The sequence below is a fragment of the Pseudorca crassidens genome, chromosome 1 (genome assembly GCF_039906515.1).
Source record: "Pseudorca crassidens isolate mPseCra1 chromosome 1, mPseCra1.hap1, whole genome shotgun sequence".
Lineage (NCBI taxonomy): Eukaryota > Metazoa > Chordata > Mammalia > Artiodactyla > Delphinidae > Pseudorca > Pseudorca crassidens.
The window spans coordinates 76,714,377-76,784,094 of record NC_090296.1 but is presented as its reverse complement, the minus strand read 5'-3'; the positions used below and the strand labels follow the sequence as shown (position 1 = coordinate 76,784,094).

Sequence of the window (69,718 nt, the reverse complement as noted above, 5' to 3'; positions counted from 1 at the left end):
CCGCCCCACCCAATCACATACAAGCCCCCTGGTGCTGGGGCGTCATCATCCCCGCATTTAATCTCGACCCGACCCTGTTGCCCACCGTGAGCTGGGCTCGTTTTTCTGCGCAGTGAGACTTCCTGGAAGTGAGGGAGAAAGGATGTCCCCATAGGTACCCAGCCGTCTGGCCTGCTGCGACCCGTCTGGGGACGTGGCTCGCGTTCTCTGCCCACAGACCCGGATTCCTCTGGCGGGTGCTCCCTGAAGCAGCTCAAGATTCTGTGGGCTTCCTGGACAGGCAGAGCACACCGTTGTCCAGGTCGGACCTCTCGCCCTCGCTCCTCGTCTTTGACAAACGTTTCAGATCCCATCTGGTGTGTGCCCACCACCTGACACCACTCGCTCACCCACCCAGCTCAGGTCGCACAGAAGTACGGCAAGCCACACCCAAGTCACCTGCCCTCCGATGCCTGTGTCGCCACCCCTGATCGGGAGACCAGCAGGTCTGCACCTGCGAGGATGAGGGCCATGTCTGCGGAGGTCCCCTACTGCCCGCTGTGAGGCCCCAGACAGGAGGAGGTGGCCGTGCCGGGGCTCACCGGGGTGTGTCCAAGTCACCAGAGTCCACCTCCCAACCACGGGCACACCCTCCACCCCTGTTATATCCCCCAAACACCAAAGCTAGTTCCCCCAAACCTGGGAACCTTCTGTCCCTCTCTCGAGGATGAGGGAGAGAGAGAGAGAGAGAGAGAGAGAGAGAGAGAGAGAGACAAAGTTGGAGAGAGAGATGGATGGAGATACACAGAGACTGCAGTTGTTGGGCTAGACAGAAGAGAGAGGCCATGGACCATCGTAGGACTAGGCAAAGTAGGAAAGGGAAATTGAGTGGGAGGGTTTTCAAGAAGAATGCCTTGGTTGTCCGTGACCCATGTGATGGCCCGTGTGCTTGTTGGGCTCCAGGGCTCGCGGTGGGCAGCTCCTGTATGGCCACATGTTTGTCGGATCTGTCCACGTTGAGCAAAGTGGTGGTGGCAGAGGGAGCGCTGCTCTCCCTGGGGAGAGGTGCGAGAATAAAAGTGTTAAGGGCTTGGGAGGCTGACGGGCTGGCTGGTGGGGGCAGTCTGCTAAGGCAGGAGCAAGGGGATGTTGTGGACTGAGGGGCATATGTCTGTGGACTTCAGGAAGAAGGGGTAAGTGGTTCTGGAAGGACTTTGTTGGCTTTGTCCGGTGAGAATGAGGATGCTCTTGCAGTGCAAGGGGAAGGGCCAATTTGCAGGGCAGAAGCAGAGGGCGTGGCCCTCATGATGGGGCAAAAATGATTAAAGCACTTCCTTCGAGCCGGAATCGAACCAGCGACCTAAGGATGTCCACATGTCATCAAGTCTACAGTCCTCCGCTCTACCAGCTGAGCTATCGAAGGGTGCACACCCATACTTCCACTGACAAGCACTGGGTCCTTTTTTTGCAGGAATGGTGGAGACCAAGGAACTGGAGCCTCACCGTTCCTCAAAGAGGAGCACCGCCTCTAAGTGCCTCCCCCCATGCCCTCCATCCACCCCAAATCCCGCTCCCAGTTCTGTACCTCCCTCAGCTCGCCACTCACTCCAGACAGGGGCCGTGGTGCCCACCTAAACCTAGTTTTACTTTTCCGCGCAGTGAGGGCACCTGGGAAGTGATGGAGAAAGGACGTCGGGCCAGGCCTGTCTGGGGACTTGGCTCGCGTTCTCTGTCCACAGACCCGGATTCCTCCGGCAGAGGCAGGTGCTCCCTGAAGCAGCTCAAGATTCTGTGGGCTTCCTGGACAGGCAGAGCACACCGTTGTCCAGGTCGGACCTCTCGCCCTCACTCCGCGTCTTTGACAAACGTTTCAGATCCCATCTGGTGCGTGCCCGCCACCTGACACCACTCGCTCACCCACCCAGCTCAGGTCGCACAGAAGTACGGCAAGCCACACCCAAGTCACCTGCCCTCCGATGCCTGTGTCGCCACCCCTGATCGGGAGACCAGCAGGTCTGCACCTGCGAGGATGAGGGCCATGTCTGCGGAGGTCCCCTACTGCCCGCTGTGAGGCCCCAGACAGGAGGAGGTGGCCGTGCCGGGGCTCACCGGGGTGTGTCCAAGTCTCCAGAGTCCACCTCCCAACCACGGGCACACCCTCCACCCCTGTTATATCCCCCAAACACCAAAGCTAGTTCCCCCAAACCTGGGAACCTCCAATTTCCATGGCGGGTGGAGGGCATGGGCACATCCAATGGAAGCCTTAGAATCTGTCTTTGGTCCCTGTCCACTGGTCTCTGCAGATGGTGACATTCGAGGCTGGGGAATCTTTGTGGCCACAGAGCAGTAGGTTCCTCCTGAAGGGCTCCTGTGGGAAAGCAGTGGCACTGCCCCCTGGACCCTGGAAACTCCACAGCCCCAGGCTCAGCTCCTCTTGGTCAGCAGTGGGGCAGCAGGGAAGATTGCTGCTGCAGAGGAGACCTGGAGATGAAGATATGCGGGAAACGCAGTCTGGATGCAGAGGCAGAACCCGAACCAAAAAAGGAGCTCGTGGCCGCAAGGGTCAGGGGAGGGCAGCGGCTGGGCCCCAGGGCCTGCAGAGAGCCACGCTCCCATCACCGTTCCTCTGACAGTGCTTTCCAACTGTATCTCCAGCCTTCGGGAGTTTCCCTCCCACAGGAGAGAAAAGGGCAAGGGCCACTCCTTGGCTTTCCTCTCTGCACCCACATGCCCTGACAACCCTCCCCCAACCAGCACCATCCCTGAAACCCGGCTCAGTGGCGGTGGAGGGAGGAGGGTGTGCAAGGCTGTAGCCTCAGCGGCCCAGCACTTAATTCAGCCAGCTGGTCAGAAGGCACGGGCCAGTGGCCTGTGTCAGGAGGACAGTTGTTGTGCCCCCCCAGGATCACACATCCGGCCACCAAGCCCCAGTCCCGGGCCCTTTCTGCTCCCTGCCTTCAGCCACCGTTATCTGCCCCCCACCCCCGGCCTTTTCCTACTCTCAGGTCTCTTTCTCAGGTCTCAGCCTTTCCTTTTGCTCACAAACTCCCTTCCTCTCCCCATCTCCCCCTCTCCCTTGCAGTCGCTCTCCCTCGGTCTCTCTCTGTCTCTATCTTTATCTCAGTCTCTATTTCTCTGTCTCTCCATCAGAAGTAGCAGGGGAATTGGTACAGGGGTTTTTCCCACAATTGTACAGAGTGTGAGCAATCGTTGCTCTTGCAGAAGGAACTCAAACCTTCCTACGGCAGCAAGAACAGGTGTGAAATTTCGAGGAACTGGAAGTTTTCCTGTGGCTTCGGCCTTGTTCTCTGACTGACAGGAGACCTGAATGGGGCCTCTGAAGTTTTCATCGTGACGTCAAGCCTCCTCCCCTGTCCTGAGAGCCCTGGTGTCTTTTGCTCCTGCCAATGCCAGAGGCTCTTGGCGCAGGCGCACAATTGGCAATGGCTTGGCAAATCTCAGGGTGGCAGTCCTGTCCCACAGTATATAAAGCAAATGGTGAAGGGTTTCTGTCTCCCTAAGTTTATATATTTATGATCATTCAAGAGAGACACAGAAAGAGAGAACGAGTTCGAGAATGAGGGAGAGAGAGAGAGACAGTTGGAGAGAGGGATGGACAGAGATACACAGAGACTGCGGTTGGGCTAGACAGAAGAGAGAGGCCATGGACTAACGTAGGACTAGGCAGAGTAGGAAAGGGAAATTGAGTGGGAGCGTTTTCAAGAAGAATGCCTTGGTTGTCCGTGACCCATGTGATGGCCCGTGTGCTGGTCGGCCTCCAGGGCTCGTGGTGGGCAGCTCCTGTGTGGCCACATGTTTGTCGGATCTGTCCACGTTGAGCAAAGTGGTGGTGGCAGAGGGAGCGCTGCTCTCCCTGGGGAGAGGTGCGAGAATAAAAGTGTTAAGGGCTTGGGAGGTTGAAGGGGCTGGTTGGTGGGGGCAGTCTGCTAAGGGTGTCTTTGGTTGAGAAGCATGTGTCTCTGGATTTTGGGAAAGGGACAAGTGGCTCCAGGAGGGCTTTGTCGGCTTTCTCCTGTGAGAATGAGGATGCTCTTGTAGTGCAAGGGGAAGGGCCAATTTGCAGGGTAGAGGCAAGGCTGCACTAGGCAGTGGTGGGCTTCATGATGGGGCAAAAGCATCATGGGCACATCCTTCGAGCTGGAATCGAACCAGCGACCCAAGGATATCCACATGTATCAGGTCTACAGTCCTCCGCTCTACCAGCTGAGCTATCGAAGGGTCCACACTGGTAAGTGCTGAGTCCTTCCTTTTTGCAGAAATGACAAGAGGCCAACGCGTTGAATGGCCCCAGGTACAACATGCTTTTGGTTGGCTGGAAGGCCCCTAGGCAAGGAGCGGTGCATATGCTGGCTCCGTGGTTGTCAGGCATCCTGGGGCGGCAATTTTCAGAATGCCTGGGACTGGACAGTCACCTGTTGACTCATTTCCTCTACCCCCCCCCCGCCCTGTCCCTTTCTACACGGAGTGGGGGGATGACGCCCATCCCAGGCCAGAAAGCCGGCAAGAGAGTGAGGGGGAAGGGGACGTCGGGCAAACGGATGCGTGGGTTGGTTGGGGGCATGGAGAGCAGAAGATGCGTGGGTTGGTTGCGGAGGATGGAGAGCAGAAGAACGCAGCCCACAGGGTCACAGAAGATCCCTTGAGGAGGAGCACAGCCTCTAAGCGCCTCCCCCCACCCCACCCATCCCACCCCAGCCCTCGGCCCCGGTTCTCTACCCCCGTCACCTCGCCACTTACTCAAGACCGGGGCTGAGGTGCCCATGTAGACCTAGTCTTACTTTTATGCGCAGTGAGGCTTCCTGGGATGTGATGGAGAAGGGATGTCGGGATGTTGGGCCAGGCAGGCCAGGGGTGGAGGGAAGGCGGTGGGGGTCGACGATGACACCACGCCCATAGGTACCCATCGGCCTGGCCCTCTGCGGCCATCCTACGAACTTGGATCCCCTTTTCTGCCCACAGAGCAGAATTTTTTTCAGTAGCTGTTTCTCCAGCATCCATCTTCCACTCCCTACACCCTTCAGTTCCCTTCCTTCAGCCTGCTTTGTTTTCCCCACCTCCTTCCTGCTACCAGGTGTATTTCTGATCCCTAAGCCTGTGTTTTTCTCTCAAACTTTTCCCCTTCTTGTACATCTGTGTCTGTTTCTCACTTTCTATCTCTCAGGGTGTCTGGCTCTCTTTTTTGACTTTTTGGTCTGATTTTTCTCTGAAACTTTTTTTCACTGTTTCCTTCTTTGTTTCTCTCTGTCTCTTTCTCTTGCTTTTTGTCTCTTTTTTTTTTTTCTGTCTCTCTATATTTCTACTTCTATATCTCTATGTCAGAATTTGCAGTGCATTTGTTCCTGATTCACCTAGTTTCGGCAGTCATTGCTCTTTCAGGTGGAACTAACACTTTCTGGGTGCAATGAGAGCAGTGTATAGGGCAATAGATATTATCTGAAGTGCAGGCTGAGAGAAGCCAGTGGGAAAATAAAGGGAGAGGTCCAGAGGTTTAAGAATAGTTATGTGTTTTTAATTATGTGTTTTTAATTATGTATGCTCAGATTCTCTTGGGCTTTTGCTGCAAGTTTCTTTTACTCTCCAGTTTTGAAGAAATCTTTAATGGCAATCAAAGAAATTTTGCTAGGATGAAACTTATGTATCCCTGGATTTAATTATTAATAAAGTACTACAATTGGCTCACCGATTGTAATGAAATGTATTATACCAATACAATTTGTCATTGGAAGGGAAAATAGTGGAAGAGGGGCAGTGAGAACATATATATGAGAACATTCTTGACACTGTGCTCAATTTTCTTTTACAGAAAACTGCCTCTAAACAGAAACAGTATTAACTGAAAAATTAATAAATTGATTTTGTCCATGTATATTCATTCATGTGTATACAACTACTGGAAAGAATGCTCTTGGGTAAGCAATAAAGGACGGCATCTCGTGCACAGTTAGAGGGGATGGTCTTAGCTAGGATCTTGGATAGGTCATCCACAGTAACAGGAGGAACAAAAGTACTCAGATGCCTGTACATGGGTACCTTGTAGATGTTCTCCTGTGAATGCTTCTGTTTTCTTAGTGAAATAGAAAGCCGAGAGTGAGAATGTATGCTGAGGTATTGCTATTTTGAAGACACAAGAGAAGGGATGAAAGAGTAGAAGTGAAGGGATTGAGAAAAATAGTAAGATTGTTATGCATATGCACTTGAGATAATTGTCATGAATTTAAATTGAGACCATTTCAGCATCACTGGGTTTCTCTTCATTCTAGTTCAGCTAGGTGAGGGCACGTATTGAATGCTTACATTAAATAAAGATTGCTATTTTGTTAAGTGAGTTTTTCTAAGCAAAAGAGGGATGATCATATTCAGACCCCTAGATCAAGAATTTAGCCAGGAACTTGAAACTTCTCTTGGTGATTCGTTTGAAGGACATGGGCCATCTTCTCTCCTTCACCACCTCCTGAAGGTGCTCTCTCCTTTGCCTAAAGGTGCTCTCTCCTACTAAAGGTGACCTCTCCAAAGGCACACTAAGAAAGGGGCAACACTTTGATTCAACGTGGGTTGCAATGGACATCAAATTCCACCCATCTACTCTCTGGGACCCCCAAGATATGGGCAAAGATCCGAAGTACACTGTACTTACAGTTCAAGCCGTGAAAATATCTCATAGGAGTTCATATTATGGGTTAAAACATTCTCGGGATCTTTGAGAGCAAACTGTAGGGGCAGTGAGCTAATTTTCCAAGTTAGTTGTCAAAGATGCTCGATTCAAGTCTGCAAGAATTGAAACATCTCCATCATCCCCGGGGCATCGCCTTTTTGCTGAGTCACATCTCGGGACAGTCTCACTCAGACCCCCTCTGTCCTGACTTCCTGGCAGAGAAGGATGCAGAGGGAAGGGTAGGAGCTCCATCGGGAGATCAGAAATAGGGGTTGGGGGCTTCCCTGGTGGCGCAGTGGTTGAGAGTCCGCCTGCCGATGAAGGGGACATGGGTTCGTGCCCCGGTCCGGGAAGGTCCCACATGCCACGGAGCGGCTGGGCCCGTGAGCCATGGCCGCTAAGCCTGCACGTCCGGAGCCTGTGCTCCTCAGCGGGAGAGGCCATAACAGTGAGAGGCCCGTGTACCGCAAAAAAAAAAAAAGAAAGAAAAAAAGAACTAGGGCTTGGGCGTGAGGAGGCAGAAACGTCCCAGAGCAAACATACCACTGGGGAGCTGAGGACCCGAGGGGCTGATTCTAAGGTCACTGATGTACTCCAGCAACAGTACAGACCCAAGGGTCTGCACCGGTGCTCTTGCCAAAGGAGTAACTCTTGAAGTTCGCTTATAGACTGCACACGAAGCTTCTGTGAGTCTCCATTATGAGGAAAAAAATGTAAATAAAATAAATAAAAACAGACACCACTCCCTGTTTTCTCCAGCCTTTTATCCGTCTCCTGTTGCATGTGACAGCTTCCTCTTCTGGGGCTACACCTGTACTTAAAACTTCTCTTTCTTACGGAACCCTATCCTGCGGATGAACTTCAACCTTTAAGACTTATCAAAACTTACTACCTGGCAAAACTTTCTCAAGCCCTATCTGGCCAGAAAACAGGAACCCACTTGCCTTAAATAGTCTGACCTGAACCTCACTCTGGTACACTCAGTCACTCATCTCAGCCCCAAACCGATGACTAGATTACTATTCCCATTTTAGACCTCGGTTGTGCAACTGGCAAAGCTGTGGCTTAGCGGTGGTGGGATTCGAACGCCCCACCCAAAGAGACTGAGGCCTCATTCCAGTGCCTTAGACCGCTGGGCCACACTACTTGGTATTATGTGATATTGCCTATTCTTTCCCATACTACCTACTTTCTTTTACATTTCAGCTGTGCTCTATACAATGTGTTCTCGAAGTCCTAACTTGATACCTCAAGAGCAAGTGGAGGAAGGGTTCAGGGAACAGCGGAGGCTTATCACAAAAACTTACTTTCCTCATCGGCTCTGAAGTTTTCATCTTCCACCCAAGTGCTTAAATGGGAAGAACTTAGTGGATGAACAATGAGTGAATTGAGTCTGTGCCACACAACTAGGCCGTGGGCCTTCTGTAGGTGTTACTATGTTTTATTCTTTTAGGCTTCTTCTCAGTCTCGCCACAAATTTCTTAGGAAAACAAACGAAGGCTGACGCTAATTAAAGCCACAAAAATCCTATCTTCGAAGGAGCATGACTTATCAAATGGCGTTTTAAAGTATTTGCAAATCCTTGAGCACGTACTTAAAGCTGGAACCTAACCAACAACCTAAAGATGCCAACGGAGCTCTACAGCGCCGCCCCCCTCCCCCATTTTACCAGCTGAGGCATCAAAGAATGCACACATGTGGCTCTGCTGAATTATTTCTTCAGAGAAGGAGCAGCCTCTCACATGGTTTTATACTCTATTCCCAAGACACCTGGAGATGTCTTCTGCTCTCATAGCAGTTGCTCACGTCTTTGGAATTTGACGGTTTTAGGACCTTAAGCGTCGCCCAGGTCGCCATGTTGACATCTCTGCGTTACAGATCCACCCTCTTGTTGCTCCGGAACTTGTGCCGGGGGTGGGGTGGTGGGAAATGTCGTCGTGAGCAGAAAGCAGCGCTCAAGTTCCCTGTTGACAAACTCTGCTCCCCTGGTGGAACCGTCAACGCACCGCGGAGAGCTCTGCCCGGGGCTCCCGAAGGATCTCCGTCTCTAGGCCTCCCTCCTAGCCCAAGGACACAACGTGCTCATTTCTCCGAGAAAAACGTTTTGTTTTGTTTTTTCACAACTCACACACACACACACACACACACACACACACACACTGTATTTTATTTTTACAAGAGATAAATAAACTGACACCAAGCATTGTAAATGGATGACCACAACAAAAGCAACAATGATTGCAATCACCAAACACGAAACACACTCATACTATGTCATAATATTGACATTCAGTCCAGTAATCCTCCACTGTAACAACTCCTTTACTTTGCAGTGAAAACTGATTTGTATACTTTTTGCCTCTGAGTCCTTGTGGGATTTTTTTTTTTTATTCAAACGGAAAGTCACAAAAATTATAATCATCCTCATCAGCTCACTCAGTCCCATGTAATTGATTGTTTTTTATCTTGATCTTTTGTTAGCACTTTTATGAATTCATCAGTTTTCCATTAGAGTTCTGAAAATGCTTATTCATTCAGTTCAGCAGTATAGTCAGTTACCAGAAACCTGAACTTGTCAGAGTCTTTTCCATGAATTCCTTGAAGATGAAACCCTTTTATAGAAAAACGTTTTGGTGATAGAAGTCCTGCAGCTCCACAGAGGCCTGACTGGGGCTTCCGATCCTGACAGCTGTCCCCTCCCACCAGGCAGTTTTTACTATACTATCACAGAATATTCTGTCCACATGCACAGATCACCTTCGTTTAATGGCTGACGCCATTTTTCAGAAGATCATTCAGGGCCCTTCAGGTTTTTAACCTGGCACATCACATCCAAAATAATTAAATTCCTAAAGCAGTAGTCCTCAACCCTGGCTGTACAGGAACTTAAAAACATTCCGATGTGGAGGCCACACCCTAGACCAATTACATCAGGATCTCTGTGGGTGGTATCCAAGCATCAGTGTTTTGTAAAGTTTCCCAAGTGCAGCCAACATTTAAAAAAAAAAACGTGCAGTGCAGGAGGATATTCCAACAAGCCTGTTCTATTCCTTTTAAGGGAATCTCACTTGTCCTGCCCGTCAAGTCAAAACCTGCTTGGCCCGCAGCTCTTTCTCTGGACACCTCCTGGGACACAGCGAAGAAATGTCATTGCTGGGTTCAAGGCTTGGATGGCAGCCGCCAAATGCCCCCTGACTACTGTTGTCAGATTATGGAAAAGATAGTGTCCTCTACATCTTACCAGTTACTAGACTCTCAATAAAAACAAGGTAAGGTTGTTATAGATTACAGCGAGGAACCACATATAAGAAGGGCTCTTCCCCAGTCCCTCTAAATTCCTGTCTTCCGGTCCCGTTCTTTGACACGTCTCAGGATGATCTAGGGCTTCTAACTCCCTTATTCCCACTCACACACTTGAAGTGAGCTCTGGACTTAAAGCCTTAGTACCAGGAGCAAATATATCCCCGAAATGACACCTGAGAATAGGTTTTCCGGTTCATGGTTGCGCGGATCCTAAATCGTTCATTTAATCGTCAGAGGTTGTCCTAATCAACATAGTCTAAAAGTACTGGCTTCTCTTTGACCTTTGACACGGCGTATAGAAGAGATGAGACAGAGATGTTGCTCCCGGAGCCATTGCGCTCTTCCCAAAGCTGCTGCCCAGGAACTGGGGAGAATGTTCGGGGGCGGGGAACCTTGGAGGAGGGGCTGGCACCAGTCTCAGAGCCATCTGCACCAACACTGGAGATTTTCTAGGTTAGGAGAGACATAGAGGTTGAAGTGGGTACTGTGCCTCAGCGGTCCCCAACCTTTCTGGCACCAGGGACCGGCTTCGGGAAAGACAATTTTTCCACGGCGGGTGTTTGGGGGACGCTTCAGGCGATAATGGGGATGCACAGATGAAGCTTTCCTCGCCCGCGGTTCACCTCCTGCTGTGCGGCCCGGGTCCTAACAGGCCGCGGACCCGTCTACAGCTGGGGGCTGGGGACCCCTGTTGTACAGGACAAATCACGTGTGAGGGGGTGGCGGCGCGGTGTATCGGGGGCTTTGTCCAGATTTAGCTGCGCAGGCGGCATTCACACAGACTGTGTTCCTGCTTCGTCTGGGGACTTGTCTTCTGGTGTGATAGCCCCCGGAGAGCGAGTTGCAATTACCTGAACCTAGGGACAAGTATCTCCTACTTCTTCCTTCTGCCAGTTTTGTTGGCTGTCGATCAACAAAATGTGTCTCTCTTAGAAGAATACAATAAGGAGACGCTGTAACTCAAAGGTTGGTGCACCAGGCAGGAGCTAAGATGTGAAGTCCCCATGGGGCCCTAGCTGTTGCCCTTTTTATACTCTCCGATGTATTTACCAGACCAAGAAAACTTCACTGGTGAATTTTAACAAACATTTCAGGGAGAAATAATGCCATTTATACACAACTTCTTCCAGAAAAATTAAAGGGGAGGTAATAATTCCCAACTCTTTCTATGAGGCCAGCATGTTTTTGGCATCAAAACCAAAGACACTACATAAAAAAGAAAACTACAGACCAATATGTCTCAAGAACATAGAAGCAAAGGAACTTAGCAATACTTTAGCAAGTTGAATCAATGGTATATAAAATAATAATACATCAAGATTAAAGTAAAGTGGGGGCTTCCCTAGTGGCGCAGTTGTTGAGAGTCTGCCTGCCGATGCAGGGCACAGAGGTTCGTGCCCCGGTCCGGGAAGATCCCACATGTCGCGGAGCAGCTACGCCTGTGAGCCATGGCCGCTGACCCTGCGCATCCGGAGCCTGTGCTCCGCAACGGGAGAGGCAAAAAAAAAAAAAAAAAAAAAAGTAAAGTGAGCTTTATCCCTGAAAAGCAAAGTTGGTTTAATATTCAAAGTCAGTTAATGTAAGTCATCATAGTAACAGATTAAAAAAAGAAAAATCATAGGATCTTACCAAAAGACGCAGACAAAGCATTTGACAAAGTATACATTCATTCTTCACACAAACCCCCAGCAAATAAGGAAAAGAAGGGAACTTCTTCAATATGATAAAGGACATCTATGAAAAACTTCCAACCAACATCAACTTAATGATAAAAGACTGAATGTTTCCCCTGTAAGATAAGAAGCAAACAAGGACATCTGTTTTCATCACTTGTATTCAACATTGTACTAGAGATTTTTGCCCAATAAATAAATTTAAAAAAAAATTGAAATAGAAGGCATCCAGCATCTGTGTTTAAACAAAGAAGTAAAGCTGAAATTCTTTTCCAAGAAAACATGAAAGCCTGGGGCATGTGGGAGCTGCCTGGCTGCCTGGACAGCACGTAGGAGCGTGAGGGGATTCGCGGAGTTTCAGCGTGCTGCCCCGATGGTAGATTACCTCCCAGGCCTCCCTTTCCCTCAATGGTGAGCTGATTGGGATGGTATGCCGGGAATCTCCTGAGTCTGCCCAGTGTCTGTGCCCTTCCCTGGCCAGCCCGAATGGCAAGATTGTGCTTTGGCAGAAACACAAGAGGAAGAGCAGACAGCACCAGCGGTTCATGGCCCAGAAGGCCTTGCTGAAGGAGCAGGGGCTGCTGAGCACATCCCCAGAGCCGGGGTCCTCCCCGCCACCCACGCTGTTGGAGGCACCACCAGGCAAGGAAGCCACCAGCAGTATGAGGGAGTGTGTCCAAGGGCTGAATCTGGAGGTGCCCCATGCAACAGAAAGCCCACACCCAGGGAATCTGCTGGGCCCTTGCCCAGCAAGTATGTGGCTATCGACTGTGAGATGGTGGGCACAGAACCCCGAACGTGGGTGAGTGAGCTGGCCCGCTGCTCTGTGGAGAGTTAGCACGGCGAGGTCCTCTTCAGCAAGTACGTCTGGACTGAGATGCCCATCATGGACTACTGCAGTCTCTGGAGCGCCATCACTGGGCAGCACGTGTGCAAGGCTATCTCTTTCCAGGTGGCCCAGAAAGAGATCCTGAAGCTCCTGAAGGGCAAGGTGCTGGGAGGCACGTGCTGCACAATGGCTTCCAGGTCTTTCCTCAAGTACGTCTACCCTCGGGGCCAAACTCCGGATACCACTTATGTCTCCAACCTCCTCAGCTAGTCCAGCCTCAACACCCAGACCCAGGTCTCTCTTAAGGACCTGACCCTGCAACTACTGCACAAGAAAATCCAGGTGGGCCAGCAGGGGCACTCCTCAGTGGAAGATGCCAGGACAGCCATGGAGCTCTGTGACTGAGCAGGACCCTATGGGGCCTTCCCGGGACAGGCCCTTCCCCTCATCCTCTGCTTTAGCTCCTCTCTGAAGTACCTAGATAACAGTATTTGATGCACATTTCCAGAGTTGGTTTACAGAAGTGAAAACCCCCCACCAAATGGAAGATGTTAACTACTTGATGACCATGAGCACACAGCCCCAGGCCTCCTGGAGCCTAAGGACTGATAGTGTTAACCCCTGTGACACCACCCTGTTACCTCACCATCAGCCAATCAGAGAACTGTGCATGAGCTGATCACATACCCTGCGGACCCCCCCTCCCTCACCTGGCCTTTAAAAATGCTTTGCCGAAACCCTTCGGGGAGCTCAGGGTTTGGGGGCCTGAACCACCTGTCTCCTTGCGTGGCCCTGCAATAAACCCACGCACATATGGTCACCTTATCTTTGATAAAGGAGGCAGGAATGTACAGTGGAGAAAGGACGCCTCTTCAATAAGTGGTGCTGGGAAAACTGGACAGGTACATGTAAAAGTATGAGATTAGATCACTCCCTAACACCATACACAAAAATAAACTCAAAATGGATTAAAGACCTAAATGTAAGACCAGAAACTATCAAACTCTTAGAGGAAAACATAGGCAGAACACTCTATGACATAAATCACAGCAAGATCCTTTTTGACCCACCTCCTAGGGAAATGGAAATAAAAACAAAAATAAACAAATGGGACCTAATGAAACTGCAAAGATTTTGCACAGCAAAGGAAACCATAAACAAGACCAAAAGACAACCCTCAGAATGGGAGAAAATATTTGCAAATGAAGCAACTGACAAAGGATTAATCTCCAAAATTTACAACCAGCTCATGCAGCTCAATAACAAAAAACCAAACAACCCAATCCAAAAATGGGCAGAAGACCTAAATAGACATTTCTCCAAAGAAGATATACAGACTGCCAACAAACACATGAAAGGATGCTCAACATCACTAATCATTAGAGAAATGCAAATCAAAACTACCATGAGATATCATCTCACACCAGTCAGAATGGCCGTCATCAAAAAATCTAGAAACAATAAATGCTGGAGAGGGTGTGGAGAAAAGGGAACACTCTTGCACTGCTGGTGGGAATGTGAATTGGTACAGCCACTATGGAGAACAGTATGGAGGTTCCGTAAAAAACTACAAATAGAACTACCATATGACCCAGCAATCCCACTACTAGGCATATACCCTGAGAAAACCAAAATTCAAAAAGAGTCATGTACCAAAATGTTCATTGCAGCTCTATTTACAATAGCCCGGAGATGGAAACAACCTAAGTGTCCATCATTGGATGAATGGATAAAGAAGATGTGGCACATATATACAATGGAATGTTACTCAGCCATAAAAAGAAACAAAATTGAGCTATTTGTAATGAGGTGGATGGACCTAGAGTCTATCATACAGAGTGAAGTAAGTCAGAAAGAGAAAGGCAAATACCTTATGGTAACACATATACATGGAATTTAAGAAAAAAAAAGATGTCATGAAGAACCTAGGAGTAAGACATACTAGAGAATGGACTTGAGGATATGGGGAGGGGGAAGGGTAAGCTGTGACAAAGTGAGAGAGTGGCATGGACATATATACACTACCAAACGTAAAATAGATAGCTAGTGGGAAGCAACCGCATAGCACAGGGAGATCAGCTCGGTGCTTTGTGACCACCTAGAGGGGTGGGATAGGGAGGGAGGGAGGGAGATGCAAGAGGGAAGAGATATGGGAACATATGTATATGTGTAACTGATTCACTTTGTTATAAAGCAGAAACTAACACACTATTGTAAAGCAATTATACTCCAATAAAGATGTAAAAAAAAATTTTTTTTTTTAATTAAGATAAAAAAACCTTTCTCTGCTCCAAACTGCGACGTTTTGGTTTGTTTGGTCTCACTGTTCATCGTTGGGCACAGGAACTTGGGCTAACAGCTCTACCAGCTGGTGGAGGTGCAGTGGGAACAGCAGGAGGCCAGCAGCTTCCGGACCCACCCTGAGGACAAAGAGCCTGCGAGCAGTACGGACATGGAACAGTGTATGGAGGACCAGTACTGGCCTGAGGACCTGGCCCAGGGCACCAGCAGAGGAACGGAGGAGGCGCAAGGCAGAAGGGAGTGAGGAAGGAGAGGCTCCCTTGGGGAGAGGAGACCAGGAGAGTGGCTGGGGCAGGATGCTGCCAGCTGCCCCCAGGGTCTAAAGAGTTGGGACCATCTATCTGTACTCTGAGCTCCCTCTGCCCACAGCACAGCCCTCTGTGCTCCAGGGCTGTTGACAGCCCTTTCTCCCCAAATCCTGTGGCTTTGCTAACGGCACTTTATAGATATGATGAAAATGTCCCGTGGGCTAGCTGCTAGGGCCCAGCAGGAGTAGGGAATGTACCAACAGATGGTCCCAGGCTGTCACTCTAAATGTCTCCCTCCCTGGGGAGGTGGGTAGGGGTGGCAATATCTAAGAGTTTTCTTATCTCCACTCAGTGACCTGGGGTAAAGTTCTCATCCTGTTGTCGCCGTCTGCCTCTTCCTTCAGAGTCATTTTCCAGAGAATAAATATGCTCTGAAGCTATAGAGTTAAGGCCACTCAAGGGTCATTTTATCCCTTTCTCTCAGAACTGGAACTCTGGCTGTAGCCATTGTAGGAACTGCTAGGCTACAATGGAATAGCAGAGCCTACAGGCTCATGGGAAGCTGGGTCCTCCCATGGTGCCACCAGAAGTCACCAGGCCCTATTCTGGGAGGAGTGAGAGCAGATAAGCTTTGGGTGGAGACTGGCATATTTATTTTGACCTGAATCAGACATTCCTCCTGCGCACCCAGCACTAGGCTCTCTTAAGCAAACACCTGAGAAACAAGACAGCAATTTGAATTCTGGGACCCCTGTGCAGAATTGCCCACGATGACCTTTGCTTATTGAAAGCAAGGCCACAGGTCTGTAGGGGAGCAGAGTGCCCGTCTACTGGGGCTGGGCCAGGCATTAACAGCTGTGCAGTTTTGCCTGCACTCAGGTGGGTGCCCCCAATCACTGCAGTGTCTGGGTTTTCTCCAAATTTCTAAAAGTGTTCTCTGTCAGAATTCATCCCCTACCCCTCTTTCCTAAGGGGCAGTTTTGGGGTATGAGGTAATGAAGAGCTCAGGTCACACAGAACCTGAGCCCCATCTTAAGAGCTCTGAGACTTAGGCAAGTATGTGACTCCATGCTTGAGTCTCTTCCCTCATCTGTAAAGTGGAGATAATGACACAACTACCTCACGAGGCTGTTTCGAAGATGAAGTACTAAGTGCTTGGCACAGTGCCTGGTACATAGTGAGCCGAGGGTGAAACCGAGTGAGGCCCTGTGGGGCTCCCGGGCACGGAGGCCTTTTTCATCCCCTGTTTCTTGTAGGCAAGACTCCAGCCTCCAGGACCTTCCCTGAGTTCCAAAGGGCAGATTTGAACAGTTGCTAATTAACTGTTGCCAAGAAACCACCTGAAGCCAGATTAAAGGACAAGAGGAGCTCATCCAGATTAGAGGACTGACCACCTGAGACAAGATGAAGGGAACGCAGGCCCTGCTCACCCCTGACCTTGTCAAAGACCCCACCCTTGAACCGTTGCTGTAAAACTTCTCCTCCAATCCTCCCGGGTTGGGACACATAGTTTTCAAGGACAGGAGCCCACTGTGTCCCCCTTTGCCTGGCAAAGTGATAAAGCTATCCTTCTCTACTTCACCCAATACTCTGTCTCCAAGATTTGATTCGGCACTGGAGTACAGAGACGTTGAGTTTTGGCATCATGGGGAAAAAATTTCTAAAATACAGGCACCTGTCTGTTTGCTCACTATACGCACAGCACTTAGAATAGCGCTTGTCACATCAAAGACACTCAGAAATGTCAGGGGCTTCCCTGGTGGCGCAGTGGTTAACAATCCACCTGCCAATGCAGGGGACACGGGTCCAAATCCTGATCCATGAAGATCCCACATGCTGTGGAAAACTAAGCCCGTGTGCCACAACTACTGAGCCTGCGGTCTAGAGCCCGCAAGCCACTACTACTGAGCCTGCGTGCCACAACTACTGAAATCCGTGTGTCTAGAGCCCATGCTCCACAACAAGAGAAGCCACCACAATGAGAAGTCCGCACACTGCAAAGAAGAGTAGCCCCTACTCGCCACAACTAGAGAAAGCCCACACGCAGCAACAAAGACCCAACACAGCCAAAAATAAATAAATAAAATAAATAAATTTATTTTTTTAAAAAAGAAATCGATTTTGGATTCTTTTAAAAAGCAATCCAGGGGCTTCCCTGGTGGCGCAGTGGTTGAGAGTCCGCCTGCCGATGCAGGGGACATGGGTTCGTGCCCCGGTCCGGGAAGATCCCACATGCCGTGGAGCGGCTGGGTCTGTGAGCCATGGGCGCTGAGCCTGCGCGTCCGGAGCCTGTGCTCCGCGGTGGGAGAGGCCACAGCAGTAAGAGGCCCGCGTACCACAAAAAAAAAAAAAAAAAAAAAAGCAATCCAATTTACTATAGTACCATTAAATATGAAATACTTAGCATTAAAACGTGTACACTTGTACACTGAAAAAAAAATGCTGAGAGAAATGAAAGAAAACCTAAATACAAGGAGAAACACTTTGTGTTTGTGAATGAGAAGACAATACTGTTACGATATCAATTATCCCTAAATTGATTTATGGTTTCAATGTAATCCAAATCAAAATAACAACAGGTTTTTTTCCCAGAAAATGACCAGCTGATTCCAAAATTCATATGAAAATCCAAAGACATAGCATGCTCCAGACAACAAAAGAAGAACAAAGTTGGAGGACTCACTGCGCCTGACCTCAAGACTTAGAAATCTGCTATAATCAAGACTGTAGTATTGGCATTAAGATACAGAAATAGATCTATGGAACAGGAGTGCAGAGGTAGAACCACACGTGTATTATCAACTAATTTTTGACAAAATTTCAAAGGCAAGTCAGTAGAGAAAAGTAGTCTTTTCAACAAATGATGCTTTAAAAAAACCCCACAATTTTGATCCCTACTTCACACTGAATGAAAACTTAACTCAAAATGCATGAAAAATCAAAACTATACAACATTTAGAATAAAATCTTTGTCAGCGTGTGTTGGGGGAAGATTTCTTAGATGCAACATTAAAAGCATGACCCATCAAAGAAAAATTAAGTACAGTGATTAATGGTACTTCCTAAAATTAAGAACCCCTGCCCTTCAAAAGACACTGTGAAGAGATTGAGAAGACAAACCAAACACTGGGAGATAATACTGTAGTTGCACCCTCAGGTCTTTAGGGAGGATTTTGCCTCATAGGGGACATCTGACAATGTCTGGAGACATTTTCGTTTGTCAAAACTGGGACAGTACTACTGGTGTCTAGTGGGTAAAGGCCAGGGATGCTGCTAGACATTCTATAATACATATGACAGGCCCCCACTACAAAGAATTATCCGAAATGTCACTATGGTAGAGGCTGACTAAAGTAATAAGTCACAAGGACAAATTTATCTCTTGCCTCCTTTAGGGCGTGGGCCAGTCAGGACTATCACCACCTACTGAAATGAACCGATGACTCCTTCTCAAAGGCTTGAGGAAGGGACAATGCCTGGATTCAGACCTGGGGGCAATGACTGCCAAACCGTGCCCAGTGCACCCTTTGGGTACCAAAGGCAGTGCACTTGGGGCAGGAAAGTCATTGTCCAAAGGTCAGAAAGTGAAAATTTTCTCTAAAGAGCTCAAATTCTGACTTTGAACCCATCCTAGGATACCTTGCGGGCTGGGGGTGGGGGGGCGGTCAGGGTACTCTTCCTTGGCTGGCTCAAGCCTGGGAATTGAATCACTTCCCTGAGCTGGTGAGCAGTTGCCTCCCTCGATGATTCGCTTTCTGCTTAACCCATCGTCCTTTACTGGCTTGACTTTACCACCTTTACCTGGAGGGAGAGACGGAAAGAGAAAGGGTGGGTGGGTGGGTGGGGGGTGCTGTTGTAGCGGGGAGACCAGTGGAAAAATAGAGAACATCCCGTAGGAAACTGTAGGGGTTCCAGAGGCAGTCAGCAGCAGAAACTGCACAGGGACACTTTGCATCTGCCCGAATTTTGCCGTGTTAACACTTAAGAGAAAATGATGAGACAAAGTCTTACTTCGCTCCCCGCTCCCCTCCGTGCCCCACCCCGGAGTCTGCAGAGTCTTACTCTCCAATTCAGCCTGCAGGGAGGGCGGCTGTCGTTTAGATTGGATCGGTTCCTGCTTCCGGGAGCCTAACCCTACTCCACCCCGCCGGTTTCAAGGCTCTCCACCTCTCCTCAACTTGAACGCCCCAGCTTAAATGCAACACCTTTGGCAAGTCCTTATCCGCTCCTGTAGTGAGGACACGGGCAGTGATCGCTTGTGATTAAGAAAGAAAACCTTGGCAGCGGTGGGATTCGAACCCACGCCTCCAGAGAGACTGGAGCCTAAATCCAGCGCCTTAGACCGCTCGGCCACGCTACCAAGCGTATACCGTATAATTCTGTACACTTACTAGTTATACATTTCTGCCCTTTTTTTTCCCCGCGTTGTTCTCTACTCCCTGACCCGAAACCATGATTCTAGGTATCACCAAGGGACATTAAGAAAGTTCTTCTCAGCTCTACTAGGACTCGAACCTGCATTCACCCAACCCAAACAGCTCTTCTCACTCCAGGAGCTAAAAGAGAAAGACCTTCAAAACCAAGTATCCCCTCCCAAAGCACAGCACTTGGGATCTAGAATGTAACATCTTTGAGAAGGCGGGTCACGTCAGCTTCCGCCTGGCGTCCAGTAAGCGCTCAAAAACTGTTGAAAGGACGAATGAACTCCTTGATTTAGACTCCAGATCACTTGGGGATCGCGGTGGTGGAATAAGAAAGAGCAAACTGTCTTTCCCTGTCACCACCCCGCGCGCCGCGACTTCAATTCTTTGCTAAATTTTGACTTTGATACTTTTCGGTTCTGAAGCCGGGAGAGAAGTCTCCAGAAGTCATGCACAGTGCGTGCGTTAAACGACTGGGGAAAAAAAAAAAGCTTGTTTCCTAGTTCCCTTTTTCTTCTCTTGGCCGAAAGCGCAAATAGCCGACGCCGATCAATGCCCGCTCCCTAGTGCCAGCCCAAGCAGAGTCTGCAGTCTTCCTCCCCAGTTCAGCCTGCGGGAAGGGAGGCTGTTTTTTAGGTCGGATCGGTTCCTGCTTCCCGGGAGCCTCTAGTCCCTTTTGTATCTCTGTGTCTCCCATTTCTGCGTCTCCCAGAGAGGTCCTGTTTCCCCTGCGCAGTTGTAGCCCTGTGGAGGCTATTACTACTGGCGACTGCGGAAGGAGACGGACTGAGACGTCCTTCCATAGGGACTGAGGCCGGATTCTGAGCCCAGACTGGTACTCAAGGTGCCCAGGATTCCTGACAACTCTCACGCTCCCGCTCCTCATCCTACCTAGAAGCCCAAGGCTGCCGGCCTCCGGAGGGGAGCCTGGGAACGGGGCCAGAATAGGCGAGAGAATTACACTGTCACGCCTCTTGACACGGAGAAGAGGAGCCACACATCAGTTCTCCAAATGTTTGAGCATCTGTCTAGGATCCACCAAACTTGAGTTTCCATGTTCCCTATGTGAAAAGGAATTCTTGCTGCTTTTAATTACAACGAAGTGGAAGTTACAGAAGGCCACGATGCTATGTCTCTTTTGCTACTTTGTGGCAGTAGCTGAGAATTATTTCACAACTACTGCCTAGACTTGGGGGTGGGGGGGCGGGCAATAAAAACCATTGCAGCAGAGATCGGTTTTGTATTTTGGAATTCTAACAGGTGACTGAGCAAAAGGCTGGGCAATGGGATTGGGGGATGCTTGGGCCAATTTTCTGCCTTCTAAGGGTAGAAATTGTGGTTCCCTGGTGATATCCGATCACATCCTTCATTTGATAAAATTAAAGCTATTTGGGGGGCAAATTCCACCAAAAGCCTTAAACGGGGAGGTTGTATATGCTCTGTGCTTCCCTCTCTCTTGCAAATATGCAGTCTATGTCAGAGAAGAAGCACCCAGACCTGGCTTACTTCCTTAAGAATAGACAATTGTCATTGTTTCTTAATTCCCCCAAGAGAAGGGAAAATTAATCCCTTCCCTTGGTGGTGTTGAAGGTTCCCAGGACACATAAAGGGGATTTTCCCAGAGCCTCCAGTAAAATTCTATGGTCTTTGTTTTGGGTGGAATTGTGTCCCTCCAGAAGGATATATAGAAGTCCTAATTCCCAGTGCCCCAATATGTGACCTTATTTGGAAATAAGGTATTTACAGAAGTAATCAAATTAAAATGAGGTCATTAGTGTGGGCTCTAATCCAATACGACTGGTGTCTTTATAAAAAGGGGGAAATTTGGGCATAGAGATAGAGATCTCTTCCTGAAATCCCATAAATTTCAACATAAAAGTGAAGGGAACAGGGATTGCAGGAAGACTGCTAACTCAGATTCTCTGTGGGATCTCTGTAAAAGAACCTCAACGTAGTTTCAAGGGTAACAGAGGTAGACATATTGGGGCTGGAGCTCCCTGCTGGTGTGGAAAGAGATCACTGGAGAGGGGCATCTCACCAGTGGTAGAGCAGTGGCCCTCAAATGTTAGCATGCATCACAATCACCTGGAGGGCTTATTAAAAAGACAGATTGCTAGACTCAACTCTTGGAATTTCTGATTTAGAAGACCAAGGGCCTAAGAATTTATATTTCTAACAGGTTGTGAGGTGCTGCTGTTGCTACTGATCCAGGGACCATGCTTCGAAAACCACTGCAGCAGAGATCAGTTTTTTATTTTGGAATTGTAACAGAAATGAGGAAGGCAAGCTGAAGGAGTCAAAGATGTGCAGACTTCTTGAAAGCAGTGTGCAGGGAAGAGATGTATGCTCAATATGGTGGCAGTGGGGGAAAAATGAGAGGCCTTGGATATAAATGAGAGGGAAAAGCCTGGCAAAATAGTAAAGACTACTGTTAAGGACAAGGATAAGGTCCTTCCAATACTGGTGAACAGTACCGGTCACTTTATGACCCTTAAGACATGCATAGGGCTTCCCTGGTGGCGCAGTGGTTGAGAGTACGCCTGCCGATGCAGGGGACATGGGTTCGTTCTCCTGTCTGGAAAGATCCCACGTGCCGCGGAGCGGCTGGGCCCGTGAGCCATGGCCGCTGAGCCTGTGCGTCCGGAGCCTGTGCTCTGCAACGAGAGAGGCCACAACAGTGAGAGGCCCGTGTACCGCAAAAAAAAAAAGGCATGAATAGAATGTGGACCCAAGGATGCCCAGGACTAGAAATGCTAGAGGTCTCAGATGAACTACGCAAAAGTGGAATCAAATGGTGCTATCTTCTGAAGTCTCTGGCCACGTGTATTTGTCTTACTGGGCATGGCATAAAGACAGATGAGCGTGCAGGAGAAACTAGGAGAAATGTTTGCACCCTTACCCTCTCCTAGGCCACATGGAAAACTTTGCACATATCCAAATTAATCAACTGAGGTCACCCTGGAAACTTGATACCACAGGTCTTTCTCATCTGTGAAAGAACTTTAGAGACTTGAAGCCTAGGAAGTCTGAGGTCCATGAACAATGCACCTGCAAGATCTCGGCCTAAGAAAATGGAATCTCATCTACCCTTGATCTTCTATGTCCAAGTGTATTTTTTATCATGTCCATTTTACGGACTTAGACAAGGTAGAGTTCACATCCTTGTCAGTAGTGTGCAAAATACTTGCATTCTCCTTTGAACCTTAGAGACCTAAGGATGTCTACCAGGATATGCATCCTACAGTCCTTCATTCTATCAACTGAGTGATTGAAGTATGTGTCAACTGAAAAAACATGTATAATGTGAGAGTTGTGAGTGAGTTTTATTGGGGGCAAAATGAGGACTATAGCCTGGGAGACAGCATCTCAGACAGCTCTGAGGAACAGCTCTGAAGAGGTAGGAAGGAACTCAGTATTGTATGTGATTTTAGTGAAGGGGGTACATGCAGTCAAGCACACATTTTGGCAAGGAGCAGATGTCTCTGTTAATGATTTTAGTGCTTTTCTAGATGTAAGAAGATGCAAGAATTTGGGCTCATAAAATCTTCTCCTGAAAATATCTAACTATCTGAAAGGTCTGTTTTGCCAGTTTTTCCCAGAGCACACATTGCCTCATTCCTGATCTCCACCCTGAACCCCTTTCAGGGTGTGTTGAAGGTCAGGGACTGCAGTGGCTAGTGACTTAATCCTTGCAGAGGCAGATGGCAAATGCCAGTTTGTAGTTGGTATATGCATAGTAAACGTTATTCAAAGTTCCTTTTTGTTAGGAATCTATCCAGTTACCTCCCAGTACCAGATATTGGTTACTGTGTTCATAAAACCTTCGAAGTCCTCACTGAATATTTTGTCTACTTGTTTAATACTTACCTTCGAAGTCCTCACTGAATATTTTGTCTACTTGTTTAATACTTACTTGTTTAATACTTACTAAATATTTTGTCTACTTGTTTAATACTTACTTAATACTTGTTTAATACTCCATTTTATAGGTTGGTGGAACACAGTTCAATTGCTTCTTGAATCTGTGTCTCCTAGGGTACAGTCCTTGGTTTGGAACAAATAAAACTCTTTTCTCTTTCTATTGTTCATTGTTTATTGATTATTTCTGTCAACACTTGTCTTTACATTTAAAATGTGTTTTCTATAAACAGCATAGAGTTAGGTCTCATTTCTACTCAATCTAACAATTTTTGCTTTTAACTACAATATTTGTAACATTTACATTAATTGTAATTCCTGATACAGAGGAGATTGAGTCTACCAATTGCTATTTGCTTTCTATTATTCCCATCAACACTTTAAAAAATAACTATTGAGGTATGATTTACATACCTTAAATTCATCTTTGTAAGTGTATAATTCAATGATTATTTTGGTAAATTTATCAAGTTGTACCACCATCACAATAATCAAGGTTTAAAACATTTGTGTCATCACAGTAAGATCCCTCTTATCTGTTCTTTGTTTCTTTATTCCTTGTTAACCGAGAAATCCAGGAACAGAGACCTGGTTGAGACAGAAAATAAATGCTTTTATTTGGGGTTTGTTAGGACTGCAGCCCAGGAAGCATAAATTCAAGGAAGCACTTGAATTGTGTTCCATTGCATTACAAAATGAGGGAAGCTTACAACAGCAAAAAACTGTGCGGTTACATAAATTATTTGTCAAGAATTAGAAGTAAGCATGCTTATTAAGCAAGGATTGATTGGGATTTGAAATGATAACATAGTTGTGACATGGGTGCGGGACACTTTGAAACTACAAGGTTGTAGCTAGCAGTGGCTAGCAGATATATATATATATTTTTTATTGGAGTATAATTGCTTTACAATGTTGTGTTAGTTTCTGCTGTACAATTAAGTGAATCAGCTATATGTATACATATAACCCCTGCCGCTTGGACCTCCCCCCTCTTCCCACCCATCTAGGTCATCACAGAGCACCGAGCTGAGCTCCTTGTGCTATACAGCAGGTTCCCACTAGCTATCTACTTTACACATGGTAGTGTATTTATGTCAAACCTAATCTCCCAATTCATCCCACTCTCCCCTTCCCCCTCGTGTTCACACATCCATTCTCTAGGTCTGCATCTCTATTCTTGCCCTGCAAATAGGTTCATCTGTACCATTTTTCTAGATTCCACATATATGAGTTAAATCGACAGATGAATGGATAAAGAAGATGTGGTATATATAAATATATACATATACATATAATGGAATATTACTCAGCCATAACAAGGAACAAAACTGGGTCATTTGTAGAGATGTGGATGCACCTAGAGTCTGTCATACAGAGTGAAGTAAGTCAGAAAGAGAAAAACAAATACCGTGCCAGATGTTGTTTTGAAAATGACTGGTAATGTCCTTGAAGTTCAGAAAATTCAAGTTCTCAGTGATTTGGGAACGTTTCTGAAACCACATCCACAATGGGTACCTGGCTCCATTTTGGATGTCTGAAACATAGTTACTCCATTTTGATTTTTTAAATAATCTTAAATAAATCATCATCGTCCTTTTCTGACTTTCTTTGTATTAAACAAGCACTTTTATCATTCCATTTATCTCCTCCATTTTGTTTTACTTTTAGTTATCATTCTTTAAGTTCTTAACCTTAAATTTACTAAATGCATCATTTTTATTAGTCTACCTGAAATTAACATTTTAATCATATCCCAGACAATGCAGAAAACTTACAATGCAAGAAACGTATTGCAGATGGCAGAATTTCCTTCTTTTTAAAGGTTGAATATTACTTCATTGTATATATGTATACCATATTTTCTCTATCCATTCATCCATCAACATTTAGATTGTTTCCATATCTTGGCTACTGTGAATAATTCTGCAATAAACATAGGAGTACAGATGTCTGTTTGAGATACTGATCTCATTTCCTTGGGATATAAACCCAGAAGTGGAATTACAGGATCATAAGGTAGTTATATTTTTAATTTTTTTTAGTATCCTCCATACTCTTTCCATAATAGCTCTACCAATTAACATTCCAACCAAAGTGCACAATGGTTTTCTTTTGTCCACATCCTCACCAACAGTTGCTATCTTTTGTCTTTTTGATAAAATCCATTATAGCAGGTGTGAGGTGATATCTCATTGTGGTTTTGATTTGCATTACCTTGATGATTAGTAATGTTAGTACCTTTTCCTATATCTGTTGGACATTTGTATGCCTTGTTTTAAGAACTGTCTACTCAGGTCCTTTACCCATTTTTTAATTGGTCATTTGTTTTTTTGCTATTGAGTTATATGATTTTTTAAAAAATATATTTTAGGTATTAATCCCTTATCAGATATATGGTTTGCTAATGTTTTCCCCTATTTGGTAGAAAATATTCACTCTATTGATTGTTTCATTTGATGAACAGAAACTTTTTAGTCTGACATAATCCCACTTGTCTATTTTTGCTTTTGTTGCCTGTGGTTTTGGTGTCATTATCAGAAAATCATTGCTTAAACCAATGTTGAGAAGTTTTTCCCCTATGTTTTCTTCTAGTAGTTTTATAGTTTTAGGTCTAACACTTAAGTCTCTAATTCATTTTGAGTTGATTTCTATATAAGATATGAGATAATGGTCCAATTTTATTCTTTTGCATGTGGATATCCAATTTTCCCAACACCATTTCTTAAAGAGGCTATCATTTCCCTATTGTGTGTTCTTGGCACCCTTGCCAAAGATCAGTTGAATATATATATGAAAACTTATTTCTGGGCTCTATATTATGTTCCTTTGATATATGTCTATTTTATGGTAGTATGTTACTATTTTAATTACTGTAGCTTTGTAATACATTTTGAAATCAGAAAGTATGATGTCTCCAACTTTGTTTTTCTTGCTTAAGATTGCTTTGGCTAGTCAAGTGTTCAAAGAAGACAAAGAGATCAAAGAGAATAAATCCAGTCCTTGTAAGAACTGTAAATAAACACTGATATTTACTAAAAAAAAAAAAATTGCTTTGGCTCATCAGTGACTTTTGTGGTCCCATATGAATTTTAGGATTGTTTTCTATTTTTGTAGAGAATGCAATTGGGATTTTGATAAAGATTGCACTGAATCTGTAGATCACTTTGTGTAGTTTGGATATTTTAACGCTATTAATTCTTCCAATCCATGAACACAAAACACTTTCCACTGAACAGATGTTTAGAAAACAAAGGTTGTCCTGTTGCATAAGATAAGTTTCTTAAGTGGGGCTTCTCTCACTAGAAAGTGTGTCTGCTTGAGGGTCTGAAATCATGAATTGGCCTGAAAAAGGAGGTCAGAGATTTTTCAGAGGAAATCTGCCCCAGCAGGGCTAAACGCACATGCCATGTTAAACTGTTTCTACCCAGTGTTTTTTTATGAACATTATCTTAGAGATTCTCAGTCTCAGTAGGTAACCATATGTTTATTCTTAGGTAACTTCTCCTTTTTCTATAAGGATACTCTGTGTGTGTTGGGTAGGTGAGACATTCATCTCTGTGCTGGTGTCAGGTACACCATTCAGTGACCACATAAATATGAGAACTGGCACCTGAATTCAGACTAGTTTCCTGGAATTTATGCTTAAATTGGGTGACAGCTAGAAGTCCCTTAGAGATTTTCAGTGCTTGTTTTACCAAGAATTTCAGGAAGAGGAAACTATAAGAGTCTGTTGTATTCTAGATTTCTGAGGGTAATAATTTCCTTCACTCTCTGCACATATCTGTGTATTTGTTTGCTCTCCATTTCTAGTATTTATTAATGCCCTGGTATGTGCTGGTGGTCACTTTGCTAAGTATTTTGGAGACCCAGAAGTATAATCCATACAACCTTCCCCTAAAGGAGCTGTATAATGTATAAACTGCAGATGATGTACTAATACACACAATTCTAAAAGCAAAACAAAGCCATCTAAAGCCAAAGTGCAGTACAGTCTCCTTCCCTTTTTCTTTTCCATCTCATTCAGTTCTTTCTTTGTATCTTTTGTAGCATTTTCCAAAAGATGGACATAGAAATAGACAGAAAACCACAACTCAGAAGTAATTCTGGAAGATTAAAAAAATTAAAATGTGCATCCTTTTGACAATATTTCATATAAGATGAAGAAATATGGGACAGAAGACAATAATTTCATGATTGACTGAGTGTAGTTGAATGGGTAATGTCAGTCTGGATGCTTACTTCTGAGTGCTGGGGGACAGTTCCATTACATGTGTCCTATTCAAAATCTTGAGAGAGAGAGTGTAGAGGAAGGAATAGCAAGGACAAAAAATGGTTCATGGGTTTCAGAGGGGAAAAGAGATGAAATCTATTTGGTAAAAAGCAAAGGTATTGTGAATTAGAACATTGAGATGGTTTTTCCAGGATAAGTAGTGTTTGCTAAGTATGGAGAAATGGGAAATCATTCTAGTTGAAGAAATAATAAGCAAATGATCACAACTGGAAAAGGTGTGAGTTATATCTGGGGAATTATAAGTGGGCCAAGTTGACTGGAGCAAAGATCTGTACAGGGCAACCTGTTGCCAATATATAACGGCCATTTGATAAATGTTGATCCAAATATTGGAAGATAAAAGCAGTGAGGTAGAGAGACACATACTAACACCTTCAGTGTTAGTTAGGAGTCTTTTAAGTTGAAGATAATTTTTGCTAAAACAAAAAGGGAGGATTTCTTTAAGAATTCAGGGAAGTCTCATAGATTCCAAGTGGGAATACAGTGAGGCCTCTGAAGTGGGCCATAGCTAGGGACTTAGAAGGTATCCAGGCTTCCTTTCTCACTGTCACCACTCTCTTTTTTGTTCTTTGGCATTCTCTCCCTTATGCTCTTTCTATAGTAACGCTTTCTCTGCTTCTCAGCCCATGTGGTAGAATATGATTGATTTTATAACTCCTACCACTCTAATTTCCTTTCTAGTAATTGTGGGCTAATTAATTTGTACCAACCTCCTTGAGGAAAAATGATAAAAATATTGGATAAGATTTTACCAAATCTTCATAAAAGCATCAAAGTACTGATATGATAACAAGCAACTAATAGGTCAGAATCTAAAGGAAAGATGGAATCTGAGAGCATTAACCTTTGTAGCTCTTAAGACATTTGCTAATTACTGCAAAATTGGGCTATAGTTTTGGCAGCATCTTTGGGTGGGAGAAAAAAGAGGGACAGATGTCAAGATCCAGCTCCCACCAAAAGTGGAAATTCTAGTAAGGCACTCTGCCAAATATTAAGTTGGAACCCCAAAGAGATATTCTCACAAGATAAGGATGAACAAGAAGTTAACCTTCCACTTAATTGTTGTGGAGCTCAGCAGAAATCATCTAAGCTTAGCAAGAGAAAACAGAAAGGATGAGCTGTCAGCTTTTCCTCGTCTTTTCCTGGTGATCACAGGTCTGATTTGCAGCTTGGGCTTACATCATCTTGGAGGCCCAGGGAATGCCTGGCCATGAACTTTTTTCAGGGTCCTCTTGGGCTGATAATGGTCCAGGTACATGTGAGAAACAAAAGCCATATATATATATATTTTCCAGGAAGACAGCTTCAACTTGATCTCAAAAATTCACTGCGTATAATTTTGCAAAGATATTGAGCAGTACACATTCAAAGATGACCAGTTACACATGGAAACAATGTGACATGAGTACGAATCAACTAAAGCAACAGATAGCATAATATAGGATTATCAGTTATAGATATTAAAAATTATAATTACTATGTTTAAAGAGTTTTTTTTAAGTGGCAGGTATCTGTGAGGAATGGGAAATCACAAAATTTGGCTTAGTAGTTTTGAAAAAGAAGCAAATAGAACTTCTAGAATTGAAAATTACAATTTATAATTACAGTTTACTCAGTGGGTAGCTTTAACAGCTGATTAAACACAGCTGTAGAGAAAATTAGTGGATTATGAGTAAGAACATGTAATCCACAATGCAACTTGGAGAGAAAGAAAGACAGAAAATACAGAAGAGAGGTTAAAAGAAATGGAGGACAGGGTGTGAAGGTCTAATATATGTTTTAATTCCAGTTTCATGAATGGAGAAAGAAAAAACAGAGAAAAACAACATTTAAAAAGATAATGGCATGAAGCAACCGACAAAGGATTAATCTCCAAAATTTACAACCAGCTCATGCAGCTCAATAACAAAAAAACAAACAACCCAATCCAAAAATGGGCAGAAGACCTAAATAGACATTTCTCCAAAGAAGATATACAGACTGCCAACAAACACATGAAAGAATGCTCAACATCATTAATCATTAGAGAAATGCAAATCAAAACTACAATGAGATATCATCTCACACCAGTCAGAATGGCCATCATCAAAAAATCTAGAAACAATAAATGCTGGAGAGGGTGTGGAGAAAAGGGAACACTCTTGCACTGCTGGTGGGAATGTGAATTGGTTCAGCCACTATGGAGAACAGTATGGAGGTTCCTTAAAAAACTACAAATAGAACTACCATATGACCCAGCAATCCCACTACTGGGCATATACCCTGAGAAAACCAAAATTCAAAAAGAGTCATGTACCAAAATGTTCATTGCAGCTCTATTTACAATAGCCCGGAGATGGAAACAGCCTAAGTGCCCATCATCGGATGAATGGATAAAGAAGATGTGGCACATATATACAATGGAATATTACTCAGCCATAAAAAGAAACGAAATTGAGCTATTTGTAATGAGGTGGATAGACCTAGAGTCTGTCATACAGAGTGAAGTAAGTCAGAAAGACAAAGACAAATACAGTATGCTAACACATATATATGGAATTTAAGAAAAAAAAATGTCATGAAGAACCTAGGGGTAAGGCAGGAATAAAGACGCAGACCTCCTAGAGAACGGACTTGAGGTTATGGGGAGGGGGAAGGGTGAGCTGTGACAGGGCAAGAGAGAGTCATGGGCATATACACACTAACAAACGTAGTAAGGTAGATAGCTAGTGGGAAGTAGCCGCATGGCACAGGGATATTGGCTCGGTGCTTTGTGACAGCCTGGAGGGGTGGGATAGGGAGGGTGGGAGGGAGGGAGACGCAAGAGGGAAGACATATGGGAACATATGTTTATGTATGACTGATTCACTTTGTTATAAAGCAGAAACTAACACACCATTGTAAAGCAATTATACCCCAATAAAGATGTTAAAAAAAAAAGAATGATACAAATAAAAGTAATCAGAAAGTTAAAAAAAAAAAAAAAAAGATAATGGCTAAGAATTTTCCAGAACAGAAGAAAGACAGCAATCTATAGATTTAAGAAATCTATAGTGTTAGTATGTGTCTGTCTACCCAAGAATCTGACACCTTCACCATTCGAAAAGTATGCGATTTCCCTGTGGGATTATTTACTCCTGGTTTACACTTCTAAACTGAAATCTTCCCTGGATGCATCTGATTGGTAGACCTAGGTAACATGCTCACTCTCAGCTGCCAGATGGGAAAGCAACTTTTCTAGGACAGACTTACTTATAATATGTCCAATTACAAAAAGTAAGGAAAATGTTTAAAAAGTGTTGGACACTCACTAGTATGACAAACGCCTGCAACAGGGCTATTCAGAAAGCTCAGGTTCAGGTGTCTGCTGTTTTCTCTTTGTACTCTCTTCTTTCAAGAGCACATAACTCTTAGAGGCTCTAGCTCAATAAATGACTTAGGTAATTTGATCTAACCTTGACATATCAATCTACAGAACTCTAGATAGAAGAGTATTCTGGCTATCATAAACTCCTATATCCTCCAACCACACCTCAGATTCAGCCTACCTGAATCTGAGCACTTCTCCCCCCTCTGCCTTCTCGAGATACACATCTCTCCCTTAGATTTTTTTTCAGTATCATCTTGTTTCTTCAAGGTATGATTTTTGAGAATCCTCCCTGACTCTTTCCTCTTTGTTGTCTCATTTCTTCTTCATTCATATCTAACTTCAGCAGAATCTCCCTTGCCTGTGTCTCTCTCATTCATTCCTTCCTTTCCAGTCCTGTAACTATTACTCTCCTGCATTTTATGTTTGAGGATCTGCACCATGGCCAGTCTCTGGTGTCCCCTTGACTCTGGTTTCTCTTCCCTTCAATTCATTCTGCATCTCCAAGCCTTGTGAGTTTCCATGTTCAATTTGTAAAATGGTGTAACTTCATTCCAGAAATTTCACAGTCTCCTGCTAACTTGTCTTACATCCCCTCACTTCCACCAGGGCCGGCATCTGCCCCAGTGTCTGCCTTGGCCCTTTAAATGCCTAGGTCTTTCTCTCCAACTTTGCTCATAAATTTTTCTCTACCAGGGATCACACCGCCCCCAAACTTGTATGTCTTAACCTTTCTTCAAAGCGCAGCTCGAGTCCCATCCCCTCCTGCAGGCCTGCCTCTGTGATGGCTCACTCTGTAGTTTTGTGAACCTTGACACTGTCCACCGCCCCTCACACCGGGCACAGCTACTTTTTGTTGTTCTCTTTCATGAAAACTAACTTTCTTTTATACCACAAGACTATGCCAGTGACTTCAAAGTAAAGACCATATCTGGATGCCTCGTTCCTAAGTGCAGAGCCTAACACAGAATTGGAGCTCAGTGTTTATTGAATGAAGGGAAGAATTAAACAGAGAATTAACGAATGGCTGCTCTGGCGCTGCTACTCGAGCTGTAAAGAGGTCCCTAGTCTAACGAACTTGAGGCAGGCCGATCGGTGGATGTCCAAATCAAGGAGAAAACCAAGTGCGATGTCTGGGTTTCATGTGAGATATCTTAATTTTCACAATCTGCAGAGGGCAGAGAGGGGGAAAGCTTTCATTGCATCAGACTGTGTTGGGTTGGGCAGATTTCTGCAATTTAAAATAGTGGTAGGTCCTGTCACCGCCCCCCATATTGCTCTGTCCCCAGTAAGAGTCTACAAACTGAGTTCCAGTAGTTGGGAAATAGATCGAAACGACGTTCAGATTTTGGTCGCCCGCTACCTACAGACACTCTAATAAAGGCCCAGCTGGGAAAGAGAAATAAGCGTTATATGTGAGGGCCCTATAGCTCAGGGGTTAGAGCACTGGTCTTGTAAACCAGGGGTCGCGAGTTCAAATCTCGCTGGGGCCTCGTGTGTATTTATTATTTTCAAATCTTCCTCACCAGCCACTCACCTCTCTCTCGTTACTTTAACCCCTGCGAAAATTCAGCTCATATCTTCTCGCCAGTGTTCAGATGTGCCAAATAAACACCCGAGCGGAACCGCTTCCTCTCAGTTTCCAGTGCTAATGCGCAAGTGCTGCTTCGCTGCCTAGATTGTGGCGGAGTCCATTACAAACTGCGGGGAGCGCTGCCAGCCTCCGCGGACGACCTGGCTGTGCGGACCTGCAGCAAGAGCCCTGAGGGCGGCCGGAGCCGGAGCGGGGCCTAAGGGCTGTGGGGAAGAGTTGGGATCGAGCCCTCAGCACCCGCTCTGGGCAGATTTAGAGCCAAGAGCAAGGTCCCCTCCCCACAGGGGAAGAGCCGGCGTCAGCTGTCCTGATTTGGGGGTCCGACAAGTGTTCATGTTTCAGTGGATTTTCGAACATTTAAGTATCTCAGCGGGAAAATTAGCGTCGGGACTTGGGTCACTAAATTTGTTATTGACTCAAAGAAACTGTGGCTTCCTCTTTGAAAAACCTTAAAATAGTTTCTCCAAGTCAATTCTCATAGCAGCATTGGGTTTAGCCATATGTATTATATACCCCTCCCTCCCCTACTCTGTGGACGTGTAAGCGGAAGAGAGAAGCAGCTCGCATGTGCAAACGCTCCTGGATTTGGAGGCGAGCGCAGGAAGTGTGGAAAAGAAAGGCCCAGGCCAGAGCTCCGAGGCCCGCCCTTCTCTCTGGCTCGCAGTTGCGCGATCAGAATTGTATGTTCCACCACCTCAGCCCTTAGTTCTCCGATGCCCGGGTGTCCTCTCCCACTTTAGACACACATCATGCCAGGGAGGCCCCGGGCAGCGCACTACGTGAAGAGAACAGCCCGGGGGCGAGCAGATCGCCACGGTCCGGGGCGGCCTCGGGATGCACAGGCTCTAGGTGTGCCGGTGAAGAGCCCACTCTCTGGTCCTGCTTGGAAGCCCGTACCTGAAGCAAGAGAATCCAGTTCTAGAGGGGTTGTCTGCAGAACCGCGGATGTAGGACTTTCTCCTAAGCTGGCTGCTAAGTGGTGTCCATGCACCGGCAACTAGTGGGCCATTATGCACGAACCTCTGCTTATCAATGTCCTCAATATAGAATAGTAGGAACGCCGTTTCTATATTTCCTTCGATAGCTCAGCTGGTAGAGCGGAGGACTGTAGTGTAAAACAATATGGTTATCCTTAGGTCGCTGGTTCAACTCCGGCTTGAAGGAAGAGTTGATGTTTTGGGGGTTGCAACCACCCATCGAGCGAGACGTTGCTCTCCTGTTTCTTACGTCGTTTTCCCTCTTCTGGGGTCATTTTCTCCAGACCTTACCCCGTTCCAAAGATAAACTCAGCATGGTTGTATGAACTTCGAGAATCACCTCTTGAAAAGTTGGACTTGTTGGGCACGGTTCTCAGTTAAAAAGGGAGTGTGCACTAACTCTTCCAACCAACTAAGGAAGTTCTGGGTTGGATGTTCTAGCTGAACTTAGGTTGCTGCCTGAGGTCCAAAGTTTGGAGATCCAAGACCACTCGCTGGTACAGAATATATATCCGGCGGCCCTTGGGACTCTTAATTTTGGGACTCTTAATTTGCGGGACAAACCCCTGAGACCTTTATTCACTCTATACACATACGTTCATTCAGGGGGAGGCCCTTTTAAATTATTCAGCTGTTTATAGATTTTTATAGTTCCACAAAAATCATTTTGAGCTGGAGCCGGAAGGAGGAACAGGATTTGACGTGAATTGGGATGAGACTGGGAGAGAGAATTCCAGACTGAGGAAACAATTTCAGCAGAGGTAGAGAGATGGAACATTTGATTCTCATTCTGGGAAACTGCAGGGGTCTGGACTTTACGAACACGCTCCAGACTGGTTCACCTCCAACAGATCAAAATACTGGCTCCCCGTATGTTGATGCCCATCAGTCCTGCCCCTAGGATTTTATACTCGCGCGAAGCAGTAGCAGCCCGGCAGATACACATCCTGTGCGTCTGTCCTGGGGCTCAGGACCCTACAATGTTGCAATCGACCCCAGCTCGGGCCCTCAGGCTCCAACTCGGTTCTCTCCAGGCTCCCTCCAGGCTCCCCCCACGCTGGAGCTCAAGGCTAGACTCCTCCCGGCGGGGCTTGCGGGAGCACCGACAGGTGGCCTGACGTCTGAAAAGCTGCCTCTTCTCACCCCCATCCGGCGTCTGGAGGCGTCCAGGACAAGGATCGAGGAGAATTAGCGAGGCTGGAGTCAGACGTGAGACTTCTTCAAGACGGAAGAGCTAAGCAAAGCGAAAGGTAAATGTCACAACATAAGGTAAAACTCCAGAGCAGCCTGGCAGCCAATTGCTGACGGAGAAGTAAGGTTCAGAGGAAAAGTACAGAAACTCTCGCCAGTGTGGCTCGTTGGTCTAGGGGTATGATTCTCGCTTTGGGTGCGAGAGGTCCCGGGTTCAAATCCCGGACGAGCCCCAGTGATTGAAACTTTTCCTTCCCCCTTCCAACCGCTGAAAAAATCTCAGTTCTATACAAACTTTCCAGCGTTCTGAACTGTTCTACAAAAGAGAACTGTTCTACAAAAAGATTATCTGTGCGGGGCCAAACTGCCTGGCTTCCTGGACTCTCGCCAGCGGACGCCTGGGAGGGGTAACCTCGCTCCCGCGAGCAGGGAGCAGGGGCCAGGGTCCCGCCGTCTGCACACCCCACAGGCCGTGTCCTCACGGCCCCTGAGCGTCGGCCTCGGATCTCCAGGCTCGCTCCCAGCCCAGGTGGGGACCCACCCCCTCCGCCTGGGGCGGGGGCTGCTCTGATGCCTGCGGCGGAGGCGGGTCCTGGAGGAAGGCGCCTTCTCGGAGAAACCGGGCGGGGCCTCAACTACAAAAAGGCTCGCACCCCGACGCTCCTCTACTCTTTGCTACCGGCTCCCCATCGTCCTCACAGGGAGGAAGAAGCGGGTGAGAAGCAAACACGTCTCTTTCCACCGTTTTGCCTGTTTCTGCAGACTTGTTCTGAGGCCGAGGTGGGTTCACACTTCTCCTCCTCCAGCTCCTTTTCCTCCATCTCCCCCCCCCCCCGCCTCCTTTTTAGTAGTTTCATCAGGGGCGTTTGAGTCGGGGGAGTCGCCTCTTAGCAGAGGCAGTGTGGGGCTCGGTGGGGAGGCGTTTGCGGCACCGGACTGGAGGAGCTGAGGAATAGGAAGGAAGGTAAAAGTCCAGTTCTTGTAGAGTCAGAGATTCCCCATTCCGACTCCGATGCTTATTTTCCGCAGCTAAGTGGAGATGCCAGCGCGAAATGCCTGTTGCCTCGAACGTAGGCTCTAAGTGGGACCCCAGAATTGGTGAACCGAAGGAAATCGGGGAGGCCTACACTTCCTCAAAACTAAGGATTCTTTTTCTTGGTACCCAGGATGATCGCCAGATTTATGAAACAGGTCTTGTCCCGTTTTTGCGACCGCAACTGACACGTGGGAGCTCGTGTTTTCGTTTTCTGTTTACTCCTCTATCTCCTCACCCTTAACCCACCTTCAGCCAGTGTTGAGACGTTCTTTGAGACATTGCCACCAACCTCTTCTCTAAGCTTTCTTAGTGGAACCTTGGGATCCTCAGCTTTCTTACTCTGTGACAGCACATCAAATGGTAACAGCACAGGGCTTATTTAGGCAGGATGGTAAAAACAGTTTCAGCAGCATTCTGGGGCCTGGGGAAATCTCAAGTGAGCTGTAGGGGAGCGGAATTTGCCATGCCAAACTATCTCTGTAGCATATTATTTTAACCTGGTTATTTCCTAAGAAACAGCAGACAAGGGGAAAATCCAGAAAGCCTAGTAGGAGTTAACTTTTTGTAGTAAGAAACATTTACATTTATAAGGGAAATCTCCATTTGTAAGAGTGTCTCCCTCGCTGTACCTGGAAGAGGATGACCAAATATCTACAAACTCTTGCCTGCTGGAGAAGACAAAGACTTAAGTTTGCATCACAACCCTACTTTTTACTGCGCTTTTCCTGGTACCCTAACATAACTGACTCTCCCCACCCTCAACATCCTTTTTTGCCTTGAGGGGAGGATGGTATTTAAAGAGAGGCTTCTGCCATTTTGGCGAGTTACTCAGTTTTCCTGGGTCTCTCTAATGTGTCCATGATTTTAAACATCTGTTTGATTTTCTCCTGTCAATCTGTCTCATGTCAATTTGATTCTTAAACCAGCCAGAAGAACCTGGAGGGGTGGAAGAAAATGTCCTCTTCCCCAACAGAGCCAAGACCTTTCCTGTGTCATTGGGAACCTCACAATCAAGTCATAAATGTAATCACTAGAAACCCAAGTGACATAATTATCTGAATAGCACATGGCTAACTTCCCAGAAGCAGCCAGAGGTATTCAAAGAGCCACTGAACTACACAGCTACTAACTAGTTAGTGCAGAAGGATAAGACATTTTATATTTCAAGCAACTTTTTAACAGATAATGGGGGTGTTAAAATATTTTGGGAATATATGGAAATATCCAAAGTAGTTTTCTCTTAAACAGCAACTTTTCATTGGCACCTTTAAAATGATCTTTGATTTCCTAGAAATTACTAGTGTGGACTGTGAATGCTGTGTGGTGCAGTGGGAAGCTTCTAGTCCCTGGAACTGCAAATATTCACTGGGCGATACATGTTCTTTTTTCGTTCCTGGTTCCTCATCTGTAAAATGAGGGGTTGATAGATAGTCTCTGAGGTCCCTCTTCTAATTCCGACTGTAGGATGTTGGTAACATGACTCTTATAGGAAAGAAGGTACTCCAGTAATATGGAGAAAAACTATAGTTTGGCAGAGAGGCTGGGGAAAATCATTCTAGGAAAAGAGGAATGGCTCTGGCTTTGTTGAAAGAGCAGATGTGAGCTTATAAGCAGTCAAAACTAAGGGGTTTGCCGAGTTACTGTTGTAAGCATTTGCCAGTGTGATTCATAAATTAAAGTAGTTGGCCAAGAAAGTGGACCACAGCAGGCCAGTGAAATCTCTCTTTAGTTTTTATTTAATCTTTTTTTGCGCAAAGAACAATCTCTGTAAACAGCTATTCTCCAAACACATTGAAATACCTGGGAAAGAGCGAATGGGCACAGAACAAGGGTTTGTTGAAAATGGAATGTTTAATGTTTGTCTTTGTTTGGAAATAGAGGTGGGTCAGCTGGACTTTGTCCCCATCCTCCCTCAATCAATAGTGTCCCCTAATTCCTGGAGGTAGAGGTGTGACCCTTATTTCCATGTGGACTTCAGCCTCTTTTAACCATTACTTCTGTTACTAAATAAGTTTCATGCCTTAGATTACTTATAATACCTAATACAATGTAAGTGCTATGTAACTAGTTGCTGGGGCACAGCAACTTAAAAATTTTGCTTTTTGGAAGTTTCTAGAATTTATTTTCAAATATTTTCGATCCATAGTTGGTTGAATCCGAGGATGGGGAACCTGTGGATGTGGAGCGTTGACTGTAGTTCCTCATTATAAGTGTTTTGAGTAAACACTTAGATGCATTTTAATGAAATAGTAAAACTTTCTTTTTTAATTTTTTCCAAAATCTTATATTCTGTTTCATCATAACCTCATTGGGCCAAGGTGAAAAGAAAAACAATTAGAATGAAAGCAATCATTCCCCATTCACCAGCTGACTTTTGGCATTGTCAGCTCTATGGACAGGTTGTGAAAAGGTTGTCGAGTGAAACCCCAGAGGAAGAGAAAGGACTCGGCTGTGTTCAGAGGCTGAAGGCTGCCCCCCAGCACTACTGCATAACTCTAAAATCAGAGGCTGATCTGTTTGTGTGAGTTGGTGCTTGCACTGGTGTTTCAGGCCATGGGACTGTATGTGCTCGATTTTGGAGTGGAGTATCTAATCTCTGCTTTCAGGCGATTTATCAGACTAGGGTGGGGTTGTGTTGATCAAGTCATCTTGATCCCCACAGACTGTGGGAGTTGGCTGCTGCTTCCTGGTCCAGGACTGCTGAGGCAATCAGGGTGTCAGCAATGGGTCTGGCAGCCTTCTCCGCAACAAGTGACTGGTTTGATAAGTCTTTTTTTTTTTTTTGGCCGCATGAAGCATCACGTAAGATCTTATTTCCCAACCAGGGATGGAACCCTTGCCCCCTGCATTGGAAAGAGGAGTCTTAACCACTGGACTGCCAGGGAAGTCCTGATAACTTTTTTTTTTAATCATGTTACTTGTATTAATAAATCTGAACTCACTACTAAAAGAAAAAGATCATCAGATTGAATCACAAAGCAAAACCCAGCTGTGTGGTTTGTAATGGCTGATAACTTTTTAAAACTCAATTCTTCAGTTTGTGTTTAAAAAGTGATGTGTGATTAATTTACGGTAGGTGCCCCTCTCAAACGGTGTGTTTGCCCATAAAAGGCAAGTGAGTGTTTGGGCACGTCGTTAGAGGCAGTAGAGCCCCACATCCCGCTGCTGCTCTTTGCTCTGTTAAAACCCAAAATTCAACGGAGTAAATTTGAAGACCTCATTGACTTTGTTGAACGATTCACGAATGGGGCAGCATCTCATCTAGTAGATAAGAGGTGCTCCGAGGAGCTCTTCAATGGAAGGCTTTTATAGTCAGAAGCTGGATGAGGCAAGAAAGTTATTAGCAAAAGAAAAAGAAAGGGTTGTTTCAGTCAAGGGCCCCTGCTGTTTGATTTCAGAGTTTCCTCATGAGAAAAACTGGCTTACATAATACCCACCTCACACAGTCTCGGTGATGGTTAAATGTAGTCATGTATATGAGCGCTTCATAGAGTGAAAGGTAACACTGATTATTATAATTATTATGATGATTTCAAGTGCATTTGTTTTACTGGTAGGCAGCCTGTCTTCAGTTGACACCTAAAATACAGGGAGACTGAAAACTTGGAGGTGGGTGGATGACAATAGAAGGCTGAGGATTTTTAAGAAGATAACAGTGTCCTAGATCCAACATCAGTGAAGGTGGGTGCTGAGGGTTTGTGAAATAGTTGGCCTCCTGCTGCTACCTGATATTTGAAACCATAGGATCTATAAGCGATCCTGGTGACCTTCAGTCCACTTTCTATGCAGGCAACGAATCCACTTTGTGAGTGGATGCAATGTCAGTGTTGCACTGATGGTGGAGATAATCAAGTTTACAACTGTGTTACAAGGAACAGAAGATTGAGTGCGCAGTTAGTCATTTGTGGACGGGTAAAGAAGAAAGGAAAGAGAAGCCCAGGACATATGGTAAGGATATTTCCGAGGGTTAGTAAGGGTTAGTAGCTGGGAGGTTGAGGTCAAAGGCAGGGTGCTAACAGCTGTCACATAACCTTCTCTGGAAGTGCTTTCCTGGTTCTGTGAAACCTACTTAGCACCCTTTCATGAAACCAAATTATGTGGGTAAACAGAAAGCACAGCGGAGCAGCATCCTGCCGAGAGACCCCAGCTCACTCTGCAGGCTTCTTCTGAGGCAGTTCTTAGAGCTGGCCCAAGAAACGACATCTTCTGGATCCAGATCATTGCATGGCAGCAATGAAACCTCGGTCCTGTCCTGGGCAAAAGTAAGAACCACGATGTCAGGAAAAGCAACTTTGGGACAAGAGGCCATGTTTATCAAACTTTGCCTCTGGAACAAATCTCTAATCGATTCAGGTGGATTGATAGCTGGCCGGGTCATGCCCAGGGAAGAGGTGAATGACTCTCATTGTTTGTCCAAGAGCAGTGTCCTTGGTTTGCCTGTCTCTGCAGAATTGGGGATTTTTAGATCTAGTCTCCCCACCCTGTTCATCTGATCACTATATAATGAGAACCAAGAGAGGCCTCCAGGTTCACACAGCTGGAACCCATCTCCAGGAACGAACAGCTGGAACCTCTCTTCAGTTGGAGGGAAACTTCCAGGTTTTTGTAAGATTCTTCCACCTGGGTAATCCGTTGTTTTATTTATTTACTTGTTTGTTTATATACTATTTTTAGCTGTCCATCCATTTCAGTGAAACTATTTCCCCCCTTTTAAAGCCTCTGGGCCCAAGCTCATGAATTAAGAAGAAAATGAATTAGATTCCAAAGTTTAAAATGAAAACAGATTTCTTTGGGGAATATTCTATATCAGGGGTCCGCAACCCCTGGGCTGTGGACGGGTAGCAGTCCGCGGCCTGTTAGGAACTGGGCCGCAGAGGAGCAGGTGAGCGACGGGGCGCGCAAAGCTCCATCTGCCACTCCCCACCGCTCGCCTTACCGCCTGAACCATCGCCCCACCCACGTCCGTGGAAAAATTGTCTTCCTCAAAACCGGTCCCTGGTGCCAAAAAGGTTGGGGACCACTGTCCTATATGTAGATAAAGGGAAATTAGTGCGATTAGGAGCAAGTGGAGGTTTAGGAGAGACTCCTAAATTGTGATAAAATCCCCAAAGATTTGGGAAAGCTGTTTGCTGAAGGGCATCCGGACCCCCCCCCCCCCCCGCCATATAGGCATTGTATGTGGCTTAACAAGAAAAGAAAACAGAAAATATATTTTTAGCTCTGTTTTCTTTTCTTTTTCGATATTTATTTATTTGGCTGCGCCGGGTCTTGGCTGCTACAGCACATGAGATCTGAGATCTTCGTTGCAGCATGTAGGATCTTTCAGTTGCGGCCTTCAAACTTAGTTGGCAAGTGGGATCTAATCTAGTTCCCTGACCAGGGATAGAACCTAGGTCCCCTGCTCTGGGAGCGCAGAGTCAGCCACTGGACCACCAGTGAAGTCCCAGCTCTGTTTTCTTATAACCTTCGCTGATAATTTCTTTCCTTAAGAAAGTTTTGGGGGAATTCCCTAGTGGTCCAGTGGTTAGGACTCTGCGCTTTCACTGCAGAGGGCGTGGGTTCAATCCCTAGTCAGGGAGCTAAGATCCCACAGGCCGTGCAGTGCGGCCAAAAAAAAGAAAGAAAGTTTTGGGTGCTCTTTGAAAGCAAAGTGGGACACATCCCAAGATCAAAAGAAGGTACACTGACCATAGTTACTCATCATTAAAGGTCAAGGTAATTCCCTGGTGCATAAAGTTTGGTGGATCCCTTGAATACAAAATATTGCCTGGGGGGAGAGGAAGAGAATGTTAATTTTTATAAAGACCAAGGGATTGGTTTGAGACAGAGGATAAAGTTAGTCTAAAGAACATTTGGAACAAATTCCACTGACACTTATGTGCTTGGGTCTAGAAGGATATGTGTAAATGGGTCTGACCACCCTTGACCAAGTGTGAGGCTCTGTGCCCTTGGCCTAGGCAGATTCACTTCTGGACCACAAATAATCTCTTATTTGTTTTCTTCCAATTCCCTTTTACCTCTCTTTTTGGGAAATTGAGAATTGCATATATGCTTGTGGAAGGTATGAGTTGGGGGAGCAGATGTTAGATAGTGGTGACCACTCTCACCAGTGGTATGTATTTGCTGGGATTTGGTTTCTGGATGTCTCAGGGAGTCAAGATTACAATAAGCCTGAGCAAACTTTAGCTGAGTTGTTATAGAACGAATGTGCAAATTTTGTAAGTCAGAAACAAAGATATTCCTTTACTTCCGCAGATTGGCACAGGAGGACCTTCAACCTCCCAACAAACAAGTGACTTTTTAGGGTGACAAGCCCTGAGGTAGGGTCAGTCCAGTGCCTTAACTAGAAGTGGTATGGGCTGGACTTACACACCGAGCCTTCAGGGATGTTGCATACCAGTGAGATTGGGCTGCAGACCATCCTATCATCTCTTTCTTCCAGCTGGTGCCTTGTGCTACCAACTAAACTTATACAAACTTATCTTTACAATTCCATGGTCACTGGACTTTGCTAGTGAAACTAGAAAGGCTCTCTATGCTTTATGAGAACCAGGGAATTTCAAACTTTTAGAGGTAGCAACTCTCATTTTATAGATGAACAAATTTAGGCCTGGAGAAGAAAATGAAGTCAGTCATTAAAAAAATTATTATTGAGGGTCTACTGTGAGGCAGGTAGTATAATACAAGGTGAATGATATGAGCTCTGCCCTCCTGTAGATTATGCACCGGTAGGAAACACTGAGAAGTAAACAGGTAATTGTTCGCTCAGATCCCATGAATAATGGTTTTGGAATGGCACCCATGAAACCTGACAAGAGGTAAATCTTTATTTTGTGATATCCTTGTGGGCATATACTGAGCGTTGTGACTTTTGCTTTGACACTGGTGACCTGTCCTTGGGCTTAATATCTGAAGCATAGAGTGTTTGGACAGAAACTGTAGACAGGCCTGCCAGCTCACACCCCCTTCGGTGAACAGCAATATCCCCTGTACAATACTGGCACCTCCTACAAGGACCCACTGTTTTCTCTACAGCGTGGGAGACAGCATTCCTATCCACCACTGCCACCTAATGACTCTTTTGGGTACTACCAGCTCAGGTTCTACTTCCAGATTTTTGGACTCTGGGATTCTGGCTTCTGCTCCCTGTGGGACCTTTAAGGACCCTTCCAACCTTGACAGCCTGCCATTCTACGATTGCCTGTGACATTAGAAGGCAATATTTGTCCATAGCAGAGCAAGAGACTCAACTGATGACAATTCAAGAAAGCTTTGTCTTCCAAAAAACTAGAAAGAGAAAACACACCCAGGAGACTGAAAAGCACAATGTTAATGTAAAGAGCTTGGCGCGTGGGGAGCATGGCAGCCCAGCAGCTGTAGTGGAGCAGCCGCCATGTAGGACTACTTGTTATTCTTTTAGGTGGGACTCTTCCAATCACGTACCACTTTCTTGCTAACCTCCCAAGAACACACTTTTGCTGCTGCTATTACAGATCATACTCTTATGTGCTTCATGGAAACCTTTTCAGTGACTATTTCTTTATTTCATAATTGAGGAATGACTTAGTGTATAATTTGGTCATTTCTTAGTGTATAATTTGGTAATTCTTTGGCAGTATACCCAATTTGTCTACAGTTATGATAAAACAGACAAGGTAGTGAAATGCCCCATCAAAGTGATTCAAACTACCACGAGGGCATGACTGTCTCTCTCTCTGAGCCCTTCTGTGTGTCTATCCACATGTACTGTACTCTTTTTCCTCCTAATAAACACTTTACTTGCTTCACTAAAAAAAAAAAAAAAAAAAAAAAGGAAGAAAGAGAGGTCATTTCGCTCACCCTGTCACATGCCTTCACATGTAACCAGCAGAACCCCGAATCCTCTTGTCTTTCTAGAGCCACAGCTGTACTCCCAGGGCTGCTTAGCATCACTACAGGCTCAGTGCTACAACCTGTGGCCTCTTTAAGGGCTACAAAAATATGTTTATTGACTTACACACAAGAAAAGCACAATATAAAAATTAATAATTAATTTAATATCCATGACACTATACCATTTATTCTTTTTTAAATAAATAAATTTATTTATTTATTTTTGGCTGCGTTGGGTCTTTGTTGCTGCGCACAGGCTTTTCTCTAGTTGAGGTGAGTGGAGGCTACTCTTCGTTGTGGTACACGGGCTTCTCATGGCGGTGGCTTCTCTTGTTGTGGAGCACGGGCTGTGGGCACGTGGGCTTCAGTAGTTGTGGCGCACGGGCTTAGTTGCTCCGTGGCATGTGGGATCTAACCCATGTTCCCTGTGTTGGCAGGTGGATTCTTAACCACTGTGCCACCTGGGGAGTCCAAGACTTGGTGTGTCTTAATGGTCTTTGTGTTCCAGGACCTAGCACGGTGACTGGTACCCAGTAGGGGCTTATGTAGGGTTTGTTATTAAATTAGTTAATATGAATGAAAGAGTGTGAATGGATTTTGTAATGCTACAACTGGTAGAAATGTAAATTTTCAGGGATAGGAAAGAGGGGTTGGGGCTGGAAGGTGTGTTCAGGAAACTTTTAAATAGACTTTCCAAAGGAATCGATAGACAAGACATATGAGACTAATGAGGAAAGGAAAAGAAAAAGATATGCTTAGGTGACGGACGATACCTGATTTATGACGCCCGGTCAGAGGGAAAGGTCCCTGTCCTTTTAGCCTAATTTGGCAATGCTATTCTGTGCCCCTACTGCATCTCCATTTTCTCTTGGTAGGAGCTTTTGTTGAAAGAGATGGTGATGTTCCTGAGCCCCCTGTTTTTCGTCTTCATGCTGGGTCTGGGTCTGACCCCACTGACCCTGGCTCAGGAAGACTACGGATACAGACACTTCCTGTCCCAGCACTATGATCCCCAACCAAAGGGCCGGGATGACAGATACTGTGAAAACATGATGAGGAGGCGAGACCTGACCAATCCCTGCAAAGAGGTCAACACCTTTATTCATGGCAGCAAGAATGACATCAAGGGCATCTGTGATGATACGAATGGAAAACCTGGCGAAGGCAATCTCAGAATAAGCAAGTCTTCCTTCCAGATCACCACTTGCAAGCATAAAGGAGGGTCCCTCCGGCCTCCATGCAGGTACAGAGCCACAAAAGGGTACAGAGTCATTGCTATTGGCTGTGAAAATGACTGGCCCACCCACTTGCAGGAGTCCTTTATCACTCCAGCACAGTAGCCTAGAGCTGGCTCTGCTCTTTTTTCCTTGCATTTCCCCCTCTTACTGTAGCAACATTCATTGCTAGGAATCCAGAAAATGAGCTGCTGATCTTTTTGTTTTCTGTTTTACAATATGCTTAATAAATAAAAACGTCTCTGAAATCAGTAAAAATCAAAGTCTTCTCACTGATTCTTGGTCTATTGATCTTTCCCCATTTTCTCTATTCAGCTGTCCCCTGAGAGGGTTGGATGGGATAGAAATGCCTTTTTCCTTATCAGTCAGTTCCTTATCAGGCATGAAGGAGGTGGACTTTACCTTTCCGTGAAGGTAAGGATGTTAAATTCATCTTACCGAGATTGCTGGGAAAATTCCAGGGCTCAAGGCCACTAAGCAGAATTTTTAGGAGAAGCAGAATTTTTTGCTGTCACCGTTAATAAGCCAGTATTACTTTTACAAATGTTAAGCCCTAGGAAGAAGAGTTTAGGACTAAATACCAACAGATTAATTACACTCTCTCTCTCTTTCACACACACACACACACACACACACACACACACACACACACATTTGTAATCCTGCATGAATACCAAAATCCATTCAGGGTAGCCACTCTTACCTTAAGCAGGAAGTAATTTGATATTGTTTTGAATGGAACACTGACAGGATATTCTCATGGTTATTTTATATAAAGATCAAAAAATTGATTACTATAATTATTTTCTCTTTAATCTTTTACTTTATCAACTGACGTCTGGCAACTCTGAGGTCTTGGGGAGGTCATAGAAAGATTCCAAGCTTATCCTTTATTCTTCTTCAACTTGATGTTTTTAAGTAAATACAAACTTAGGTTAACTTAGGTTAACTTAGGTTAACTTAGGTTAATTATGCTAATTAATCCATGGGTTCAGTGGTTAACTTCCTGTTACCTAATCTCATCAACAGATACCTGGATATTTTATTTAGAAAGTAGTTAATAAATTACAGTTATGCATCACTAGTTTTGCCATCTTATGAATGACTATAGTGGTCACAGTATTCCCCATGGTGGCCTCCCCTGCTGCCTACATGCCCTCAAATGGACCAAAAGCCCTGGCTCCTCAATACCTGGGTTATAGGCCAGTGTCCTGGTGCCACAGAGAGCCCACCCTCACTGAAAGTACTCAATTTATGGAGAAAAGGATGAAAAAGTACTCAATTTATGGAGGAAAGGATGAAAAAGTACTCAATTTATGGAGGAAAGGATGAAAGGTTATGGATACATACTCAACACATGAATATATCTGCCTTGAATTCATCTATTTCAAAATTGAAAACATTGTCATTTCTTTCTGAAGTAGGGAGAAGGGTTTTCCAAACCTCCTTTATTAGAAAATTTGTCTTGGGACTTCCCTGGTGGCGCAGTGGTTAAGACTGCGCCTGCCAATTCAGGGAACACGGATTCAATCCCTGGTCTGGGAAGATCCTGCATTCCTCGGAACAACGAAGCCCGTGTGCCACAACTACTGAGCCTGAGCTCTAGAGCCCACGAGGTGCAACTACTGAGCCTGCGTGCTGCAACTACTGAAGCCTGTGCACCACCTAGAGCCCGTGCTCTGTAACAGAAGCCACCGCAATGAGAAGCCCACACACCGCAACGAAGAGTAGCCCCCCACTCCCCACAACTAGAGAAAGCCCGCGTGCAGCAACAAAGACTCAACACAGAAAAAAAAAAAAGTTCTGGAAATGTATAGTGTTAAAAAAAAAAGAAAGAAAGAAACTTTATCTTACTATAAAATCAAAAAACTCTTAGGAAGCGAGAAATTTCCAGAGTTTGGTAGACTATTTGGATTTTTTTTTTTCTGGTTCTCCAACCAGGACTGTCTCCCTAATATTAGGCAAAGGGGCTTCCAAACAGACTCTTGCCAACTCACGGTCTTGATGGGGAAAGTCAAAGGCATGGACCATTATTACATAGATCACATCACAGTTGTGAAAACTCACATCTCCAAACATCTACTTAGAGCATTATTATTGCATACCCTGCCCTGGTGTTAGGACAAATGACACTCTCCCAGGAAATCAAGTGGCATTGGGATAGGGTTCTTCCTGACCTGCTGATGGAGCTAGCAGCTGAGTAGCCAACCCTAGTAGTTTTTGCTCTTGATCTCTTGTTCTCTCACAACCAAAGTTTGTTTAGAATGAAATGTTGAGTCACAGGCAAGTCATTTTATCTCAGGTCAATCATTTGAAGAATTGAAATCCTAATCCACTATGTTTTGTTGACTTTGCAAGGAAAAGAGAAGAAGCACCCCCAAATGTCAAGTCCTTTGAAGAATGGTGACATGAAAGAAAGAAAATTCCATGCACTTTGGAGAGGAAACATTTGTCCAGGGACATAGCATAAATTCTAGTAGCTGAGATATTTTGGCTTAAAAAGAGCCTTCATCTCTTGGGAATACAGATTCTCTACAAAATAAGAGGGAGGGTGTCAATAATATGTGCAATTCAGTTTAGTTGTTAGTATATCAGATTGAGGGAACAAAGGAAACCAAGAAAAATGGAAATTGTAAAAATGGCCACTGCTGACATATACTGAACACTTAACGGTAGGCTAGGCATTGTGATAAGCACTTTACATTGATTTTATCATTTATTCTTCACAACATTCCTAAGAAGTAGGTATTATTATTATGCTTATTCTACTTGTGAGGAAATATACTGAGAGAGGTTAAGTCATTTCCCCAAGGTCACACAGTTAGTGTGGCAGAACTAGGTCATTGGGATCACAGTATCAAAAGAAGTTCTTACTGAGATTTGACGTGTGCAGTGGAGAAAGCCTTTGGGGCAAGCTCTAAACAAAAGTACGTGTTGGGAGGATTTAGGGATCATTTCATTTTCTGTTGTAGGTAGAATCTTGAGATGCACCCATTGATGTCTACATGGGACTTCTGTTCATAATGTTTTTCCATGTCTTGTTAACTCAGTTGGTTACTGTGGCTGAGGTCATGGGTTTGCTCTTGGATGAATAGTTTAATCTACTCTGTAGCTAGTCATCTTGCTAAACCATGTTGTTGGTCACAAAGAAGCAGGATGAGAGAAAGTAGACAGAACTGCGCAAAATTGGATTTGGGAAAAGCAACCCAAAGTACATTGTTGTGATGAAGCTCTTACCCAAGTGCTAAGTGTATCTTCAGAAGTTGTATCCAGTGGTCCTGGGGTTGAGGGGTAAATCGAACATCATTTCTTCCCGCCATCCTGCTTCCCACAACTCCTTCACTTCCCTCACTTCCCAACTCCATATCGCATATATGCGGCATCAGACACAGGAATATGACATAGAGCTTCGTATCTTTCTGTGCACAGGCAAAAGGTGGTTGTGAACTTAGAAGCTGGCGTTTAAAAGAATGATAGTTATGTTTGATCCTAATCATTATCGTTAAGGATAGGCTGTAGGTGGAATAAAGTGCAGGTCCCTCGTCAGCCGTTTAATCACTCACACGGGGTGATCCACCATCATGAAGCAGCCTCTTTGAAACAAAGGACAGTAGTAACCATATATATCAAACTAGGAGTTCAGCTGGGGCTAATCCTTGGACTGCATGTGTAGAAAATGGATCTGTCTGACGCTCCAAAAATTGTCCTTTCTGCTTTGGGTTGCTCACTTCCTGTTGAATCAGGGATGATTTTGCCTGCCCCTTGGTTTCTCTCTAGGCATCTCCAAGGTAGTGATGGCTCTCCAGACGACCCATGCATTACTCCTGCTCTTGCTGCTGACCCTGCTGGGGCTGGGGCTGGTACAGCCCTCCTATGGCCAGGATCGCATGTACCAACGATTCCTGCGGCAACACGTGGACCCTGATGTGACAGGAGGCGATGTTGGCTACTGCAACTTGATGATGCAAAGACGGAAGATGACTTCACATCAGTGCAAGCGCTTCAACACTTTCATTCATGAAGACCTTGGGAACATTCATAGTATCTGCAGAACCGCCAATATTCAGTGCAAGAATGGCCGGATGAACTGCCATGAGGGTGTAGTGAGGGTCACAGATTGCAGGGAGACAGGAAGTTCCAGGGCTCCCAACTGCAGATACCGGGCCAAGGCCAGCACCAGACGTGTTGTCATTGCCTGTGAAGGTAACCCAGAGGTGCCTGTGCACTTTGATAAATAGATACCACCCAGCAGGGGTTATGGCCCAGCTGCTGGCCTTTAATTTACTCCTTAAATAACAATGAGTAATGCATTTGAGCTGTCCCAGGCTCCGTCTCCACTGCTTCTTTCTTTCCTTTTTTTTTTTTTTTGGTTCATTATATAACCAATTCTGTTAAATACATTGCATGAAAGATGAAACATAAACTTATAATGAATCTGAGCTTTTCTGTAATAAGCTTCCTTCTATAATACTGGTCAGCTTTGCTGTCTCTAATCTCATCCTCTGGAATTTAGTCATTACTTAGCACTTCAAGAATTTCAAGGTGCTTTCATCTAAGTTATCTCATTCTAATACCATAGCACCCTTGGGATGCTAGTGTTGCAATATACAAAAGTGTTGCTAGTGTTGCAATATACAAAAGTGCAAAGTTAAGAGATTTGCTAAGACCAAAAGGTTAGTAGAAAAGCTGAGACAAAAGTCTAGTTTACACGGTTACTAATCCAGGGCTTTTTCCACTTCATCACAAGGAATGTTTTGAAAATATCTGGTTTCTGTTCTTCCCAAATGTCAGCTGTTGGGGGAAGCATTAAAAATTTGAAAATAGACACTGGCAACATGAGAGCTCTATCTGTATAATGCGGCAACCTTACTGTGTTTGGATCTAATAAGATCAAGAAATTATACAAGGGATTTTCTTTTCCTCTTCCCAAACTTTGGAGTCGCCCTAGTAAGTCAGAGTATTAAAATGTACTTGATCATTAAGACTCTTCCTGACTGAAAGATTTTTCAAGTCTTCCTTATAATAAAGGAAATAAGGTACCTTCAATTCCAAGTATTTGAGAAGACTATGGTCTTGTGTGTGAGATTTTTTTCCCCTCCTATCCTCTTTTAATTCTCCTCTAGTTTATAAACATGCACGCACTTTAATATCCTCATAAACTCTGGCTCAAGACTAAAGCTCATCAGATCAATGACCATGACACAAAAAACTTTGTCTCATTTGCTCCAGAGAGAATGATTCCTCTCAAGACAATTCTCATACCCCTTCCTTCTCCCTTTAAATATTTAGGAGCAAATTGGGGGACAGAGATGTATAAAGACATTAACTGCTAAAGAAGGAAAGTGTGTGTGTGTGTGTGTGTGTGTGCGTGTGTGTGTATGTGAGAAAGGACTGAGCTGAAAGCATTTGAATTGTAGCAGACATATATTATTTATATTTAAAATGTACAACTTCATTTGGTATACATATACATTTTGAGATAATCACTATAATCAAGCTACCAAACATATCTATCATTTCACATGGTGACCTTTACGTGTGTGTGTATGATGAGAATCCGTAGGATTTACCCTGTTAGCACATTTTAAGTATGCAGTACTGTATTGCCACCTGTTAAAAAACCTAGGGGTTCAAAAGAGACCTCCCCAAGATGTGCTACTTTGGCATGTGGATTATTTTGAGCTAATGGCAGTGGAGACCCTGTTAACTCAAGAGAAACTACTGCCCCTCACTTAAGTTCCTAGAAGAATTTAAACTGAGGATTTTTCCCAGAAAAAGAGTTATTAGCAGACATAAAATGGATCGCTTTCTTAGCTTGCCACTTCACACATGAGTCCTAGGAGTGTCTCCCTCCTGCCTCTATATTCCTTGAGTCACTACTTGATTTAGGTCTTCAGTAGATAACACTAAGTTGCTGGGAAGGGCTCAAGATGTATGGGCACATGATGGCCATCTTATCTTTTCTTAGAGTCACCTCTCAAATCCTCCATACCCAGGTGCCCAGAATTCTTGCCTTTTTACCCCCGCTCTTCACCCAAAGAACTAGAGTAGTTGGATTTACAGCGTCCTCTGAGACGATCCCCGTCTAGACTATCAGCACATGATTCCCCGTTATTCAAGGAATACTTGACATGAGCTAGGGTTTACAGTGCACCAGAGTTTCTGTAAATACCAACACGTCCGCATCTAATCCTGATGACATATTTCCCATTCCAAGAGAAGAAACAGGATGGCATTGCTACGAACATGCTTTGAAGACAAGTTCTGGATATAAACTAAGCATTCTGACTATAGGACAGGAAAAAGAATTTTCCCTCTATCCTTCTAGGTTCTGAGACCTGGATGAGATCCCCCTGTAATAAGAGATAGATTAACAAGAGAAAATGTTGACCTAAAACAAACAGACTGCCAGTTATTTCTCCAGCAAAAAATAGGTTTATTTGGGATCAGCAAAGAATTGCAATTTGAGGTCTACAACCATGGTGAGCCACATGCAAGTCTCCAGCAAAAATGGAGAGAATTTTATAGAGGAGAAAAGGAAGTTGGGAGGGCTATAGTAAACAGAGCATGGCTTTTTGTTGGCTGAGTTGTGACAGTCTCTTAATTTCTGAGCCAGGAAAGAAGAGGAAATCTCTCTTCTTCCTGTTGGCTCTGCTATCCTCATAGAGCATGAGAGCTCCCCCTTCTGGTCTCCTGACTCTATTTAATTGAGATTTCTATTTATTATTATTATTATTTTTACAAAAAACAAACAGAAGCTTAACAAAATGTATATTTCCTGTATGCTTGGGAGATACCCAAGAAAGCTGACTAAAACTCCCCCAGTGGCCCAAGCTGATACCTCAAATACCATTTTCAGCTAAAGACAAAAGAGGATGTTGGGGATAGTATTACCGGAAGGAAGGAAATTCACCAAAGTTGAAAGGAGCAAATGGTGGTAAACAAATATTTGTTGAGCCTTGTAGAGACAGTGGGACAGAGAGAAATTTTAACAAACAGACTTTGCTAGGTTCCTCCCTGTCTACACACCTAGTTCATATTATACTATAATTATCCATGGTGTAACTGTCTTCCTGGAACAAGTCCCCTACCTACATTCTGTCGACTGAAAAAAATGCACAACCTAAAAGATGAGAATTATGTTTTATTTGGTGGACTTACTGAGGACCTAAGCTTGGGAGACAGCCTCTCAGATAGCCTTGAGGGGCTGTTTTGAAGAGGTTAGGGAGGAGCCAGGATATATAGGAGTTTTTCAAAAAAAAAACCCAACAGGTAGTTGGAACATCAAAAGATTACTGTTAATTAAAGAAAAACCAGGCATCTTAAGTTTAATGAATTTAGCACTTTTCTATGTATAAGAAGATGCAAGAGTCTGGGCTCATTGAAATCTTTCCTTTGAGATGCACCTTGACTATCTAGGGCCAGTATCCTGTTTATCTCCATCCTGAATTCCCCTCAGGGGGCACCGTTGCGGCTGGCTGCAGTGGTTGCTGGCTTGATGGTTTCAATATCCTTTGTTTACTGAAATGGCAGATGGTATTCTTTGTTCATAATTCTTTTAGGTAGTTAGAGGGGAGGTCAATGGTTCTTCCTGAGTCTTGTATGCCGTGATTGTTTTCAGCTCAAAATAATCCACATGCTGAAGTGACACATTTTGGGGAGGCAAATGTTGCTCCCCTCAGAGGCATATTTTGGGGTGGCATATTCCGCTACCCTTTATGGCATTCTGATAACAAGGTGGCCCAGTGAGAAATTCAACCAAGGAGGGTTAGCTAGGAACAGCCCTTGAAGAAATATGTTCATAGGAAACACATTCAAGGATCTCACTTTATCCGCAAACTGTGCCTTTGACTAGATACTTTTCACCTCTCAATGGAAGTCCCACCGTTTACAACTCCAGATGTGGTTTTCCTCACTGAAGTTCCCATGGAACATAGCCATCCAGGGAATTTCCCCTAGAAGTTGGTTGGGAAATGAGTTTAGGAGCCAGATATCTGGTTGTCTCCTGATAACTCTAGATAACCCCTCTCTGGTGTTACCCAAGGCCTTGCAATTCCTTTATGCCCACAAGTCAGTCTTCGGGGTTTGACACCTTTGCTCCAGGCTATTCTCACAGTGAACCCAAGGATTCTAGATGAGAAGCTATAGGAACTGGTTCTCTTAGTGAGGCTGTCCTTCACCCCCACCCCACTGCCAATCAGTTGGAACACTGTACCTCCCACTGCTATTCCTTCCTTCCTTCACTACTGCAGACTTCTTGGCTCTAAGAAAAGGGGAAAGACGCAGACTCTCTGCTCTTTAGATCCATAAACTGATCCCTACTACAGCCAGTGACAGGAGTGTTGGATCTGAATAGGGTGAGTTACGTTTAGAAGGGTTGGTGCTGAGGATGCTTAGAGGGAAAGGCCCAGGAACACTGTAAGGGGCTTGATTGGACTTCTAGATGGTGGAATTAAGAATAGTGACCCGGGCTTCCCTGGTGGCGCAGTGGTTGAGAGTCCGCCTGCCGATGCAGGGGACACGGGTTCGTGCCCCGGTCCGGGAAGATCCCACATGCCGCGAAGGGGCTGGGCACGTGAGCCATGGCCGCGGAGCCTGCGCATCCGGAGCCTGTGCTCCGCAACGGGAGAGGCCCGCGTACCACACACACACAAAAAAGAATAGACAGTGACTCAACTTGTAAGAACCAAAGACCTGGACTCAACTCAGCGTTAATCTCACTGAAACAGTTCTTGGAGCCTCTCTCCACTCTTCCATCCCTCCCCACTTCTTCTCCAATCTTCCTGAGCATAATACCATTGTCCCTTAGTATCCATGGGGGGCATTGGTCCAGGACCCCCCCATGCCCAGGATACCAAAATCCAAGCTTGCTCAAGTCCCTTATATAAAATGGTGTACGTAGTATTTGCATCTAACATACGCGCATGCTCCTATATGCTTTGATCATCTCTACATTACTTATAATACCTAATACAATGTAAATAACTGTAAATACAATGTAAATGCTATGTAAATAGTTGGCAGCACACAGCAAATTCAAGTTTTACTTTTTAGAACTTTCTGGATTTTTTTTTTGAGGGGGGACTATTTTTAATCCATGGTGTGGTTGGTTGAATTCCTGGGTGCAGAACAAATAGATACAGAGGGCCAACTGTACATTGAAGCAGCTTGAATCCTGGTCTTCTCTTCATCCTATTTAGGCCTTTTGAGCCAGGGGTAGGGTGCCACAAATGAGAACGTGCCTACCCCTTGCGCTCTGTTTGATGGAGTACTTGACATTCTCAGATACGCTCTCAGTACACGTATCTCATTAGCCTCTTACAGGTTTGTGAGGGAGTTATTATTAAGCCCATCTGAGGACATCACACTCAGAGAGTTGAGAATCGGGTTAGAAATTCCACAGGGCCGGGTATACTCCTCATGGTAAATGACGACAGAGAGCTAGTTTAAAGGGAAGACTTTTTCAAGCAACTCTCTGCTCTAATTTTGACCAGAGTAGCTGTTGTGAGGGCAGTTTCAATTTTGGTACTTGATTGATTAGAACAATATTTCAAAACTGGAGTTCCTTTATGATGACCTTCTTAACAATAGATCAAGATCGTTTATAATGATGATAATTAGGGAAGTGGCCTCTGAGAAGGGATGTGGGTAGTCACAAGTGATAACATGTTTCACACAGGCTTTGGGGAAGTGTCTTAAAGAAGTCAAGGTCCTGGTAAGCACCATCTTGCAGAGTCAGCGTAGCTGCAGCCTCAGATTTCAAGGAACCAAAGCCTTCCTGCTTCAAAAATATCTCCCAAGTTTCTATTCATCTTCTGTATCCCCTTAAGAGGCAACAACACTTTCCACCTCACAGACATAGAGCTTAAAATACCATTTTCTTTAGGACACATGCTCTTTTGAGAATTGATCTGAGGACTCCCTTGTGGTCCAGTGGGTAGGACTCCGAGCTCCCAATGCAGGGGGCTCAGGTTTGACTCCTGGTCGGGGAACTATATCCCACATGCATGCTGCAACTAAGAAGTCCGCATGCTGCAACTAAGAAGTCCGCATGCTGCAACTAAAAGATCCCGCATGCAGCGACTAAGACCCGGTGCAGCCAAAATAAATAAATAAATATTAAAAAAAAAAAAAAAGAATCGATCTGGACTGCAAAACAGCTAGCTAGAGGGTGATTTGTTCCTCAGTTCAGGTGGAAGAGATGGCAGACAGGAGGTACTTGGAATTCTCAAAATGAACTTCATCAGTTTTTTACAACTTTGTGCTTATCTCACTCAGGCTGTAACATATTTTCAGTTCTTATAAACTTTATTATCTAATGAGAGTTATCACCTTCTAGCCTGGGAACCAAATGATAAAATTTGGTTGAAGGGCCTACGTTGGCAGAAAGGAATTTTAAGGTAGAGCTCAGCAGTGCTTCCTCTCTCTTCCCTGTACCCCCACAGGTGGCCCTGGGGACTGAGATGGCATCCTCTCTAAAGGTCCTAGGCCCTCTCTTGGCTCTGCTGTTCCCTCTATGTGGGCTCCTTGTACACAGCCAGAACGTTTCCTGGAGGGAATTCGTGAAACAGCACCACCCTAGCACAAACTGGGAATTCAGCAAGTACAAGTGCAGTGATCTGATGAGGGAAAGAGGTGTTTCAAAAGACGAGAACTATCACATCTTTGTCTATACCGTATGGCACAAGATTGAGCATATATGCATCAGGAACTGGAGAGATCACTACAGAAATGTATATATGTGGGCCCCATATCCCTTCAAAACACTCAAGTGCTACCAGAAGAATAGCAAAAACAACTACAAAGATTACAAGAGCTACAGCTACATTGAATTCCATTGTGGCACGAATGGGTTTGTTGATGGCATAGAGGACATGCAGTTGTTAGAGGATATCAGCAACTAGAAAGTTGACCCACACCCACAGGTTTTAGCGTTCAGTGCTTCCCAAGTGGTGGTCCCTCCCTGCACCAAGAGCCCTTGCATTTATTTGCCAATGTTTTGCAACTACTGAGAGTTATGTTTCACGTGGTTTCTTACTATCGTAACTTTGCCTATGTTGTTTCTCTGCCTGGAACACCCTTCTGTCCTTATTTACCTGATTTACTTCTACATTTTTGAAAAGATTCAGCTCATATGGAATCTCTTTTTGACTAACCCAGGAATTTTCCTGACATTGACTCTCCTTATAACTTTGCAAGTGGAATGATCTTCCCATCCCTAAATAAATTTTATCATTCCAATGTGTGAAATTTATTTATGTGTCGTGTGATTAGCACGGGTGTTATAACTGTGAGTTATATAGCTTACGCTTGAATGTGATTTGTGCTGTATGTAGGTTTAAAGTGTATTATATGTGTGTGTCTAATATGTGTAATAGACTTGTGTGTATGATGAAAGTATAACTGTTTATGTGCTAAGCTGGGGAAAAGTTGTGACCTAGGCATTGATTGTGGGGATATGCTGAGTTCCCATACCCACCCAGATTGATGGGTGTGGCCAGAGCTGATTAGGTACAAAATATGTAGCATGTTCCTGGCACGTAGCAGGTGCTCAGTCAACACTGATTTTCTTCCTTTCTATCCTTTGACTTGGTATTTTAATTTTGACTTTGACAGAACAAACATGACAAGTGCCCATCAATTGTCTCCTCTCCCTGGATTTCTTTAAGAATGTCTGTAAGGAGGCTATTGCATTTTAGATGAGTTACGGTAGTATGTATGTTTCCTGATGAATAATACATTAAGTAGAAGATATGAACACAAATGAGTTTATCTGATAAAAACCGTTTTCACTTGGCAGAGATATAGGGTAGGGCTAGAGGACTTTAAAATGAAACTATCATCAAGAGTGGGGCTTAGGGACTTCCCTGGGCACAGTGGTTAGGAATCTGCCTGCCAATGCAGGACACACGGGTTCGATTGCTGGTCCGGGAAGATCCCACATGCCGCGGAGCCACTAAGCCCATGAGCCACAACTACTGAAGCCCGTGCCCTCTAGGGCCTGCATGCCACAACTACTGAGCCCGCGAGCTGCAACTACTGAAGCCCACGCGCCTAGAGCCCGTGCTCTGCAACAAGAGAAGCGACCGCAATGAGAAGCCCGCGCAGCGCAGTGAAGGGTAGCCTCCGCTCGCCACCACAACTAGAGAAAGCCTGCGCACAGCAACGAAGACCCAACGCAGCCAAAAATTAAAAAAAAAAAAAAAGAGTGGGGCTTAAGACTTGCATTTTGTTGGAGGAAAGAGGAAGTAGATTGGAGAAGGAAATGTTGAAACACAAGTAAGTAAGGTCCACAGAAATTCTGTTTGCTAAATGAGAGATAGAGATACAGAGTAAGAGAAATGTTCGCTTCGTATAATTTTGCCTGGGGCAGGTATGCGAAGGAGAGATACTGAACATTAAAGGACCCTGTGTTCTTCAGCCTCCTGCATCACTGAATGACTCAAGCCTTGAAACAATTAGAACAAAGACCAGGGTATAAACATTTTAAATTAGATGACACTTTAAATTAAGCTGCACACTATAAGGGAGCAGAATTTTCCACCCTAAAATATGTCTCTTTGGTATAAGGATTATTTTAGCCTGGTTATTTTTTAAGAATCAGCAGATATGAGAGGAGCTCTGAAAACCAAATAGAAGTCACTCTTTTGTAAGAGACATTTACAGGTAAAAGAGAAATCTCCATTTGTAAGGGTGTCTTCCTGCTGTACCAGGAAGCGGTGGGGGGGTGGGGGACGGGACTCATTCTCTAGAAACTCTTAGTGGTGGACAAGACAATGATAAGTCTGCAAAACAACATTATCTTCGGGCTTCCCTGGTGGTGCAGTAGTTGAGGGTTCGCCTGCCGATGCAGGGGATGTGGGTTCGTGCCCCGGTCCGAGAAGATCCCACATGCCGCGAAGCAGCTGGGACCGTGAGCCATGCTTGCTGGGCCTGGGCGTCCGGAGCCTGTGCTGCACAACGGGAGAGGCCCGCGTACCGCAACAACATTATCCTTGTTTCCTGTGTTTTCCTGGTCATCTCCCATAGATTTCCCTCCCCAACATCTCCTTTTGTCTTTAGCCGAAGGTGATATTTAAGGTGATGGCCCCAGCCATTTTGGCAAGTTACTCAGTTTACCTGGGTCTCCGCCATGTATTACACGTGTTATTAAACTTTTGTTTGTTTTCTCCTGTCAGTGTGTCTTATATCATTGAATTATGAGATGAGCCAAATATCCTAGAAGGGAAAAAAGGAAAAAAATTCCTCCCCAACAACACCTTCCTGGAACTCGGGCCTCAACGAGTAGCCAGTGAATCTAGATTGGTCATCGTGCTCCAAGCGTAGCTCCTCAGCTTTGCCATTTTTTCAGTGTACTTGGGAATGAGCAGATACCTGGGAGATGATGACCTATACCAACCAAATTCACAAGAGATTAGTGTTAAACAGCAGTTCTATAAGCAGATAGGGTAGGGGGTCCCTGGAGAAAGAGAACCAGGAAGGGTTTTCTTGACATAAGAGAAGCCATTTTAGCCTAAGCCATTTTGCGGTCTAAGCCTGGCCACAGGATCTTAAGGGAAGTAAGGGAATGCAGGAACAAAGGAAAAGCAGTCAAGAAACAATAGTTCAGCAATGAAACAGAATCTTAGTTCCTCCTCAAGGAACATACATTACAATCTGATAAAGTCTTTGCGTTCTGTAGGAACTAAGGCCCCCACCCAGGTGGAGGACAGAATGATGCTGTTGACGTTCCTGACTTCAGTCAGCTAAAGCTTGGACTCTGTCAACCTTTCCCCAGTTCTATGCTGAATTCTCCTCTGCTCAAGCCCCTTCATGAATATGCATATACCCTTAGCTTAAAACTTCCCCCGTTTTGCTGTTCCAGGGAGACTGTTTTGGGAAAGATTCCCAGTGTTCTCCTTACCTGCTGCAAGTAATCATAAATCCTTCCTTCTCCTGCTCTTTGGCTTGGTTGTATCTTTTGGCTTGACATCCACCAAGAGACAAACTCAGTTTTTGGGTAATAGTTCTTCATCAACGATCATTTGACATGTGGGGAAATACTGATTGTTTTTCTCACTTGATAAATGCTGCTTCAGAATGTACTGGCATATTCTGGTCTCCTAGAGTCATATTTTAGGGTTGTCTCTTCAGCTCTCCTACAGTAAGTTTTCACGAATACCTCATTTTAAAAAACTCTTTAAAATTTGCTTTTAGGGACTTCCCTGGTGGCGCAGTGGTTAAGAATCTGCCTGCCAATTCAGGGGACACAGGTTCAAGCCCTGCTCTGGGAAGATGCCACACACCGTGGAGCAACTAAGTCCATATGCCGCAACTACTGAGCCTGCCCTCTAGAGCCCGCGAGCCACAACCACTGAGCCCACGTGCCACAACTACTGAAGCCCGCGCACCTAGAGCCCGTGTTCTGCAACAAGAGAAGCCACCGCAATGAGAAGCCCGTGCACCACAACAAAGAGTAGCCCTGCTTGCTGCAACTAGGGAAAGCTGCACGCAGCAATGAAGACCCAATGCAACCAAAAATAAATAAATTAAAATTAAAATTTAAAAAATTGCTTTTATTAAAAGGTTATAAGATGATGGTTCAAAACAGTATAGGAGGAAAATGAATTTAAGCACAATTCGTTATAAAAAATTAATAAACAGAAACCTTAATCAACTAGAGTTGGAAGACCAGAAGGAGGAGCTCTCACACCCTGTGACCACAGCTGAAGCAAACTGGAAGAAGAAAGAGTTGTTTTCTTTCCTGGCAAGGACTCAGCCAATGAAAAGCTATGCACTCTTTGTTTACTACAGCCCTCCCAATTTTCTTCTCCTCTCTGTTAAAGCAGTCTCTTTCCCTTGCTGTGCAGGGACTTGCACATGGCTTGCCATGGTTGCAGACCCCAAATTACAATTCTCTGCCGATCCTGAATAAACCTGTCTTTGCTGGAGAAATAGCTGGCAGTCTATTTGTTTCAGGTCTACATAGGATAATAGCCTTGTGTTGTTGCTTAGACGTTCTCACATCCACTTCCCCTGTTTGGAAAGAGGCATATTCAGTTCCCTTAAGGAACTATCTTTCCCCTTTTTGTGTGCACATTGGTGGGGCTGTCCTTTAAGTTTCCCAATCTCCTCTACTGAGCCAAACAATAGTAATGAGACCCAAGGTAGGCTAACTGAACTGTCTCTTATAGGAGACCAGAATGTACCTTTTCAACATAGGATTATTTTGAGAAACAGTAGATAAAGGAGAAACTTTGAAAACAGAGTATAAATTACCCTTATGTAAGGGAAATTTACAATTACCAAGGAAATCTCTATTTGTAAGCATGTTTCCCTCTCTGTACAGGAAGAAAAAGATGACTCTAAATCACAAGAAACTCATCAATGGAGAAGCCACAGACTTAAATCTGCATAACAAACCCTATCCTTGTTTACTGTACTTTTCCTGGTCACCTTCCCATAATTTGCCTCCTCCACACTCTTCCTTCTTTGTTTTAGCTGAAGATGGAAAGTAAACCCAAGTTCTAGCCACCTCCTTGAGTTACTCATCCCTGAGCTTCTCCCATGTATATGTGGTATATTCATGCTAATAAACTTCTGTTTGTTTTTCTCTTGTTAATCTGTCTTTTGTTATAGAGGCCCTAGCTGAGAACTGAGAAGGAAAAAAGGAAAAGATGATATTTTTTTTCATTCTCTACACTGTCCTCAGAGTCTGAATCTCAAGTAGTGATGCAAGGATTTTTAAAAAATTTGAAGTGGATTCATGCCCATTTGGCACAGCTCTGCAGCTCACCCGAGCTTCTTGGGTTCCAGCTATTTCCAAAGACTGATCCTTCTGCTATATCTTTTCATATTGTAATCTCTCCCAGATTTTTCCAATAAATCCCCACCCTATTCCCACTACTACTGAAACAGGAGGGAAGCAGACAGGGCACAACCTCTAAAAGAATGACATAGCCCTTGAGGATATGACATAAACTGGTTAGAACCAACTAGATCCAAGAGAGTGGAAGATTTGACTTCCAGTGGACCTTGAGCCTCATTATACACTCACTGTAATACATTAGCATCTAAATGACACACCTACAGGTGCCATGACAGTTCCAAGGCTAACCATAAAATGTCAAAAAGTGGGTGGTGTCCCAGTTCCTAGAAATCTCCACCTCTTCCCCAAAATGGTTGGCATAATCCTCCCACTCATTAGCCTGTGAAATTTCCCAGCCCATAAAAACTAACCACCCCATATCTGGGGGCCTCTTGCCCTCTTCTGAGATGGCCCACACTCTGTCTGTGGAGTGTGTTTCTCCCAAGGCTGTTCTCGCCTTTTGAGACAGACCACGTTGTGTCTCTGGAATGTGTATCTCTCTAAATAGATCCACTTCTTACCCATCTCTTTTTTTTCTCACTGAATTCTTTCTGCCTTGAGTCATAAAGAACCTGAGCTTCATTAAGTCCTGAGACCAAGTGTGTGATCTCAACTAAAAGACAGTGGGTTCATGGGACTTCCCTCGTGGTCCAGTGGGGAAGACTTCATCTGTGTTCCCAATGCAGGGGGCCCGGGTCCAATCCCTGGTCGAGGACCTAGATCCTCCATGCATGCTGCAACTAAGAGTCTGCATGCCATGACAAAGATCCTACATGCCACAACTAAGACCCAGGGCAGCCAAAATAAATAAATAAATTTTTTTTTTTTAAAAAAGGCAGTGGGTTCAAGTCCCAACCTGGGTTGTGCAGTTTCACTATCACTTAAAAATTTCCCTCTCAAATTAGCTCAAATTTGTGTTGCTTGCAAACAAAATAAACCTAAAGGATAAACTCTATCTGCAACCTTTGTGATCCTCATCATGCCTTCTGCCATGCATACTAGTGCTTATCCTACAGGAAATACTCACTTTCTTTAGCCCAGCGTGTTGTCAAACCCAAGTTGTTGTGCCTGATACACTGTGATGTCAAACAACCTGAAACATCAAAGTTTGGAGCAGAGAAAGGTTTATTGCAGGGCCAAGCAAGGAGAAAGGGATGGCTCATGCTCAAAAGACCTGAAATCTCTGATGGTTTTCAGGGAGGAATTTTTAAAGGCAAAATTTGGGGTGAGGGCTGCAGGGTGTGGGACTTTCTTCTGATTGGTTGGTGGTGAGGCAACAGGGTGGTGCTCCAGAACTTGTGCTCAGCTTGAAGCTACCATCCTCCACCTGGGTGGGAGCCTTAGTTCCTGTACAAGAATTCAAAGTTACGTTGTTATGTATATCCCTTGAGGAGGAAGTAGCACTCAGGAGGACCTTATCTCAGAATCAAGCCTAAGACCAGTCTTAAGAACTTGGACATTGGGTGAAAATCAATGTCAGTCAAGAAAAATGGTTCTCTTCAAAGAATGGGTAACAGAATCACTGTGGAGTTAATCAAATATAGATATGCAAAGACGTCCATCCCCAAGATTCTGATTCAGTAGGCCTAGGATCTTGGCATTTTAAAACTTTTCATAGGCAATTCTGATGTGAGGCCAGGGTTAGGAGACCCCTGCTTAAGGACGTGGGTAACTCGGTATTGTTTTCCTCTGTAGTGGGTTTGGTGTACAATCAAGTTGTGGAACTGCAGAGAGAAGGAGGACTGTTCTAATACATAGGATGTAGAATAAGATAGATGAGCACTAGGCAAAAAGACTTATTTTTTTACTCCTTTTTTATTAATTTTTATTGGAGTATTGTTGCTTTACAATGTTGTGAACAGACATCTTAAAAATTTTTTTTTCTTTAAGTGATGGACTTATTTGTTCAGAGCAATTTTAGATTTACAGAAAAATTGAGTAGAAAGTACAAAGAGCTCCCATATGCCTCTCTTCCCTCCCTCCTCTCCTAACCACACTGTTCACAATTTTCTTATTATTAATATCTTATTTTACTGTGGTACTTTTGTTATATTTGATGAACCAGTATTAATAAAGTCCACAATTTACACTAGGATTCGTTCTTCATGTTGTACACGTTTTGACAAGTGCATAATGTCATTGTATGGGAAGAACGTTTTCCTCAACACTCTTAGGGTCTCTGGCTGGGTCTGAAAATTCAACTGACAAAGACAGATCAATAGGAGAAAAGCATACAAATTTTATTAAATATTTACATGTACATGGGAGCATTCACAAGAGAATGAAAAATCCAAATACCTGAAAAGAGCAGGAAGCTTTTGTACCTTTTAGCCCAAGAAACAAGATATTTGTAAAGAATTGGAGACAAGACAAGACAAAGGGGTTTGGTGTATGGTTAGTAAATGGTGAAGAAGTAACTAGAAAGATAAGGGTTAGTTTCAAGATTCTTTCGCAGATTCCTCTGGTGCCCTCTCTGGGAGGTTGAGGGTCTATCTCCAGTAAAAAGAGAATTTATTTTCTGGCTTTGGACAAAAAGCGGGGAGCTTTTTCTGCACTTCATGATTCTTAATTGCCTTCAGTGCAAAATAATTTTTATGTCAAAGAGCCATTTTTGGGGGGTTACATATTCTGATTTCCTTCAGCATGAACATGGAATATCTCTCCATTTATTTAGATCTTCTTTTGATTTATTTCATCAGAGTTTTATAGTTTTCCTCATATTGATCTTGTACATATTTTATGAGATTTATACCTAAGTATTTCATTTTTATTTGGTGCTAATATAAATGTTAGTTTCTTTTTTTTTTTAATTTCAAATTCCAGTTGTTCATTGCTGGTATATAAGAAAGCAATTTTCGTATATTAACCTTGTATCTTGCAACTTTGCTATAAAAAGAAATACTTTTTATCCTAAAGATTATTGGAGCCATTAAAAGTACTGGGCAAGAGTGTTTCACTGTTATATTTATGCTCAAGAAATACTAATCTGGAAGTATTAATATGTAGAATGGATTGGAAGGAAAAGAGACTAGAGGCAGGGAGTCCATGTAGGAAACTTTTATGTGAGTCCTCTATGAGACAATAAGGTTCTGAATAAGGATATTGCAGCACCAATGGAAAGGCAAGAACAGATTTAAGAGGCAAATACCCTAAATGTGCCCTTCTTCATATGTATGGGTCTCTTCACACAGTTTCCTCTTTGGGCTGCCCTTACCATCTTCTTCACCTAATTTCTAATTAATCTTCAAAACTCAGTGCCGGTGTTGTGCCCTCCAAAAATACCTCCTCTCTACTGTATCCACACAGTTACCTGTAGTTTCCTTGATCACAGCTGTAAGTGCTATTTATATTTGTTAATATATTGTGCATTGGTCCATTTACCTGACTGTCTCTTTCATTAGATCACAAGCTCCCGAATCAGAGTAGCCCAGTATCTGGCCCAATAAACATACACATAAAGGAATAATTCATTCAAGTCTATGTTTGAAGCTCACATACCAAGTACATGGCAGTTATTATATCAGATTTTCATGTGTATTTTCTCCTAAGGAAATGAAACCATAAAACTTCAAAAAACTGAAGCTTCAAGTCAGGGAGGAAGCACCAACTCATATCAGGAAGTGATCAGTTCCTCAAAACTGTGTTTTGAGTCTCACTGTTTCTTTAAGTAAGCTTTCTCTCCCTGCATTTACAGTGTTATTGACACTCATTAAACAGCAAGTTTGAAAGTCTAAGAGTCTCATCCACACTGTCAACAAGTTCATCTTCCAAGCCCCAGTCTTCTCTTTCCTAGGGCTCAGGACCCTTCCCCTGCCACACGCAGGCAGCCTTGCACACCTGGGAGAAGAACAACAGACGAAAGCTCTGAGCCTGGGACTAACTACTGCTGTTGTTCTCAGCGGGAGCCCCAGCGCGGAGACCTGGTAAGAGCAGAAGCCCCCAGGGCTGGGGAGAGTGGCCAGTGAAGATGGCTGGGAGATCCAGGTCAGATAGATGGAGGGTAAATATTTCAGGAGGGAAGAGACAAGGTTTCTGACATGAGGACCATCAAACGCATGAGTGCAGGACAAAGAGAAGAACGAGATCTACCAGTCAGAGAAAAGATCGTCTTACCTCAAATTCCTCCTCACTGGGCTTTAGTTTCTTTAGAATTGTGAGACTCGAGTGAGAAAGAAGATGGTTAAAAACAAACAAACAAAAAAGAGCTATGAAATCTTAAAAGGCAGAATAAAAATCTAAATGGTTATGAGTGATAATTTTGCTCTTATTGTTTTTGCTACTACCATTATTTTCTCTCTCCTTACACAGAAAAGATGGGGCCAGGTCTTCTGGGATGCTTTCCTCTCCTATTGCTGCTGGGACTATGGTGGTCAGTGTGTCCACTTTGTGCTTTGCCTAAGCATCTCACCAAGGCTCGCTGGTTTGAAATTCAGCATATACAGCCAAGGCTTCTCCAGTGCAACAAGGCAATGAGCAGTGTCAATAATTATACTCAGCACTGTAAGCCTCAAAACACCTTTCTGCACAACTCCTTCCAGGACGTGGCTGCTGTCTGTGATTTGCCCCACATCGTCTGTAAGAATGGGCGGCACAACTGCCACCAGAGTCCAAAGCCTGTTAACCTGACTCAGTGCAGTCTCACTGCGGGGAAGTATCCTGACTGCCGCTACCGAGATGGCACCCAATACAAGCTCTTCATTGTTGCCTGTGACCCCCCTCAGAAGAGCGACCCTCCTTATCCTTTGGTTCCTGTACACTTAGACAAGGTTGTTTAAAGTTTCCATCATTTTCCCTCTCACTTGGCACAAATTCTCTTACAATCTCTTCTGATTTTTCTTTTCTTTTGTTGATTTTCCTGGTTCCCATAGAAGGAAAAAGGAGGGTATTGGAAAAATTAGAGTGATGAGGATAGACCAGAGTGGGGACAAAAAATATGTAGGATTCTTTTCTGCTTTGGAGCTCTAGGTTTTGAAGGAAGATAGTAGGGAAGAGGGCAAAGAAGGGTCCAGGTCTCCATATTTTCAGCCTTAGAACTTCGGCCAACTTTTGTTGTATTGTGTTCACAGAAATAAAACCATGTTCTGCTGCATTCTAATGAGTGTGTGTATAAGTGTGTTTGGAAGCGTGTTCCCTTTCACATCATTGCCAGCCTGGAGCTATCTAGGCCTGCATTTACCAGCATTCCAAGGAGAACGATTTTGGCCCTAGGCAACCTTTGAAGTTATTTGGCAACCTGGGGCCTCTGCCACTCCCTCACCCCTGTGTCTCTGGGACTTTGGAGCAAGAAAGTTCTCCATCCCTTCAAACTCTGCTCATGGCTTTACATATTTCCCTTGAAACCATTGTCTATGGTTGTTTGGAGGTGGCACTGATACTCAATGTTGATGGTATTTTCACAGATTCTAACGCTGGTAACTGAGGCATCCTAGATCTTAACTATTTGCCTCTATAATTAATCAGATAATGTTTTAAATATAAATAGTAGTAGGGATAATAATCCACTGTAGCCTTAGAGTCAATTCTCCTTTTGTCTATTGGAATGGACAAAGAGAAAGCAAGGGGGGTAAAAAAAAAGCACTGGGACACTAAAAACATTCTTGCCCTACTCAGATAGTGAAATATCACAGAAACATTGGGGCTTTGGAACAGGTATCTGATTTAGAGATGGAAGGACTGGGATTAAGAATTTAGGTCCTATGTGTAGGGGAGGAAAAATAATTTTTCATAAACCCTTCTAGGTTTTTGGCTGAGATACCCCCTGTAATAAAAAGATAGATCAACAGGAAAAAAACAATTTTAGTTACATATGTACATATGGGAGTGCTACAAAGATATGAGACTCAAAAGACACAGGAAGCCCTGAGGAGCTTCAGGGTCCATGTTTATAATGGCATCCTGGGGCCAAGCCTGGTGCCAGGAGGATTAGCTCTGGCTTAGAGATGCCAAAGTTCCCAGGGAAAATGAGCTAAGTAGACAATTCAATACATATCTCTTACTCACAGGGTGTGGAAATAGAATTTGAGTATCAGGTTAGAGGACACTGTACTTTTTTTTTTTTTTTTTTTTTTGCTGTATGCGGGCCTCTCACTGCTGTGGCCTCTCCCGTTGCGGAGCACAGGCTCCGGATGCGCAGGCTCAGCGGCCATGGCTCACGGGCCCAGCCACCCCGCGGCATGCGGGATCTTCCCGGATCGGGGCACGAACCCGTGTCCCCTGCATCGGCAGGCGGACTCTCAACCACTGCGCCACCAGGGAAGTCTGACACTGTACTTTTAAAAAACTTTATATTGACTAGAGGATGTGGAGCCAGTAAAATATTATGCCCCTCTTACTGCTTTACTTACTGCCTTAGATGGATACTTTAACTAGTTCCATTGGGGTAAAAAAGTATACAATCGAAAACTGTTTCATTGATAAATTCAATACTGTGAATATTCTTTAAGTCACCTTTTTAATTTATAACGGTTTGTGTTTTTCCTTTTTTTTTTCCTTTTTCTCTCTTTTATTATTCTTATCTTTCTTTTCCGTTTGTGTTTTTCTGTTTGGCTTTTTTGGGTTTTTTGGAAGATGCCATACTATCTAGACAGGGCTAATAGAAGCAGAAAACGTGACGTCCACGTATGAGGCAAGCCTACAGAGGAAAACCCACATATGGGGTGGCAAAAGCAAGGCCAAACAGCCTCACAGGAAGGGGGAAGCGTACGCTCATGAGGAGGGGAATTCTTCTGGAGCTCTTCACACTTTTTTTTTTTAGTTGCAGTGATCGGGGGCTACTCTTCGTTGCAGTGTGCCGGCTTCTCATTTCAGTGGCTTCTCTTGTTGTGGAGAAAGGGCTCTAGGTGGGTGGGCTTCAGTAGTTGTGGCTCACAGGCTATAGAGCCCAGGCTCAGTAGTTGTGGCACACTGGATTAGTTGCTCTGCAGTATGTGGGATCTTCCCGGACCAGGGCTCGAACCCATGTCCCTGCGTTGGCAGCCGGATTCTTAACCACTGCACCACGAGGGAAGTCCCTCTTCACACTTCTTGATGGATTTTATTTTATTTATTTACTTATTTTGACCGCACCACACAGCATGTGGGATCTCAGTTCCCTGATCAAACACTTACCCCCTGCATTGGAAACACAGAGTCTTAACCACTGGGGAAGTAACTTGATGGATTTTATAAAGTCCTTCCCTTGCCCTCTCTCATGGGCTAATTTCATTTTTAACGTGATGAATTACTTTTCAAAAATTAAACAATGTAGTTACTTCCCTGATGGCGCAGTGGCTAGGACTTTGCTCTCCCAATGCAGGCGGCCTGGGTTCGATCCCTGGTCAGGGAACTAGATCCCATGTGCATTCCGCAACTAAGAGTTTGCATGCCACAACTAAGGAGCCAGCTTGCTGAAACTAAGGAGCCCTGGAGCTGTAACTAAGGAGCACTGGAACCACAACTAAGGAGTCCGCCTACTACAACTAAGACCTGGTGCAACCAAATAAATAAATATTTTTTAAAGAATTAAACAACGTAGATAAATACAAACCAATATATAGCACACAAAATAAATATTGTTTTTCGTTTACTCACTATCTAAAAAATATATATATACATAAAAACATTGGCGTCCATTTTATTCCTCTCTCCATTCCCATTCCTCTTAACTTTTCTCAGGTGAAATTATAAATTTAAAGTGTTTCCAGTCCTATTTTTATACTTATATTTCATGTATAATATCTTCATAAACAAAACATAGGGTTTCCATGTGCAATTTAAAAAGAAATTTATATAAATGCTATCATATAGTACAAATCATTCTGCAACTTGCTTTTTTTGTTCACTCAACAATGTTTTTAAGACTCATCGATGTTAAAATGTATCTTTGTTGTTCTTTTATTTTTACTGGTGTATTGTTTGTTCCTTTGTATTAATAAACCATCATTTATTTACCAGTCGTCTATTGTTGAATATTTGGGATATTCCCAAATTTCCACCCTAATAAGCAGCATTGCAATGATATCTTTGTACATTTCTCTGTACAAAGAAACTTGTCAACTTACAGAAAGACACTCAGCATAAGAATTGCGAGTTTAAGTTGTATCCATGGTCTTACTGAGGACTAGAACTTTTTATGTTTGGGAAGGTGCAAGAATCAGGGGTCTTTGAAATTATTCTTGAGATACACGTCTAACTATCTAGGAACTTGTTTTTCCAAAGCACAGAGTACCTCATCCTGTTTTTCATTCTCAGTTCCCTGCAGGGTGCCCTGTCAGTGGTGGACTGCAGTGGGTTGCGACTTAATCCTTGTATAACTGGGTAACGAGTGATGTTCTTTGTTCTTCTTTGTTCACAAACTGACTGTAGCAGATTGTATTTTTCAGAGATGTCCATATCAACATATCCCATTCTACATGCTCTTCTTATAGTGTGATATTGACTCTTCTCTATCAGAAGGGTCTATGTTCCCTTTCCTTGAGTATGGGCTAGTCTTAGAAACTCCCTTCTAATGAATAGAATGGGATGAAAGTCACACTGTATGACTTCCAAAGCCAGGTCATAAAAGGTGATACAGCTTCTGCCTGGCTTTCCCTCTCTCTTGTAGGACACCCACACTTGGACCCAATCATCATGCTGTGAGGAAGATGGTGCCACGTGGAGAGGCCTTGTATAGATATTCCAGCCAACAGGCCCAGCTAAGGTATCAGCCAACATCAACCATTCAACATGTGGGTGAATGAGCCTTCGGATGATTCCAGCTCCCAACCTCTGAGTCTTCCAGCTGCAGCCTCAGACATTGGAACAGAAACAAGCTGTCCCCACTGTGTCCTATCTGAACTTTTGACCCACTGGGAGCATAATAAATTATTGTTTTGTGCCACCAAGTTTGGGGGTAATTTGTTAGACAGATAGACTAACTGAAGCATTGATTGTATAATATTGCCAGAAACTATGGTACGTGAGTTTTTGCATCTCAATGTCCTGTCTCTGGCAAAACATGAGAG

At 44.4% G+C, this 69,718-nt stretch overlaps 4 protein-coding genes, 6 non-coding genes and 1 pseudogene across 14 annotated transcripts; 8 read left to right on the top strand and 3 right to left on the bottom strand.

Annotated features, from left to right (window-relative positions):
* Nucleotides 1-1,311: 1,311 nt before the first annotated feature.
* Nucleotides 1,312-1,402, bottom strand: TRNAY-GUA (transfer RNA tyrosine (anticodon GUA)). Its single transcript is given in 2 exon segments — nt 1,312-1,347; nt 1,366-1,402. It is a non-coding gene; the product is annotated as a tRNA-Tyr (tRNA).
* Nucleotides 1,403-4,128: 2,726 nt separating this feature from the next.
* TRNAY-GUA (transfer RNA tyrosine (anticodon GUA)) lies at nt 4,129-4,218 on the bottom strand. Its single transcript is given in 2 exon segments — nt 4,129-4,164; nt 4,182-4,218. It is a non-coding gene; the product is annotated as a tRNA-Tyr (tRNA).
* A 7,778-nt stretch (nt 4,219-11,996) lies between these two features.
* On the top strand, nt 11,997-15,002 carry LOC137229778 (apoptosis-enhancing nuclease-like; annotated as a pseudogene).
* Nucleotides 15,003-19,284: 4,282 nt separating this feature from the next.
* TRNAL-UAG (transfer RNA leucine (anticodon UAG)) lies at nt 19,285-19,366 on the bottom strand. The gene has a single exon. It is a non-coding gene; the product is annotated as a tRNA-Leu (tRNA).
* A 13,039-nt stretch (nt 19,367-32,405) lies between these two features.
* TRNAT-UGU (transfer RNA threonine (anticodon UGU)) lies at nt 32,406-32,478 on the top strand. Its single transcript has one exon. It is a non-coding gene; the product is annotated as a tRNA-Thr (tRNA).
* Nucleotides 32,479-33,653: 1,175 nt separating this feature from the next.
* TRNAY-GUA (transfer RNA tyrosine (anticodon GUA)) lies at nt 33,654-33,743 on the top strand. Its single transcript is given in 2 exon segments — nt 33,654-33,690; nt 33,708-33,743. It is a non-coding gene; the product is annotated as a tRNA-Tyr (tRNA).
* Nucleotides 33,744-34,668: 925 nt separating this feature from the next.
* On the top strand, nt 34,669-45,153 carry ANG (angiogenin). 4 transcript variants are annotated; one of them, XM_067741643.1, is made up of 3 exons: nt 35,408-35,527; nt 39,573-39,731; nt 44,531-45,153. In XM_067741643.1, the coding sequence occupies exons 2-3, from the start codon at nt 39,597-39,599 to the stop codon at nt 44,993-44,995; spliced, it is 600 nt and encodes a 199-aa protein (XP_067597744.1). In that variant the 5' UTR covers nt 35,408-35,527; nt 39,573-39,596; the 3' UTR covers nt 44,996-45,153. The 4 variants fall into 4 exon arrangements, with proteins under 4 accessions (XP_067597769.1, XP_067597752.1, XP_067597744.1 ...); XM_067741668.1 differs by lacking the exons at nt 35,408-35,527; nt 39,573-39,731 and adding an exon at nt 34,669-34,806; XM_067741651.1 differs by lacking the exon at nt 39,573-39,731 and having other exon boundaries at nt 35,386-35,527.
* TRNAP-UGG (transfer RNA proline (anticodon UGG)) lies at nt 34,909-34,980 on the top strand. Its single transcript has one exon. It is a non-coding gene; the product is annotated as a tRNA-Pro (tRNA).
* RNASE4 (ribonuclease A family member 4) lies at nt 35,387-49,942 on the top strand. The gene is made up of 2 exons (XM_067741678.1): nt 35,387-35,527; nt 48,668-49,942. Exon 2 carries the CDS (start codon nt 48,685-48,687, stop codon nt 49,126-49,128), a length of 444 nt encoding a protein of 147 aa, XP_067597779.1. The 5' UTR covers nt 35,387-35,527; nt 48,668-48,684; the 3' UTR covers nt 49,129-49,942.
* A 5,411-nt stretch (nt 49,943-55,353) lies between these two features.
* Nucleotides 55,354-56,069, top strand: EDDM3B (epididymal protein 3B). The gene has a single exon (XM_067747662.1). The coding sequence runs from the start codon at nt 55,354-55,356 to the stop codon at nt 55,792-55,794; it is 441 nt and encodes a 146-aa protein (XP_067603763.1). The 3' UTR covers nt 55,795-56,069.
* An 8,326-nt stretch (nt 56,070-64,395) lies between these two features.
* RNASE6 (ribonuclease A family member 6) lies at nt 64,396-69,374 on the top strand. Of its 2 annotated transcripts, none has more exons than XR_010944399.1 (2): nt 64,396-64,660; nt 69,319-69,374. XR_010944399.1 is itself a non-coding variant. In XM_067741625.1 (2 exons), exon 2 carries the CDS (start codon nt 65,051-65,053, stop codon nt 65,510-65,512), a length of 462 nt encoding a protein of 153 aa, XP_067597726.1. In that variant the 5' UTR covers nt 64,405-64,660; nt 65,046-65,050; the 3' UTR covers nt 65,513-65,826. The 2 variants fall into 2 exon arrangements, 1 of the variants encoding a protein (XP_067597726.1); XM_067741625.1 differs by lacking the exon at nt 69,319-69,374 and adding an exon at nt 65,046-65,826 and having other exon boundaries at nt 64,405-64,660.
* Nucleotides 69,375-69,718: the final 344 nt, after the last annotated feature.

Bases quoted from the DNA above. Each gene is read 5' to 3' on its own strand.
- ANG (XM_067741643.1), top strand. From the start codon at position 39,597: ATGCAATGTCAGTGTTGCACTGATGGTGGAGATAATCAAGTTTACAAC. The intron at 39,732-44,530 runs GTAAGGATATTT...TTCTCTTGGTAG, and splicing joins AGAGAAGCCCAGGACATATG to GAGCTTTTGTTGAAAGAGAT.
- RNASE4 (XM_067741678.1), top strand. From the start codon at position 48,685: ATGGCTCTCCAGACGACCCATGCATTACTCCTGCTCTTGCTGCTGACC.
- EDDM3B (XM_067747662.1), top strand. From the start codon at position 55,354: ATGGCATCCTCTCTAAAGGTCCTAGGCCCTCTCTTGGCTCTGCTGTTC.
- RNASE6 (XM_067741625.1), top strand. From the start codon at position 65,051: ATGGGGCCAGGTCTTCTGGGATGCTTTCCTCTCCTATTGCTGCTGGGA.